General features: G+C 41.0%; 3 protein-coding genes and 1 long non-coding RNA gene across 4 annotated transcripts in view; 2 read left to right on the top strand and 2 right to left on the bottom strand.

Annotated features, from left to right (window-relative positions):
• The window catches only part of LOC110339279, a 12525-nt gene extending 4200 nt beyond the window's left edge, over positions 1–8325 (bottom strand). The window contains exon 1 of the long non-coding RNA XR_005876809.1: positions 8102–8325. This is a non-coding gene — a long non-coding RNA (uncharacterized LOC110339279). The remainder of the gene's footprint in view (positions 1–8101) is intronic.
• A 39742-nt stretch (positions 8326–48067) lies between these two features.
• Positions 48068–49619, top strand: LOC121139999 (E3 ubiquitin-protein ligase SIAH1A-like). Its single transcript, XM_040744301.1, has one exon. It carries the CDS (start codon positions 48307–48309, stop codon positions 49153–49155), a length of 849 nt encoding a protein of 282 aa, XP_040600235.1. The 5' UTR covers positions 48068–48306; the 3' UTR covers positions 49156–49619.
• Positions 49620–58864: 9245 nt separating this feature from the next.
• On the bottom strand, positions 58865–59737 carry LOC121139773 (trafficking protein particle complex subunit 13-like). The gene has a single exon (XM_040743758.1). The coding sequence runs from the start codon at positions 59735–59737 to the stop codon at positions 58865–58867; it is 873 nt and encodes a 290-aa protein (XP_040599692.1).
• Positions 59738–69014: 9277 nt separating this feature from the next.
• On the top strand, positions 69015–71515 carry LOC101830743 (high mobility group protein B1-like). Its single transcript, XM_040743844.1, has 2 exons — positions 69015–69200; positions 71246–71515. Exons 1-2 carry the CDS (start codon positions 69015–69017, stop codon positions 71513–71515), a joined length of 456 nt encoding a protein of 151 aa, XP_040599778.1.
• The last annotated feature ends 574 nt before the right edge of the window (positions 71516–72089 follow it).

The following is a 72089-nucleotide window of genomic DNA, read 5'->3' as shown; positions in this document are numbered from 1 at the left end:
TACAGGTTCAGTGCAATGCCAATCAAAACTCTACTGTCAACCTTCATAGAAATAGGAAAGACAATTTAATGTGAAAATGTAAATCAGCCTACCACAAGATTCAGCAATTCCACTCTTAGGCATATACCCAAATAATGTACACTTATACAATAAGGACATCTGCTCAACTATGTTCATAGCAGCATTATTTGTAATAGCCAGAACCTGGAAGCAACCTAGATGCCCCTCAACTGAAGAGTAGATAGAGAAAATATGGTACATCTATACAATGGAGTACTACTCAGCAGGAAAAAATGGAATCTTGAAATTTGCAGGTAAATGGATGTCATTAGAAGAAATCATCCTGAGTGAGGTAGCCCAGTCACAAAAAGACAAACATTGTATGTACTCACTCATATATGGATTTTAAACATGGAGCAGGAGATTGCTAGCCTACAATCCCACCACCAGTGGGGGGGGATGGGAGAAAGAGAGGGGGAGAAGAGGAGGGGAGAGGAGGACACAGGAGAGCAGGAAGGTTGAGCCAGGGCAAGAATAGAGAAGAGCAAGATGAGAGATATCATAATAGAGAGAGCCATTATAAGTTGGAGGAGAGATCTGGCACTAGTGAGATCTTCACAGATCTACAAAAAATACACCAACTGGCATTAAGGCTACTTTAAATGCCCTCCCCTGATAAAGAGATTGATGACTACCTTATATGTCATCCTAGAACCCTCATCCCATGGCTGACGGAAGCAGAGGCAGACACCCACAGCTAAAAACCTAACTGAACTCCTGGAATCCAGTTGCAAAGAGGAGTAATGAGCAAAGGAATCAAGACCAGGCTGGCGAAACCCACAGAGGCAGCTGACCTGAACAAGAGGGAACGCATGGACCCCAGACTGATGACTGAGAGACCAGCCCAAGACTGATCCAGACACCCAACCACCCCGCACCCACTCCCCACCACCCCCTACCTGGGGTCAGAGAAGAGGCCTCGGAAACTTATGGGACCTTGGAGAGTAGATTAGTATTTATTCCTGGCATACAAATGGATTCTGGGAGCCCATTCCACATGGAGGATGATGTCTCAGCCTGGACACATGGGGAAAAACCTAGGCCCTGCCCGGGATTATATGACAGACTCTGAAAATCCCTCATGGAAGGCCTTACCCTCCCTGAGGAGGGGAAGGGAGATAGAGTGGGTTGGGAAGAGTGAGTAGCTGGGGGAGGAGGAGAGGGAAAAGGAACTGAGAGTAATATGTGTAAAAAGTTAAATAAAAAACATAGTCAGTACCCTATAAGATATAGGTGTAGGAAAGGACTTTCTGTTCAGGAATCCATTTTCCAAGGAATTAAGGCCAACAATTGACAACTGTGACCTCAAACAACAAAAATCTTAAGAAAACAATTAACTAAATGAAGAAGAAATGGTCAAAATGAGAGACGCTTTGCCAGCTATAAATCTGACAGAGGATTAATATCCAAACTATACAAAGAATTTACAGAAGCTCATAGACTCTAGGGAGCCTTCATGGGACTGAACCAGACTCTCCACATGTGGACAACAGTTTTGTAGCTTGCTCTGTTTGTGGAACACCTGGCAGTGGAACCTTTGGAGTGCAGCCTTCCCGCCAGCCTGGTTCCAGAGCCACATCAGTCCCAAATAAACACACAGGAGGCTATGTAAATTTTATGAAGCTGTTGGCAGTTTGCTTGTTTCTTACTGGCTAGCTCTGACTTAAGTATTTAACTCATAATCGCTAATCTAAGTATTTCTCTTACCAGAGAAAAGGGTTTGGACCTCTTATTCCTATGGCGGCTACATCATGACTCCTCTGTGTCTCTCCTTCCCAGAATCCTCCTCCACTACTAGTCCCACCTATCTTGCTTCCCTATTGGCCAACAGTGCTTTATTGACATATACACAAGACTTCCCCATCAGGGACCAGTATCTATCCATAGTGCATAAGCTGGCTTTTTGAAGCCCATTCTATATGGTGGGATACTCAGCCTTGATTTGAGGGGGAAATGGTCATGCCCCAACTGAATGTGCCAGGCTTTGTTGACTCCCCATGAAATATAAACAAAGAAAACAACAGAAAGAACCAAAGAATCTAAGAACTGGTTCTTTGAGAAGATAAACAATATTGACAGACCCTTTGGTCAACTAGCCAAAAGAAGAAAAGAGAAGACCCAATCTAATGACTCAAAATTGAACAGGTAAACATTACAACAGATACCAGAGACATTCCCTTATAACCAATGTTATAAGGGAATACTTTAAAAACCTGTACTCCATTATTCTGGAAAACCTAAAGGAAATGGATACATTTATAAATTCTGCCAAACCACCAAAATTAAACCAAGAAGAGATCAACATCCTAAACAGACCCATAACAAATGAAACTGAAACAGTAATAAAAAGCCCTCCAACTAAAAAACTCCAAGTTCATATGGATTCCCAACAGAATTATACTAGAATTTCATAGATCTACAGTCAAATCCTTAAACTATTCAAAAAAGAGAAACAGGAGCACACACAAACTACTTCTATGAAGCCAGTATCACACTAATAACAAAACCAGGTAAAACACACAGGTGCACACAGACAGACAGACAGACAGACACCCCAAAAAAACCCTGAAAAAGCTATACAGCAACAGTCCTGATAGACATAGATTTAAAATTGCCTAAATTAAAATGCATGCAAACAACTGGGTAGTGGTGGCACATGTCTTTAATCTCAGCAATCTCAGCACTTGGGAGGTATAGGCAGGTGGATTTCAGTGAGTTCGAGGCCAGCCTGGTCTACAAAGCAAGTTTCAAGACAGCCAGAACTGTCCCACAGAGGAAAGTCTGTCTCACCACACACACACACACACACACACACACGCGCGCGCGCGCGCGCACACACGCACACACAAAATACTTTCAAACTGAATACAGACACACATTAAAAACATTATCCACCATGACCAAGTTGGCTAAATCCCAGAGATGCAGAAGCTATTTTAATTCAATATACTTTAAAAGTAAAAAGATTCAAAAAATCATATAATCATCAATAGATGCAGAAAAAGTCTTTGACAAAATCTGACATGCTGCATGATAAATGTCCTAGAGAGTAGGACTAGAGGGAACATACCTGTACATACCTATATATGAGGAAAACGGGAACATACCTGTACATACCTATATATGAGGAAAACTACAGCCAACATTATTCTAAATTGAGAAAAACATGAAGCAATATTATACAGAAGAGATCCTAAAATTCTGCCAGAAAATGTCTAGAAATGATCAACAATTTCATCAAGGTGGTAGGATAGAGAACAAACTTGCAAAGTCAATACTTTTTCTATACACCAACAACAAACATACAGAGAAAGAGATAATGGACATACTCTCAATCACAATAGCCCCAATGAAAATAAAATCTCTAGAAATAAGCCTAACCAAAGAGGTGAAAGACCTCTATAATGAAAACTTTAAATCTCTGAAGAGAGATAAAGACACTAGAAATCAATCAAAAGCTCCATATTATTCTTCACAGAAATAGAAAAAAACTATCCTAAAATTCACGTAGAAACATAAAAGACCATGGATACCTCAAACAACACTGAGCAAAAAGAGACAAGCAAGGCTGGAGCCATAGTAATAAAAACAATATGGTACTAGGACAAAAAAGGCATGCAGATCAATGAAACAAAATTGGAGACACAAACGTGAGTTATGTGTAACTATGGCCATCTAATATCCAGTCTAAATTCCCCAAAAAAAATTACTCTGGGGAACAAAAAACAGTATCTTCAACAAATGATGTTAGGAAAACAATGTCCACATATAGAGGAATGAAAACAGGTCCAGTTGCACAAAAACTAGCTAACTCCAAGTGAATCCAAGACCTAAATGTGAAACCTGAAATAATGAAATTCCTAGAAGAAAACATAGCCAGTACTCTACACAATATAGGTGTAGGAAAGGACTCTGAATAGGATCTCATTTGTCCAGGAAAGGAGGCCAGCAATTGACAAGTGGGACTCATAAAAATAAAAATCTTCTGCACAGCTAAGAAAACAACTGATTGAAAAGGAAGCCCACAGAATAGAAGAGAATCTTCGCCAGCTGTATCTGGCAGAGGATTAATATCCAGAATACACAAAGAACTAAAAAACAAACTGAAAAAAATGACCCATTCAAAATTGGGCTAGGGATCTGAACAGAAAGTTCTCAAAAGAAGAAATAAAAATGGCTAAGAAATATCTCAAAAATGTTCAGCTTTCCTAGCAATTAGGAAAATGCAAATCAAAATGAGATTTGAGATTTCATTTTACCATAGTCAGAATGGCAAATATCACCAAAATAACCAACCAACAAGAAATGTTGAAGAGTATGTGATAAGGGGCAAATCCTCTTTCACCCTTGGGGGATTGTAAACTGATCTGGTCACCATGGAAATCGTGTAATAAACCCTCAAGAAGCTAAAAAATAAATCAACTATCTGACCCGGTTATACCACTCCTTGGCATTATGCCCAAAGAACTTGACATCTTACTTTGCAGATATTTATTAGTCAGTTCACTGCTGCCCTATTCACAATAGCTAGGAAATGGAAACAACCCAAATGACCTTCAAACAATTGGTGGATAATAAAAATGCACTATGCATACATTATGGAATGCTATTCAGCTATAATGAAAAATGAAATAATGAACTTTGCAGGTAAATATATCTAGAAATGGTGATATTGAGTGAGGTAACCCAGGCCCAGAAAGACAAACACTGCATGTTTAATTTCATCTATCATTCCTAATTAAGGAGGGGGAAGATAAATTTAGAAAGGAGGGAGGTGAATAAAGTAACAGTAAGGGTATCTAAAATGTTATAAGGAATAATATTATTTTCTAGCTAAAATGACATATAACACATGTATGTCTATGTATACATACGCAGTTTAAATTAAATATTTCCATCTGGGCTGACAATGCTTCTCCCAAAGGCCATAGATTAACAAAATACCCAACACCAGGCACGAGAATCCTGTTTTTGAGTTGTTGGTCAGGTTTGTGCAAGAGACTTCCAAAACATTACAGGCTGTTACTGTTGTCCTTTATTCCCCAGAAGAGGTTGAAGTTAAGTTCTTATAGCTGAAGAAGCCATGTACTTCAGACAAAGGATTCAGAGGCCCTAAGCTGGATTTGACCTGAAAGCCTACTCCCTGGGTATCAAAAGGCACCATGCCAGTTTCCAAGAGGGCACCAACAAATATCTCTATCCAGCTATATGAACCACAACAGTGACCAACATGACATAATACCCCTAAGGGTGCAATAGTGGCATACACACCTTGGCATTAGCCATCCACTCTGTAATTGGTCTTAAGGCCTTTACAACAAAGAGAGAAATCATGCCTAGTATTGGCCACCTAGCCAACTACCTAGGGATAGTGAAGTCATGAATCTTTAGGTAGAACCTACAATCACCACTTTACTAAACCAGCATAATCCCTAACTACATTCTAAATATTTATCCTTACTGCTACAGATTAAGTAGTTCTCACCCCTCACCTTTGCAATAGATTGGTACCATTACTGGAAACCACAACTGATAAACATACAAAGAACAAAATAGCATGTGGTTCCCCGCCCAAAATGATATGTCTACAGCACAATTATTGCAACTAAGGCCAGGGATCACTGAGGAAGAGGAGTAATAAAGATTGTATGAGCCAGAAGAAGAGGAAGTCTAGTGTGGGATTTTTGTCTCCTAGAACTGCCAAAGAAGCTACACCCATAAAGTGTCATTAGCATGGCTGCCTAAACAATACCTGAACAATGACAACACCAATGACCATGCCAATGTAGGAGGAGAAAAGCTCTTGCCTCAACCCTGTACAAACAACTACTAGCACCAGGGGAATGGTGCAACCTGGAGAAATTGTCTTCCCCAGAGAAGAACCTCCAACTGGTTATCCAATACCAAATGGCCAGGCCTGAGATCATATGCATATAGGTAACATTATACAGACTGAGTGGGATTTATTTATGTATACATAAATATACATATATTTAACAACAAGTAAGGAAAAGGGGCCATGAATTTGAGCAAGAGCAAGGGGAAATGTGAGGGAGGGGGACATGTGAGGGTGGGGTTAGAGGGAGGGAAGGGAATGGGGAAATGATGTGATAATTATAATTTCAAAAAATTATGGGATATGGGATGGGGGTTGGTGGGGGCATGGGTGGATGAGAGGAAGAGGAAACTGAGACTGGTATGTAAAATAAGATTGTTTTTAGTTTAAATTAAAAAAATTCTTTAAAATCATATAGCATCGAATTTATCATTAACTACTTTTAAGTGTATCATCTAATAGTACTAGGTATATGCACACTGCACCTCTTTAAAACTAAAACTCTGCTCCCATTGAACAATTCTTGGACTGAAAACATAGTTCAGTGAGCAACACTTGCTCAGTGCATATTTTCAATGGCCAATAGTACAAAACCAAAAATAAAAAGCCTATTGTTGAACAATTCCACTTTCCTCCTTGCCCTATCCCTTAATGGCCACAATTCTACTATCTGTTTACTGCACGAAGTGTAATGTAGTGCAGACAGAACAACTACTGTCAAATGATACACCATCGCTACAGCTTATCTCATTTCAAATCCTTCCAACGGCCCTATGAGATCTGTTTGATTTTGTTATTTTATGGTTTAAGCAAATAAGGCTCAAATCTGTTAAGTAAGTTTTCCAAATGCCACTCAGCCAATTATAGCCTACAACATTCAAAGATGTTTTCCCCAAATCCCTTGTTCTTTCCATTAGGACACTGTCACAGCTGTGTTGATTTGATCAATATCCATGGGGACGACAATCAAAACTAAATGCATTGGCCTGTTTCCTCAATGCCTAATTATTTGTTTTGTTTTAGTTTGGAGAAGATGTAGGCATGCATGTGTGGGTTTTCCTGAAATACTGATAAGAAACAGAACAGACTCTTAGAAAAATGTAAGCCTGGAATGTTCATAATAAATCTCTAACATTCCAAGTTTATATGATCAGCACATTTGGACATATTTTGGTATAAATGTGAAAAATACAACAGTGAACATTAAAGCTATAGCAGAGAAGTTGTCAAAGACTAGGCATATGATCGTGAATAAATACCCTAAATTTCAAAACCCTAAATTACACAATTAAGCATAGTCTTTGCTTCTGACTACATAAACAAGACAAAAAATATCTGAAGTCCGAATTGCTCAGGTCTTTTGCCTATTTGGGGGGTTAATATTCCTCTGATGACTATGTCTTTTTGGTGTAATATTTAATATTGCACTATTCTCTCTTTTTTTCAAATCTGGCCATTTGCCTGTCTACCCAGATGTCTTAGTTAGGGTTACTTTTGCTGTGATGAAGCACTATGTACAAAAGAAACTTGGGGAGAAAAAGGGTTTGGCTTCCATATCCCAAGTCGCCGGTCCCTTGAGGGAAGCCAAGGCAGTAATTCAAACTAGCTGGGAACCTGGAAGCTGGAACTGAAGCGGAGGCCATGAAGGATTGCTGCTTACTACTGGCTTGCTCCTCGTGCCTTACTCAGCCTGCTTTCTTACAGAACCCAGGAGCACAAGCCTAGGGATGGTCCCACCCATGATGGGCTTGACCTTCCTCACATCAATCACTAATTAAGAAAATGCCCTACAGACCTGCTCCCAGCCAGATCTTATGGAGGTGTTTTCTCAGCTGAGGTTCTCTCCTCTCAGATGACTCTAGTTGGTGTCACTTGATATAAAACTAGGCAGCACAACTGGCCCCTTGTCTACTTGACACACAAGCACATCACTTTTCAGTTAGAACCTTTCCTTTCTGGTTTCCCCCAAGGTGTTATTTTAATAATATCACAATATAAAACATAAATTGAAACATTTTAAAAATCCATTCTCTTTAAAAATCCAAACTCTCTTTAAAAGTTCAAAATCTCTCAACTGTGGACTCTTGTAAAGTACAAAATAAATTAGATATTTTATTTTTAAGGGGGCACAGTCACAAGCTGAACAAAGCAAAACCAATGCCATCTTGTAAATAACTCAGTGCCCAATGTCTGAGATCCACTCACCATCTGGGTTCCTCTAAAATGCCGGGTCACTTCTTTGGCTCCACCCACTGCAGCCAACAAAAATTGTCTCCAAAGCTCAGGCTGGCTCCATCAACTGATACTGCTGTTCTTGGAAGTCACCCAATGGCACTGGCATCGCCAAAATACAGGGGTCTCACTCTACAACTGAGCTGCACTTTCACCAGTAGCCTGTTCCTGGGCTCTCTTCATAACTCCAGCCTTGCCACACAGCGATATTGCAGTCTTGCCTGTAACAGTGGCCACACCCCCTTGGGCGTGGCCTCAAGCTTCCCTCTTTCCTGTTCGGTCCACCTGAGGCCACACCCTTTGGGCGTGGCAACTGTTACCGGCAAGACTGCTACAGTGCGGAGCCTGAGCTATTCTCCATTACCCCTTCATGCCTTCAGAACCCGTTCCACCTGAGTGATTTTTAGCCTACCAAGTTCAATTGCCAGTGCGAGGTACAACCTTGGCCACCTTTGGAACACATCTCTGTGTGCTACCCTTGAGGAAACACTTCCTGGAAGATTTCTCTTCAATGAGCTGGTCTCTTAATCACTGCCAATTTCTCAGTTCCCCCTGACCAGCATGGATTTTCCCCGAAAAGCAAAGCTTCACTTCCATTGTTCTGGCATCGTGTTATTCACAGACAGCTCTTAAGCCCCACCAGACCTGAACCACGGATTCTTAATTCAAAATATGCAACGGCCCCAATAGAGTTTTTAAGTGACTCTCAAATTTCCCTTTGAAACTTCACAAGCCAGGCCTCCATAACCTTCAGTACTCTTATCTTCCAAGCTCCCACATAACTGCTCACCAAACTTTGAAGACCCAATGGCTTTTCTAGCCCCAAGTTCCAAAGTCCTTCCACAATCCTCCCCAAAACAACATGGTCATGTCTGTCACAGCAAAACTCCACTATCCTGATACCAATTTCTGTCTTAGCTGGGGTTACTGTTGCTGTGACGAAATACCATGACCAAAAGAAACTTGGGGTAAAAAAAGGTTTATTTGACTTAATTTCCTGAGTCACAGTCTGCTAAGGGAAGCCAAGGCAATAACTCAAACTGAGTGGGAACCTGGAGGCAGGAGCTGATGCAAAGGCCATGGAGAGTGGTGCTTACTGGCTTGTTCCTCATGTTTTGCTCAGCCTACTTTCTTATAGAACCCAGGGCCACAAGCCCAGGGATGACACCACCCACAATGGGCTGGGCATTCCCCCATCAATCACTAATTAAGAAAATGCTCTACAGGTTTGCCTACAGCCCAATCTCATGAAGACATTTTCTCAACTGAAGTTCCCTTCTATCACACAATTCTAGCGTGTGTTTAGTTGAAATTGAACTAGCCAGCATACCAGCCCATAGAGTGGTCAGTAGAAGACAAAAATTTCAAAAGTAAAGTACTTGCGGGACAAAATTATGCCAGGTATTATGTATTGTATGTCAAAACTAACCCATTCTTAACAATAAAAAATGTTAGTTAAACTAAACTTAGTCTGTCAGTATATGTGAGGACTCACGTGTATTATAAGTATTGTGGAGCTGGAGAATAAAATGTGCATGTCTTCTAAGTTATTATGCCTTAATGTTCCTGAGCCAAAATTTTTGGCTTATAGTAATTTGCAAAATTATCCTTTCTCTGTATTTTTCTCATTTTCATAGGCTGAACTTTTAAAAAGTAGCAATGCACTTAGTTATGTTTAATGATACAACTATTCCTATAAACCTGAGAGAAAAACTTAGTTTGGTGTCATTGTTTTTCATTTTCATCAGCTGAATAGTATATCACTAAAAGTGAAATGAAGAGTAGCATCTATCAGTGAAAGTAGAAGCAGTTTAATCCTTTGGGGTCCAGTAGCAGTCTTTTGATGAGTTTGCCAAGCAAATAACCCCTCTAATTACATTTTAAAAATTCCAGAGTTGAAGTAAAAATTAATTCTAGGAAAAGGTCTCTAAATGGCAGGATATAGCTTGTAATAATTTCTCTTGTAGCTTGTTTGAATTCACATCAAAGGGAACTGCTATTCCATCCCACTCAGGCCAATCTTGGACGCAAAAATAATCACTGTTTCTTGTTCGCTTTAACAACTATGAAACATTATAATTGTGAAAAAATACTAAAAATAAAGCAAAAGTGGCAGACAGCAGATGAAAGAAAATTTAGGCATTAGAAAAATAATCATGTTTATAGAAGGCTGACTTCTCAATCTGTTGTAGCTTCTCTGATTTACACTCTAATTCAGAGTTGAGAAACAAGTACCTCTTTCCAAATTCTTAGACTGAATGTTCCATGATCTACTTTATTCTATAAGGCTTTCCTGAACTTTAAAAGGAGTCATGACCATCAGCTACTCTTGAAGGAAACAATAGGTTAAAAAAATAGGTGATCAGTTTTCTATGACTGAGTATAAAAGTATCACATTTCTCTAGAAAAATTAAAGTAGAAAGGGCCATTGACACCTACTTCTTCACTTGGCAGGACAAAGTTTTCTTTTCACTGAAGCAGAAAGAGTAAAGGCCTCAGTAAGGCACTGATACATTTTTATGTGATACCCCAATGATACAGTGGATATAAAAAAATATAAGAATGTGACTAGAAAGATCCTCCAAATGACTACTATGTAGTCATTTTGTAGTCTGTGTATCCTTTATCTATACATAAAATATTAAAGTTTCCTGCCACATATTATCTCTAGCTTTATGAAAAGGTTTTGTTACATTGAGCATGTCATGATAGGTAAGCCAAATGATCACACCAGGCAGACATCAGCAATCCAGAGAAAGTCATCCATTACATTATTATGAAGTAATTTTCAAGGGAGTTATCTGATGTGGAACATATTATACTGGTAAGTAAAATACATATAACCCATAAATGTACTGTGTGAAGCTTCTTTACTGTCATTAAAATAATGGCCACAGTTCTCAATCCATTAGGTTCTATGAGATTTGGAATTTAACTATAGCTAATGGGAGTTACTCAAAACATGGTCTGTAATTCCTGGATATGCTACTAAGATGTCAAAACAGTATTTTTCTAGTCTTAAAATTTTCCCCAATGAAGAAGAATCCAGTCTTCTAGCATGTATAAAGACCTTCTAGTCTCATGAGTCATAAGGAAATAAAGGTAAAATATAGGTATAATTCAAGATATAGTAACTGATACATGATTTTTTCCTATTCCTTCCACTCCCATTATTTCTTTTTTTTCCCCAACCCCCCCCCCGTTATCCCCTCATTCCCCCAGGGAGGGTGAGGCCCTCCATGGGGGTGTCCATAGTCTGTCATTTCATATAGGGCAGGGCCTAGACCCTTCCCCAAGAGTTCAGGGTGAGAGTGCACCTCACATTGTTCTATGGGAGTCCAAAGTCCGTGTGTATACTTGGGATGGGTACTGATCTGCTGCCCAAGGCTCAATAGATTACCTGGGCCTCCTCACTGACACCCAGATTCAGGGGGGTCTTGTTCAGTCCCATGCTGGATTCCCAGGCTGATGCCTGGGATTCAAGAGTTAACCTTTGTCTGGTCAGTTCCCATAGAGCTTTATGTTTGAACTACACTTAACACACCCTTAGTACTCAGAAATATTTTAATATAATCAAAATATTAACTTAAGAATAAGCTACAGTGTATCAGAGCAACAAAACTTTGGGGTGTCCTGGCCAGTAAATGTTGCAGCTTATTTCACTAACAAATATGTTATGGCCATAAGAATCAAAAGAATTTCCAGCGCCACCGGACGGTGGTGGCACCTGTCTTTAATCCTAGCAATTGGGAAGCAGATCTCTGTGACTTTGAGGCCAGTCTGGTCTACAGAGCAAGTTCCAGGACAACCAGACCTACACAGAGAAATTCTGTCTCAAAAAACCAAAGATAAACAAACAAAAAAGACTATCCAGTGTTTGTGGAGCAATTGACATAGAGGTAAATATTGAAAACAGTGCTAAAATCAGGTCAGAATATTAGAGTTGGTGTCCTGATGAGAAAGCCATAAAGAAAATGCAAAGTATACAAAGGAGTTCACATGGAAATCCAGACAAATGTTTCAGTATTGTGGAGCGAACTTAAAATTCTCTACAAGAAAAAGCCTCTTGTGAGTGACCTGTGGACTAATGCTTAATCCAGGTGAATCTTACAGTCCTGTAATAATCCTATAAAGACAGTCTGCTACGGATTTTCTTTTTTATTTAAATATATTTCTGAGTAAGGGAACTCTGATATGGAAAACAGACAAAAAGCAGAGCTGGTAAGGCTTGAAAACAAGTTAGGAGAGTGAAAGCACTGTAATTGCTTTCTCTTTCCCTAACTACTCCTTCATTTGCATTGTCCCCTTCCAAAATATCTCTGGGAAACAGCAGGACTCAGCAAAACACAGCTTACAGGTCTCTGTACCAGTCTCACTACTCATTTTATAGGAAGAGAAAAGAAATATGACAAAGGTTACATAGGACATCGGTCAAGGAATAACACTGAGGTTGAGATCATAAACTCTAGTGTAAGACTCCTTAAACATGAGCCTTATTTTATAGGTTAGCATTGAATGACTTAGAGTATTATACTTAATATCACTTGCTTCTGTGTCTCAATTTGTGAGCTGCAGGTAACAAAATGAATTATACATAAAATGCACAGATCAGTTTGGTGAATGTAAATATATCCCAAGAATTCTTCTAACATACCATGTTGTCTCTTATGTAGTCTAAAACCCATTTGATCATATGATCTTTGAACTAGACTTAGGGATCCATCAAGTAATTAGAGAAATAGTCTTGTGAACTTCTTCATGTGCTATGCTGAAGCCTATTGTAATGTTATTGAAAGACCATGGATTTTGTTTTATAGTGCATCTACTTTGGCATCTCAGGTCCATTTCTTTCTAACTTTATGATGCTGCAAATTGTTAAATCCCTTTAGAACTCAGATTTTACATTTTTAAATTCTTAGTAATTACTACTTTCAGGAGAAGTAGTCACAGAACCAAACTTTTTTTAGAAGCACTCTTATTTACATATCAATCATCTATTCCCTTGCCCTCCCATGATCCCCACCGACCCCTCAACCCACCCCCCCACCCACTCCCCAGGGATAATGAGGTCCTCCCCAGGGGACCATCAAAGTCTGTCACATCATTTGGGAGAGGGCCTGGGCTGCAATGGCCTGGGCTGCAATAGTATCCCTCCATAGGGAATGGGCTCCCAAACTCCATTTGTGCTCTAGGGATAAACTCTGGTTTCGCCATTAGAGGTCCCATAGACTGCTCTGGCTACCTAGCTGGCACTCACATTCAGAGGGCTTGGCTCAGTTCAATGCTGGTTCCCCACCTATACGACTAGGGTCTCCATGCTCTCACTAGGTCAGGTCAACTGTTTCTGTGGGTTTCTCCAGCACAGTCTTGGCTCCTTTGCTCATCCCTCCTCCCTCTCTAAAACTAGATTCCAGTATTTAGCTGTGGGTGCCTGTTTCTGCTTCGATCAGCTACTGGATGAAGGCTCTAGAATGGCATATATAAGGTAGTCTCATTATAGGAGAAGGGCATCAAAGGCAGCCTCTCCACCACTGCCTAGCTTCTTAGTTTGGTCATCCCTGTGGATCCCCTAATATTTCCCCTGTGTCAGACCTCTCTCCAAACCTATACTGGCTCCCTCTATCAAGGCATCTCCTTTCTTGCCCTCCTCTATTCCTCCCCTGTCTCAGTCCTCCTGCCCTGTTCTCCTCCCTCCTTCTCCCCCTCTCCCCTTCCCACTTCTCTCCTTTCTCCTCCCATGCTCCCAATTTGCTCAGGGGTTCTTTCCCCTCCTCTTCTTCAGGGCATCATGTGTTCTTTTCTTGGGGCCCTCCTTGTTTCCTAGTTTCTCTGGTGGTGTGGATTGTAGGCTGGTAGTCATTTGCTCTATGTCTAATTTCCATATATGAGTGAGTTTCTGTGATTGGGTTACCTCACTCAAGATGTTTTCTCCCAGCACAACCAAACTTTTAAAGGTCCATGTTGTTATACTACAAGACTTCGTTTAGTACATTCAGGCAATAAACACTAGAGAGGGAGCAGAGGGACTAAGAGGAACCCCAGATAATCTTACCAGGAGTAATGAGCTGAACTCAAGCAAAGGAAATATTAAACCACAGAATGAGAAAAATAGAAAGGAAATTGTAGTAAATAGTAGAATGATTGTTCTCAAGGGAAAACATGGAAGTTCTGTGGCTGGGAGACCAAGGATATGAGCTAATATTGGTTTTGTATCTATCTTTTCTCTAAGTGAAAAAGTCTCCCAGATGCACAACTGCCTAGAGTCTGAGCCAACTACGGATGATAACAGTTAAAAGAACCACACAGATATAAAGAAGAGAGAAAAAGAAGCAACATGGGAGACAAAATTACAAAATGGAACCAGGAAAGTGGATAAGAAAAGACAAAGAAAATGAAGAGTAGGCAAAATCCGACGCCGAGGCAAGAAGATAAAGCAGAGAGGGGTAGCATAGAAGGGCTTCTACAGAGGATACAGAGATCACCGCACAGTGGTGCTAATCTCCTGTTCAACAATGATATATGCTCCATTACATAGGCCTGTGAACTGGGACTTGGCTTCAGAAAACAGTTGATTCCTAGCAGCTGATAAATAAACAAGCCTAAGCCTAGAGATGATCAGACAGAGATTATCTTTTTTTTTTCATTCCCAGTGAAAGAAATGTCATTTTTTTCCTGGTCTCCAAAGGTAAACAATGCTTGTTTCCTAGAAACAGTTGGGAGTATGGGAAGGATATCATCTGTTCTTGCCAGCCCTGGAATTCATTCCAGGGATCCAATTCCCTTTCCCATCATTCTGGTTCTTTAGCCAACCCATTTGCGGAGACAAAGATCTCCACCCATCATACCTGTGCCAAAGAGAGGGACTTTTGTACTCCTTGAAATCCCCCAAGTCTATGCTTTTTATACGCTTTTTACGTTCTTTACACGGAAGTAAGGCTGTCTAAACACCCTGTTTAAAACAATAACCCATTTCTAGTTTTCTTTTAGAAAGTATTAGAAACATTTGCATGTGGTCCTGTCTGTGTCACCTTGGCCATCATATGTCTGGTACTAGTTTTCTGCTTTACTTACTCTTCTTCCTCTCACACTCTAAGCTACTCACAGCCTTCCACCACATCCATCCAACTTCTTACATTGTTCCAGAGGAAAAGTATGACATTATTATTATTTATGATAAGGGACACATATTCTATGGAACATTATGGAAGAAGTCAGAGGAAAACTTTTGGGAATAAGTCACTCCTTCTACATTTACACTTGCTCTCGGGATTGAATTCATGTTGTCAGAGTTGGTGACAAGCCCTTTTACCTGCTGGACCATATTGCTGGCCCACAGAGACAAGTTTAAAGGTTAGAGACTACAGAAGGAGTCACTCTTCAAACAATCTTCCTTTTCTAGCCCTGGAGAAATTGTCCCTTAAACATTATCAGAGATCAAACTGTACTCAAGCCACCAAACATAAGAAAATAATAATTCCCAATTTTGATGATACTTTGTAACTTTCTGATCAACTTTATATTTATCCACAAACTTGAAGCTCAAGAAAATTGTGATGTTGGGATTGAAATATTTGATTTGCACTTTGAAGAAACAGGTAAGGATAATCAAGTTGAAAAACATATATTTTTATTTGAAATTGAAGCAAGGGTAGTGTGCATGGTAGGCAACCATTCTATAGCTTTACCCTCAAATTGAGTTTTGACAAACAGTAACAAAATTTCTTCATCTTTAACATGGAAATTATGTATTTGTTCAATGGTCAGTGGGCAGAACCAGCCTTATACACAGTAGTATAAATATGCTCCTTAGTTGGAGTTCTAGACCTCATGAATAAAATTCTCTTTCCACTAATTTGATCACTAATATGGGAAGTAATGACTTTCAAGATTTAAAAAGGACTTAAAAGATATTTTATCCAATCCCCTTCCTGATAACTGAATCTGTAAGTATTATTGTTGTCAACTGTTAATTTGGACATTCCTCCCAAACTTTCACTAACCATAAATAAATACTTTTTTTAAAAAGCTGTGCATGGGTGTTTTGTCTATGTATGTTCATGTACCATGTGGTGCCTGGTGTCCATAAAGGTTAGAAGAGGATGCCAGGTTTCCTGGCACAAGAGTTACAATGGTTGAGGGCTGCCATGTGGGTACGGGAAATAAAACCTGGGTTCTCTGAAAGAGCGGCAACGGCTCTTAACCACTAAGTCATCTCTCCAGCCTCAAAAATCAATACTGTTTAAGCTGCTTGTGTCTGAAATGTAGCAAAATTGTTCCTAGTAACATGAAATCTGTCCCTATAGTTATCTGCTTACCCCAGTATACCTGTTGACTCAGGTTTAAAAATCACTCCTCTCCCATTAAGACCCCTTGAGACAGCTGGGAACAGGGTCCCATTGGGACAGCTTCTCCTGGCTTACCATCTCAGATTCCTTCTGCTCTTCCGCATGGGGCATAGTTCGCAGTTCTCTCATCATCTGTTTCAAAGTCCCAAAACCTCCCCAGACACTGTATATCGATCTCTCCATGCAGTGTGAAGATCTGTTTTACAACCACAGGTTAGAAGCAGAAACAGTCTCTTGCCACCTTCTTCCTGGATTCTGAATTCCCTACCACCAGGCTCTGCTAGCTGGGAACTGCCTTAGAACACATGCATTTAAGCAGAAAAAAATTAAGAGACTGAAGGAAGGTTACACTTTACTCAGCCTATTCATTTCTTTGCTTAATCCACTGTCTCCATGAGCAGGACAAATTCCAATGCTACTAAACTTTCCTGAGTTACAGACTGTTTGTTCTGAAAGGAATTCAAAGAAACAAATTGATGTTGTCTTCTTAAGGTCACACAAAGTGTTAAGAGCTGGATATGGGCTAGCACACAAATTCCATGAAGCCTAGGTCAAAACTCATGGATGTCTGACAGGTTGCCTTTAAATGACTCTTATAGTCCTGGTCTTTCAGGTCATACTCCACAGATGTAAACACAAGTCCTTAAAGCTGTTAAATACGGCTCCAGGCCCAATACCTTCCCCATATCTTACACATCATTGTCTGGATTTCTGATGAGCCAAAACATGGAAGAATTTTGAGGTCTGTTAACAAAGAGCCTAAACAATTCCAGGGAAACATGAGCCTATGGCAGAAAAACTCTGTGAGACACATGGTACTTGATTGGTTATATACTCTTTAGGCTGATGTCAGGCCTATGATTTGAATATTTCTTGGGGCCACTGTTACAGGTTCATGGGCAAGACGCCACTACACCGGAGGGAGTCAAGAGAAGGGGGAAAATAACAAAATTATGTATTGATTAAAATGTACAAAACTAAAACTAAAATTATTTTGAAAACATTTTTTGCAGCAGATGATGACTACTAGTGAGATATACATATATTGATAGGGAAACTGTACCCATGGAATCTCAACATTACAGTTGCCTAAATAAGACATGAATGATGGCAACAGCAGTTGATAGAACAGCATGAGTAGGAGAAATCTTACAAGGCCACACCCCTAAATGAAGAACCACTTTGAGGTCTTCCTACCTCTGCCCTGTGCTCCAGCACTACATTCCAATAAAGACTGCTTGTGGATAGTCTTTTATTGCCTACTTGTGGTCTTTATCCTGAGTACAGTGGACTGAGATGGTAAGACTAATGGATTAAAATACCAGGCTTTCAGTTGCAGGCACCTGGCACTATAATGAACTAGAGAGTGACTCTTAAGGCCCTAAGCCCCTAGAAATCCTAGATGTGTCATCCTTGGGCTCACTTAGCACCTAGGTGGCAACTGAATTAGTTCCAGAGAACAGAGCAACTGGGTAAGAACGTGGACAGCTGAAATTACAGAAGGCAAAGGTAGTGAGAGGTGAAAGCCTTTATTGCTGGAAATGTTCCAGAGATTCAGCAGGAATTAAGAATAGAAGGTTTCGGGGCTATAGAGAAAACTCTGCAGCTAAAAGCATTGGCTCCTTTTCCAGAGGACAGGGTTTTAATCCACAGCACCTAGATGATGATGTCTTACAATGGTTTGTAACTTTGGTTTCATGAGATTTTATGCCCTTTTCTAGCCTGCATGGGCATTGCAAAAATATGGTACACAGACTTACTTGAAGTATGCAAATATAAAATAAAAATTAATTTATTTTACAAAATGGCACAGAACGTTCTGACACCAAAGTTGTGATGCTATAACACTACCTTCTGGGAGATGGGCCACCAGAATTCAAAGACCAGGGCAATAAGTCTCCAATACAAAGGCTTAGAGCTTTTGTTCTTCTTGAGAGGATTTGAAGTTTAGAGCAATGTGGTGGTTTGAATAAAAATGACCCTCATAGGCTCATGTATTAGAATGCTTGGTCCCCAGTTGGTAAAACTGTTTGGAAATGATTAGGAGGAGCTGTCACTGGGGGTGGGCTTTGAGATTTCAAAACACTGTGCCTATCTATCTATCTATCTATCTATCTACCTACCTACCTACCTATCTCTCAGCTGTTTCGGCCACCATGCCTCTGTTCCGTTACCATGGACTCTAATTCTCTGAAACTGTAAACCCCAAATTAAACACTTCTTTTATAAGTTGACTTGCTCACACAGTGTTTTATTACAGCAACAGAAAAGTAACTAAGACAGAAATTGATACCAGGAAATGGATTGTTGCTGTGACAGGCCTGACCATGCTATTTTTTGTTTGTTTGTTTGTTTGTTTGGTTGGTTGGTTGGTTGGTTTTGTTTTTTGAGGAATGTGGACAACTTTGGGACTTTGTAATGGGAAAATGGTTGAGAATTGTAAGTAGGGCTTAATGGGCCATCCTAGTAGGATCTTGGAAGGCAGTACTATTGATAGCAATGTGGACTATGGAGCCAAGCTCAAGAGGTTTCAGGAAAAAATAACAACTGGATTAGAGACAGTTCATATGATAAACCTGAAATTTGCAAAAAGGAAAGGTCTGAGGAAGTCCCTGCTCCTGAAAATCAACAACAAAGAAAAGCTTATGTAAATGTGATTCAGGGAGGAGACAGGCTTCATTCCAAGCAGGCAGTCAGCTGTGGCAGTGTTATTCATACGTTTCTGGCTTTCGAGTCATGAAGGGTACTAGAGTACAGATTGTAGGATCTTCTTCCATGGGGAAGGAGAGCTGCTAAGGCCAGGCAATATGTGGCAGAGCAGGCCCTACATGAAGCCCTGAGAGTGCAAGAAGCCCCGAGAAACCATTGTGCAAAGTTGTAAAAGTGAAGCCTGGGTTGTAGTGGAGACTACCAAGGTGTTGGAAATGCTAGAGTCAAGACACAACTGCCAGGGTGAGCTGAGTGCAGGGAGTAGAATCAGTCCAATAGAGGTATGTATGTTGAAGGCAGCAAAAGTGGAAGGGAAGCATCATTTAAACTCTCTGACGCTAGATTCAGAGCTACAGAATTTGGAATTTTCCTTGTTTGTTTTCAATTTTGCTATGGTCCAGTGTTTCCTCATTATGCCCCCATTCCTTCTCTTTGGAATGGTAATATATGTACTTTGTCATTGGATATGGAAGTATGTGATCTGCTTTTTTATATACAGAGACTTACAATGAAGAAATTGCTTTGAATTCCAGAAGAGACTTTGGACTTTTAAACTGTTGGTGACTGTGAAATAATATGGGGACTTTTGGAGTTGGACTGAATGCATTTTGCATTGTGATACAGCCATGAGCCAATGAGAGGCAAAGAAAAGAATGTGGTAGTTTAAATGAGAAGGGCCTCCAGTTGGTAGAATTGTTTATGAATGATTAGGGGGTGTGGCCTTCTTGGAGGAGTTGTGTCACTGGGGATTTGAGGCTTTGAGGTTTCAAAGACTCACATCATACCTATTCTCTTTCTCTCTCTTTCTCTTTCTCTTTCTCTCTCTCTTTCTCTTCTCTCTCTCTCTCTCTCTCTCTCTCTCTCTCTCTCTTTCTGCATGTGTGTGTGTCCCTCTCTCTTTCTCTCTCTCTCCTTCTCTTTCCTCCTCCCCCATCTTAGTCAGAGTTTCATTGCTATGAAGAGACACCATGATCACAGCAACTCTTAATAAGGAATACATTTAATTGGGGCTTACTTACAGTTTCAGAGGTTTCATCCACTATCATCATGCTGGGAAGGGTGATGGCACACAGGCAGACATGCTGCTGGACAAGGAGCTGAGAGTTCTACATCTGGACTGGCAGGCAGCAAGAAGAGAGAAACAAACTGGGCCTAGCTTGACCACCTGAAACCTCAAAGCTCACCACCCTAACACACTTACCCCCAAAAGACTACGTCTACACTGACAAGGCCACACTTCCTAATAGTGCCCACTCCTTATGAGTCTATGGGGCCAATTACAAATCAAACCCCCACACAACCCCTCTTTCTACCTCCAGCTTTCAGATCAAGATGTAAGATGTCAGATCTTCCTACCACCATGCCTTTACTCTGTCATCATGAAACATGAACTCCAAACTAAATGCCTTCTTTCATAAATTACATTGATCCTGGTGTTTTTTCACAGCAATAGAAGAGAAGCCAAGACAAGTAATATGCCTTCAGTTCTCAGGTTCCATAATAAACTTATGACTTTGACATCAAAACTTTACTCTGACTTGCTTATATATCCAGAGATATATGTCTATGGCTTTTAAAACTTGGGGCCATAAGCCTTTAATCCTCAGGACCTAAATATAAGCCTATAGGTTTCCAAATTTAGCCCATATGCACGTGGCTTTTTCAGAATTCAAGACTGCCAACTCTTGTGATATTTGCCTTACTAATTTGTGATTTCTATCCTAATAGAACAAAGGGACGCTCAGACAGCTGTTAGTGACAGTGTGGGTATAATAAGCAATGTACTCTATGTCAGAACCCCATACTCAGTGTTCAGAGGAACTAAACCAATAAGATGAATATATATTAAAGCAGAAGATTTTAGACATGCCTGCAAAATATAATATGAGTATATTCCCAATGGCTGTCTTTATGCTACATAGGCTGACAACCTAGTAGCTACTCAGCCCACAAAGTTTGATATCTCTTCTGCCCCAATCCTGTTGAAAGCCTGAAGAACTCCTGGAGGACACTGTTCTTCGATCTACACAAGAAAGCCAAAGAAACTGAGTTCTACTATTGGGGAAGGATGGTAGCAAGCAGGGTGGTGGCGTTTATAATCAAGTAGTTTTCTTCTTTTGGTGGTTTTAAGTTCTTTGGGGATAGGAAAAGTTTGGGTTGGCATGGGATGTGAAAATGTTGACAGTAGGTGAGTAAAACTTCTGAGTAAAAATGGTAGATTGACTATAATTACCTAATTTAATTATCTCTTAAAGCTTTACTTAAAAAGCAAGGCACTAATATCTTTCTCTCCCTATTCTTAGTCCTTAAATCTACATTATAACATTTTCTTAATGAAGTCCAATTGAGCTTTAAGAAATAAAAATAAAACAAAGTAGTACTTTGTGTGGATATAAGCCTACAAGAATGATAAGAGTTAGAAGCAATTTAGTTTTAACAGTCAGAATGAAGATGGGTTAGCAACTAATTTAGCATGCCTAAGAAACTGTAATACAAGACTGTTGGACTATGTTGCATGAGTAAGTTTGTGGTGAGTTATATCCCTAAAGCCCAGAACTCATGACAATGTTAAGTCAAAGGTAAGTATAGGGGACAGAGAGATGGCTTAACAGTTAGAAGCACTTGCTGCTCTTTCAGAGGATCTGGGTTTTGATTTCCAGTACCACATAGTGACTCACATCTATCTGTATATCCAGTTCCAGGGATCTAACCTAACACCCTCTTCTAGCCTCCACGTCAGTAGGCATGAATGTGGTGCACAAACAGACATGAGCAAAACATTTACATATATAAAATAAAAACCAATTAAGGAAAGTATAAAGGTAATTGTATTGTAATAAATCAGGTTATGTCATAGGTTTTAAGCAAAATAAATTTATTTGTTATACTAAGCATCTAATATATTGATGTAGGTATCCAGACTTATGGGAATCCATCTTGAAACTTTTGCATGATGGCCATTTCAGAGAGAAAGATAACACAGCATGTTACACACTCTTAAACCCACTGTCCCAAAAAGGTATGTTATATGCTCACATTTCACAGCCCTAACTAACCATATGATAATACTATTCTCTGAATAGGATGGGAAAGTGAAATGCTAAAAACTGTCTTCCACTCTTCTTGCATCTCCATACCACTGGACAACTCCACTCCATTGTAGCAGAAATCTGGGCATTTATTTGCTTAAGATGGCAAAATGGAATGAAGAATTGTGGGCACAACTGAGAATGGAGCTTGTATGCCATCTGAAATATAGCAAAGCTTTCCTCTGCCTGACTCCTGGAAATCTAGCAAATAGGTCTTTTACTTTTGAAGCAATGGGAAAATGAAAATGTCTTTTGGGAAGAGTACGATCATTTTAAAAAGAAAGGTACAGTCATATTGACAGTTTTTGCAGTATTGTAAGTTTAAAATGGAATTCAGAGTCAACAAGCCCTTAATGTAAACAGAGTCTACAATAATCTTAAATGGAAAAGCAGTTATCTAAGAATCGTGAGACAACTGAGGAGACTGACCAAAAAAGAGAGCCAATGTAAAGCAAAAAGCAGATTGTGAAGTGAGTGACTGAAAAATAAGAACAGGATTTACACAGTTGGAATAACAAAAGCTCTTGGAATTTAAAACAATTCTTTTAAAATAAGATTTTTTTAAACTATGGGTGATAAGGAAGGACAGAGTGTAGGCAAAGGGATGCAGGGATCTTGAGAGAGGATAGAGAGCTTTTTTCCATTAGTCTCAACTCTCTCATATAGTTTTGGTTTTTTCCCTCTGTAATGGATATGTGAATTCAACTTTCTGTGCATTGATGTAGAAAGAAAAACTTTTGCATTCCAGAAGAATCCAATATGTGTTATCCCTGGGACAATGATTATGAAAGTTGGGTACTATTTCATTCCACTGACCACTAGTTACTGGAACAGGAATTAGACACAACTAGTCATTAGATACATTTGTCACATTGACCCACTTAGAAAAAGTAATTTTTAAAATTTGTTTCAGGGCAGGAGTTCTTCAAGATGATTTCCTCTTTATTCCTCTGTTTAAACCTATATCAACTCATTCTATAAACCAGAATACTACTACATAAGAGATAACATCTACATAATTGGCATTGCAAAAAGAGAAAATAGTGAAAATTATAGCTGAGAAATAATCACATCACTTAAAATTTCAAGAAAATAACAACAGCTCTCTAATTGGACTTAAGACTCGTTCAACAGGAGGTAAACAATACCTGGTACTGGAAACCTCACCAAGCACCTGGGACTAGTGAAGTCATGGATCTGGGAGGAAAACCTACAACTGCTACTTTGTTAAACCAGCATAACCCTTAACTACCTTCTAAATACTTGTCTCTATACCTGCAGATAAGTTTAGTTCTCACCCCGTATCAAGAGACATTTCTTTGCAAAATAAAGGGACCATTAAATAAAACTACAACTAACCAAAATCCAGACTTGTGGAGCACAATCCCAACTGATACATCTCCAAAACAACTCCCACACCTAAATCTCAGGAAACATTGTGGAAGAGGGGATGGAAAGATTGTAAGATCCAGAGGATCAGGAAGTTTGCTGTGAGATTGTATCTCCTAGGAGTGTGGGAAGGCACATCCATAAAGTCTCACCAACATGACTGCCTAAACATGAGCTGAACAAGGATGGCACCAATAGACATGCTAATATGGAAGGGGGAAAGTCCATGAGACCTCAAACCTACACAAAGAACTGCAGGCAACTAAGGAATACTGAGAGCAGGAGAAACAGCCTTCTCCAGGGAAGAGTGAACCAATCGGTTACCCAATACCAAATGTTCAGGCCTGAAATCATATATACATTCAAGTAACATTATATGAACTGAGCAGAATATATATATATTTGATTTTATTGTGTATCTGTAATCTTTTTTAACCAGAAGAGTTTTTTTATTTACATTAAAAACAATCTTACCTTTCACACCAATCCCAGTTCATTCTCAGTTCCATCCTCCCATGCCCCCTCCATCTCCCTATCTCACTCCTCATCCACTCCCTAGGGAGAGTAAGGTCTTCCATGGAGGATCATGAAAGTCTATCACATCATTTGGGCCAGGGCCCAATCTTGCCTAAGAGAGCATCCCTCCACAGGAAATGGGCTCCCAAAGTCCATACTGGTTCCACTGCCAGAAGTCCCATAGCTTGCCCTGGTCTCCTAACTGACACCCAAGTTCAGGGGGCCTGGTTTGGTCCTATGCTATATTTATTAATATAAATTTGTGTGTGTATGTGTGTGTAAAACAAAAACTAATGAAAAAAAGGACATGAATTTGAAAGAACGCAAGAAGGGGCGTATGGAAAAGTCTAGGAGGAGGAAAGATAAGGGTGAAATGATGTCATCATTTCAAAAACTAATCAATAAAAATAAATAACACCTGAAACACCTGATTTCTGAACCAAAAAGAAGAACCTATAGAATACTTGTAACAGTGGATGAAAATAGATCCACACCAAGTAAGAACACTAAATTTCAGAGTGTTTGGGATAAAGGCAATATATTAGAAGTTTTTTTTTCTTTCCTGTATGGAAGTCTTTGGGTTTGAAGCAACACTGTCTGTTCTTATTTTATTGCTTAAGCTGTTAATGCTATATTCAGAATACATATGAAAGTAGAAGAGGAACTATTTGGAAATTAGAAATGTACCAATAAGAGAATGGAATAGAACTAAGTGTATATAATAGGAATGACGTAGTTTGAATATAACTGGCCCCCATAAGATCATAGGTAATAGTAATATCAGGAGGTGTGGCTTTGTTGGAGTAGGTATGGCCTTGTTTAAGTTTTTCACTGTGGGGGTAGGTTTTGAGGTCTCATATGTGTTCAAGCCATACCCAGTGTCTCAGATCACATTCTTTTGCCTGCAAGTCAAAATGTAGCTCCTTCTCCACTCCCAGCTCCTTCTCCAGCACTATGTCTGCCTACATGTCACCATGTCCATCATTATGGTAATGGACTAAACCTCTGAAAATGTAAACCACCTCAGTTAAATGTTTTTCCTTTATAAGAGTTGCTATGGTCATGGTATCTCTTCACAGCAATAGAAAACCTGGGTAAGACAAGGAGGTATTAATAGGACGAAAAAAAACTAAGTAAGATGTATAGCATAGTCATTAATGAAGCCCGATATTTTGTAAAATTAAAAATACACTAATAAATGAATATTAAAACTTCTAGAAAGATATAAAGAGTTAAGACATAAGAATGCAAGACTATATAAACATTTCTAATGTTTGCATGAAGGCATGCAGACAGACATGGTTCTAGAAATAAAACTGAGAGTTCCAGATTCATAGGCAGCAGAAATAGAGAGAGATTCTGGGTTTGTAATAGGTTTTTGAAACCTCAAAGCCCACCACCAGTGACACATTTCCTCCAATCACCCTAATCCTTTCAAATAATGCCACTCGCTGATGATCAAGTATTCAGCTCTATGAGCCTATGGAGGGGTTTCTCATTAAAACCAGCACACCAATAAAATTTTAGTTATGAAGTGAAAACATTTTAATATATGTGAAATGCAATTAATTGAATTATCTCCCCTCAGTTTATATGTTAAAGTTTTAAATACAAATTCATCAAAATTTGACTTTTTTTGAAGTAACATTGTTGTATATATTTGTCTTAAGTTTTCTATTGCTGTGAAGAGACACTATGACCATGGTAACTCTTATAAGAGAAAACCTTTAATTGGGGCTAGCTTACATTTCAGAGCTTTAGTCGATTATCATCATAGTGGGACATGACAGCATACAGGCAGACATGGTGCTGAAGAAGGAACTGAGGGTTCTATATCTTGGTCCACAGGCAAGAGGAAGTGAACTGTGTTCTATACTGGGTATAGTATGAACATTGGAGACCTCAAAGCCCATCCCCACAGTGACACACTTCCTCCAACAAGGCTACACCTACTCTAACAAGGCCACCCTCAATGGAAGCCACTTTCGTTTAAACCACACAATATTGTAAGATGAGGCTATGTTGAGGAAAGTTGGGCTCTTAACACAATAGGGTTTGTATTTTGTATAAAGGAAAGATTTGGAGATAGACATATGCACACAGTGACAACAACGTTTGAAAAAGAAGACGCAGATAGAACTGATACCTCTGTAAGTCAAGGAAAACTAACTATCGTGAGCAAACCACTAGAGGCTAGTGTTCTCTCTTAAAACCCTCAGAAGTTACCAGCTGTTTTACATCTGGGATTTGTAGCCTCAGTTACTATGAGACAATACATTTCTATTGTGTACTTTACTCTTAAAGGGGGTATTGTAGTATGACAGTGTTATTTCTAGCAAATGAATACATGTTGTATCAATAATATTTATCTACTATGTGCCATGCTCATGTAGCAACTTGTGGAATTCACTAACCTTAGGTAATAAATTATTAAGAGAAAGATGTACAATATAAAAAAGGGGAAATGCAATGTATACAAATGTTATGGGAAATCTCCTGGTGTATTAGCCAATTTTGTATTACTGTAGTAATTGTCTGAAATAAATCAACTTACTAGGAGAAAAGGTCTGTTTGAGCTTTCAATTTGGGATGTTTCAGAGCATGTTTGGTTGGCCCTGCTATTTTTGAGCCTATAGACAGGTAGTATAGTGTAGGGTGAAGCCTTTTCCTTGCTAGCCACTTCTGGGCTCTGCCACGTTGCAGTCCCCAAATAACACACAAAACACTGTATTACGAACCTGTTGGCCTTTTGTTTGGTTTCTTACTGGCTGTCTCTGACTTAAGTATTTACCTCATAATTGTTACTCTAAGTATTTCTCTTACCGGAAAAAGGGTCTGGACCTTTTACTCCTCTGGAGGCTACATCGTGCCTCCCTGTGTTTCTCTTTCCCAGAATCCTCCTCAACTCCTAGTCCCACCTATCTTGTTTCCCTATTGGCCAACAGTGATTTATTCAACAACAAATAAGAGACAGATTTCAGAATGACATAGAAAGCAGGAGTATATGGCAGAAGACACTGCTTGCTTCGTGGCAGCTAAGAAGCAGAAGGAACTAGGTTCCCACAGTTCCCTTTAAAGGTCAGAGGGGAGATGGAGTAGGATGGGGGGGGTTGGGAGGAATAGGTGGCCGAGGGAGGAGGGGAGGGAGAGGGAACTGGGAGTAACATGTATAAAAAGTTAAATAAAAAATTATATATATATATTTTTTAAAAGGTATCCATAAATAACCTCTGCTCTCCTAATAGGACACATATCTTAAAAGTTTTCACTACCTTTTAATAGTACCAAACTGTAAACCAAGCCTTAAAACATGGACTTTTAAGGGATTTCCCAAGCTGTATAGCACCAGAACAATATCAAAAGGAGATTTCATATGTTGATAAAGCACCGCAGCCAAGCAATCTAGATTGATACTGTACCATTCATGAGAAACATAAAAATGTTATTGCTGGGCATTCAGGTATCTCTCAATACATATAGGCTATGATCAATGAGTAGCACAGTCTTCATACCATTAAAACACCAGAAGGCTCAGTTAGAGAGAGCTGGAAGTAAACGAATGATTGAACAAATGTGGTGCTTATTTGCAAGTTGGAGTGTTCTGATACATTCTGGGTCACTAGTTAAATGATTATTATGGGTCATATGGGTACCAGTCTGGGTAATACTCTTCCCATTGTACCATGTCATCCCAGCTAGAGAATGAAGAAGTACAGATATGAGAGGAAGTTCAAATTTTCACTAGTTCAAACCAATTGCTGTTCATGTTACAATGGTCTTTATTTTCTGAAATGTATTTTGCACATTCAATGAAGGAGTCACCTAGTATATTTAGTTGATTGATAGAAGCATTAGTTAAAATAGTAGTATATTTAAGTAACAGTAAGGGTCTCATTTCAAAGGAGATTATAATTAGTAAGGCTACATATACATAGAAGATCATTCTACAAGTATTTAAAAGAATATGCTAAACCATTTAAATTATAACATAGATTTTAAAATTAAAAAACATAAGCATACCTATGAGATATAAGTAATACAAATAAGAATAGTAAATGTTATATGTAGCAGGTGATTGCAATTATATCAAAATGTGGACAAAGAAACCACTCAGGAGTCAACTGCTTCAATTGCTAACAGTAGCAGTTCTCTGATGTTTGTAGGATTATGCATGATGTTTATCTTCTTTTTCAGTCTGTTCTTCAGACTTTCAGATTTTCTATAATGAGCAGGTGTATATTTTATAGCCAGGGAAAAGTTATTGAAAAAATATATGAAAAGAGAGAAGGAACAGAGAGATCATGGGAGCTACCTGACCTTCCTTTCCTATATAATCAAGAAAGCCTGGACAAAGAATTATTAGGAGTAGATTCCAGGAAATCTCTCTTAGATGCAAATCCCAGACCCAGATGCAAGGTGTTTTTTTTTTTTGCAAGAGAAATACACTTGTTCAAAGAATAGGTGTTTTTCAAAAGCCAAGGGTGGGAGGAAAGAATTGTTTTCCTTTAGTAGAGCAATACTGCCACCAAAAGAAAAATTACTGAACAAACACCCATGACCATAGAAGTAAAAGAAAGGAAGTTACACAAAAAGAGAATAATAGAAAGGAGAGCAACAGGAAGAAAAATAGAAGAAAGGAAGAACAATATGTTGGCTCATTGATTTTCTACCTTTGCCAAAGTTACTTATCAAGGCTCATAAAGGAATCATTATTATTCACTGTGGTAATCACATAGAAGAATCCTTATAGATGGTTTGGCATCAAGCTGCTTGGGATCATGAAGTAAGTAGAATTCTGAGGGTCTAAAAGTTTTCACTACAAGAAAAAAGAAACTATATAGCAAGCACACAGGGTGATAGGCTGTGCTAGGCAAGCAGGCTAGGAGCTTTTTGGGTACATTGGTGAACAGTAAATAATTTTGAACTAGAATTCAATAGAAACAGTTCAGGAAACTCTTCATTTCAACCAGAGTGGTGTTTGTGTGTGTGTGTGTGTGTGTGTGTGTGTGTGTGTGTGTGTGTGTGTGTATGAGAGAGAGAGAATATATATATATATACACATATATATGGTTTTAGATATATGGTATTAATTTTGTTTAGTTTTTAAAGCAAAGTTTAGAATCTTCGGTTAAATAGGACAAGTCAACAGCAGTGACGGTCAAATTTGTATTTTATTATTTTTGTTGTTGTTTGTGTGTTTTGTTTATTGAGACAGGGTTTCTCTGTGTATCCCTGGCTGTTCTGGAACATGAGACCAGGCTGGCTTCAAGCAGAGATCTTCTTACTTCTGCCTTCTGAGTGCTGGGATTAAAGGTGTATGCCACCATTGCCTGGCACAAATTTTAAATCTCTTACAAGTTTATAGAATAGTGATACTTACTACAAACAAATTATGTGGATCACCCATGAGCCACCCAGTGCCGTGACACCTAGGCACCAGGACAGTTAAAGTTCTGTCCCCAGGTCACTTGCCCTGAGTAGGCAGAGATCAACCACGAGCCTTCTGGTACCATGAGGCCTGGGTGCCAGGAGGACGGCTACAGCTCTGCCAGAGGACACTTGCCCTGGGCAGGCATAGATCATTGTGGTAAGAGAGTACATGATGGAGAAATGGGAGAGAGATAGGGGCAGAAAGGTTCATGTGTTGGGGAGAGAAGGCAGATCTGAAGAGTCGAGGACAGTGAGGAACTGACTCATGTGAGTGACCTGCCTGCCACCAGGGGCCATGATGCCTAGGCCTGGATTGCTGCCAAGGGCCATTTCTGGGTCCATGGCTCTGACACAGCTGTGGTTGTCTGTGTTGATGTCCATGGCTCCTGTTACCAATAAGGGACCTGTGGATACCCAGAGGCTAGGCCATCACGTGACCATGTTGTCTGAGGGATGTGCCCCACAGGGCTCATGGCCTGTGCTGCCACCCGGGGTCCATGGTGACATGTGGGCCAGGACTGCTGCAGAGGGCCATGTCTGTGCTCATGGCCCTGCTGGAGCCGGGCTCTGAGTTGATGTCTGTGGTCCCTGTTGCCACTGAGAGCTGTGCAGAGGCCGATAGGCCGGCCGACACCTGGGGCCATGTTGGTGTTTGAGGGTTGTGCTGCTGCCAGGGCCATACAGATCTGGGAGGCTTGTGCTGCCACCTGGGGCCATAGTGACATCTGAACCCGAACTGTGGCCAAGAGCCATGTCTGGGTCCGTGGTCCTACTGCAGCCAGAGTCTGTGTTGATGTCCATAGCTCGTATTACCATTGAAGACTGAGCAGATGCCTGGGGTCTGGGCTGCCACATGAGAACATGTTGGCTCTTGAGTGCTATGCTGCCAGTGGGGCCATGACAATCTGGGAGACCTGTGACATCAAAGCCCAGACTGCCAGGGACCATGGCTGCGTTCATGGTCTTACTGCAACCTGGATCTATGTTGATGTCACGGCCTATGTTGTCACTAAGGGCCACGAGGATGTCAGGGGTCTGGACCATCACCTAGAGCCAAATTAGTGTCCAATGGCTGTGCTGCTGGCGGGGCCATACAGATCTGAACCAGCTTGCTCTGCCACCTGGGGCCATGGTGTCTTCTGGGACTGGGTTGCTACTAAGGGCCATGCCTGGTTCTGGGACCATGCCTCAGATGTCTGTGGCTCCTGTTAGCACCAAAGACAATGAGGGTAGGGTTGCAGAGTTGGCCACCCCTCACTGGCTGCAGCACTAGGGAGAACTGGCTCTGCCTCTCACCGGCTGATGACAGCACTGGGGAGAGCAGGCCCTGCACCTCACCTGGGCCGCACAGTAGAGCTGGTCCTGTTGCCGGGGAGCATGTGAATAGGTCCAGAAAGTGTGAGAGTCGCAGAGCTAGCCTTACTACCTGACTATCATGCAGTGGTGTGGGTGAGGGAAAGATGCCCACGCCCCTGGCTTGCCCCTCATAGGTGGAAAAGCTGGTCCTGGGGTCATGAGAGCGGGAGAACTGACCCTGCCCCCCACCAGCTGCAGTACTAGGGAGAACAGGGCTTACATCTTGTCTGGGAAGCACAATAGAACTGACCCTGTGGAGAGGGGTGCGGGTGATTGTGAGAGACCTTGTCACCCCCTCTCACCTACCATATGATGGAAGGAGGAAGGGAGGGATAAATGTTTTCCCCTACCCCCCACCCCTTGCTGCCTGTGGCAGGTGTGAGGAAGAGCTGGCCCAGAGGTCATTAGAATGGGAGAGCGGACCCTGCACTTTGCCAGGACAACACAGTAAAGCTGACTCTGTTGGTGGAGGTGGCAGGTGATTTGGCCCTGAGAGCGTGAGAGCAGAAGAGCTGACACCCCATACAACCTGTCTGCCATGTGGTGACATGGTTGAAGGAAATATGCCTACCCCTCCTCCCCTTGCCACCTATGGCAGGAGATAGCCCTGGGGTCACGAGAGTGGGAGCACTGTCCCTGCCTCTCACCAGCTGCAGCACATGGGCAAGTGGCCCCTACACTTCACTTGGGCAGCACAGCAGAGCTGACCCTGGCAGGGGTTCAGGTGAGCTGACCCTGGGGCCATGAGAGCAGGAGAGTTGACTCCACCCATGTCAGCTGCCACATAGTGGAATGGATGAGGGAAAGATGCCCTACCCTCTACCCTCTCTCTACTCCTTGCCAAACCTGTAGTACACAGGAAAGCTGACCCTGCCCCTCGCCAACTGCAGCACTTGGGAGAGTGGCCCCTGCACCTCACCAGGGCAAAACAGTAGATCCGGCCCTGTTGGTGTGAGTGTGGGAGAGCTGAGCCTAAGGGTGTGAGAGCAGGAGAACTGGCCCGCCCCTTGCTGCCTGCTGCAGTGGATGAGCTAGATGGAGCAGGGCTGGAGAGCGTGTGCCCTGGTTGGGATGATGAGACAGAACTGAGCAACCCAGATACCTACCACCCAGGCCCACAAGCAGGGTTATGAGTTGGCCCACCCCAACATCCACCTCATCTATGAATGGCTGGAGCACGTGACAGAGCTGGACCTGCAGACCCAAGGCTATAGGATCTACACATCACAGGGCAACAGCAGGATATCCAAGAGGAGTCCCAGTGTGGGCCCAGTATTGAGGGTGTAGCAGAAGTCAGAGACCTCAAACCAGACCTTGAGTCACTGGATTGAACACTTAGAAGTAAAGATGTATGGACTAAAGTGGACTCACTATGTCACACTGCAGCTTCTACAACAGAATGCTTGTTTGGTTTTGGTTTTGCTTTTTGTTTCTTGATTTTCCTTTAAAATTTATTTTATTGTGGGGGGAGGCTGCAAGAGTAGAGGGCAGATATGAAGGGACAGGGAGAAGAATAGGCATGCATGATGTGAAATCCACAAAGAATAAATTAAAAGTTATTTTAATTATATGTAAATATACCTCATACTTACATGGCCAGAGTAAACAGATATAGATATAGATATGTCCATGTTTTAAACAGAAAAGGTGTCAAATTTTTTTTGCGAAGGTCAGGCATGGTGGTTCATGCCTTTAATCCCAGCACTCTGGAGGTGGAGACAGGCAGATCTCCCTGAGTTTGAGGCCAGACTGGTCTACAATTTGAGCTCCAGGACACCAGGGCTACACAGAGAAATACTGTCTCAAAAACAAACAAAAAATCAGATGGACTGTCAAGTCTGTAAGACATAGATGCAGGTTGTTTTCAGGAGTTGGCAGTTGAGTAGCCTAAGAAAACCGTAAGCAAGGTCTAATACAGCATGAAAAGATTCCTTTAATTCAGACCACTTGTTCTTTTTTAGAAGTGAAGCTAGGTGCAGCTATGTGTGGATGGGAAAAATTTCCTTATTAGTAGGCACAGGAGGCATCAGTGAGAGGAAAGTCTTGACTGCTTTGAGAAGTGGTGTGACATGATATGATTCTATTTTTATATAATGATGTCTAAATCTCTACTGCAACAATAAACGTTTAAAAATAATGGTTCAGTTCTGAAACATAAACAGGAATGATGAGTGACAAACCTACTAAATATTAAAGTGTTAATCCACAAATGAAAAGTTTGGCATAAATACAGAGCTGCTCTGACAGAATATAGAAACAAAGATATAAAAATGCATGCATGTTTATATAATTTATTTTATATAATTTAAGTAAATATTTTAAATTATTAATGAAAGTTTGGACTAACAGATTATTGAGTTAGAGCAATGATCTGACAATTTGAAGTAAATTCATTTACCTTATTTCTTATACATAAGTAAATCCACATAGTAAAATATTTTAAGCAAGTGTTAAAAAGTAAATAAAGGCCACAAGAGCTGGTTTTCAAGATGGCAAGTGACACTCGGGTATGGTCTGCCAGAGTCCCTAGGGCATAACCCCCCAAAAAGCTGGAGAACCACTATCACAACAACAGGAGACCCTCTGAACAACTGGAAAGTGGCCAAGTATAAGGCAGCAGCAGAATCAGCAGACAGGGATGTTGAGAAAATCCCTCTTCCCTTGGTACAGAGTGCTAAGCATTAGGCAACTAACAGCAGAAATGAGATGTCATTTCATAAAGACTTCTGTGGAGTCATACATCTTGCAACTCAGGACCTTCTGGGAAACAAACTCTCAGAGAAACTCGAACCAGTGTGTACTGAAACCTGGCCAGCAAAATACTGCAAAACTGTGGAAAAGGCTCTTTGGGTCAAATGCATACAGCATTTAACATGCTGAAAACCTAGTGGGAACCAAAGTCTACATGGGATTTTCAGACTCCAAGGAGCAATGTCAAACAATGCGAAGAGTTGCACGGGACCAGGGCCAGCATTCACAGCCAGAAACCAAATAGAACTCACAGAAGTATCAGCAGCATCTGAGATTAGGCCTGTGAAGCAGCCCCCGCAGACTGGCATGACATTGATCAGTTGATCATTCAAAAGGGAGAACAGGATAGCTTATCACGGAGGACCTCTAAGTGGCTGAGGAAGACTTCTAGGAGATGGGGAAGAAATACTGACACTTTGCACAGAATCCAGCAACCGGGTAGGTCAATTTTCATATCCTGTATTCCCATCCAGATCTAACTCTCTCCCATATCCATTCCCTCTTTATTTAACAATGAGTGTCAACTTAGCAGGCCAAGCTGTACTTCCGAAGGATCAGAGTTTGGTTCCCAGAATACATTCCACTTATCTCACAATGGCCAGAATCTTTGGCTCCAGGAGATCTAATGCCATCTTGTCTCTGTAAGCACAGGTATGCACATGGGTATTCATATAGACAGACATATAAAATAAATATAATAAGTTTTAACATGGCTCTTATCTGTAAGTGAGAATAAACTGTCCCATAGTTTTTGTGGTCATGGTGCTTATCACAACAGAAAAGTAACTAATGCAGACATTACTGAGTTCAGAATGCTGAAGGGGCTGTCTATTTCCGGATAGCAATTGCCTAAGAAAGTGTTTCTCAGTATTAGCACACAGAAGCTGATGCAACTGTTATCCAATGGGAAGTAGGTCCACCTTCAGGTAGCAGTAGAACGTGGCAGTGTTGACTATGTGCTACTGGTTTTGGAGGCATGGAAGATGAAAGATTGAAGGAGTCATGAGTCTTGTACCATGGTTCCAGCAAGCTGCTGAAAGCCAAGCAATGTGTATTGGTATTTTACCTGTGTAGGTGGACTTTCCTGTTCTGGGAGATGCTTTTAAATTACCACACAGAGACTTACATTAATTGTGTATATTTGGCCAATAACTCAGGCTTATTATCCACTGTCTCTTATATTTTAAGTTAATTCATATTCATTATTTATGCTTTGCCACATGGTGGTACCTTAATTAGACTGGCACTTTCATCTCCTGCTCCCTCTGCATCTGCCCGGAAACCCCTGACTCTTATGACTCCACCCTTCTTCCTCCCAGCATCCACTTAGTCTGGATTTCCCACCTCACCTCCTACTGCCAATTAGCCCATTAGCCAATGAGAGGAATACATATTCATAGTGTACAAAAAGATTGTTCCACAGCATACCTGTAAAAAGACCCTGGGAAGCAACTGGATGAAGCTGTGAAGGTGAAGCTGAAGTTGCATTAGAGACCCCAGGATGCTGGAGGAGCCAGGATCATGTGAATTCCACTGAATAAAGCTGCATACACAGTGTGGATCATGCCTGAGAGAGGGGCTATGTGTGCTATAGTTAGAAGAGATGGACAGAGCAACCTAAGCTCTTGTGAGCTAAGATGATTCTACTGAGTCTCAGATGCTGGATATGGAGTTGCAGAATCTTGTGTTTTCCCTGCTAGGTTTTGATTTTGCTTTGGTCAGATCTTTCTTTGCTATTCATCCTCATTCCTCCAATTTTGAAAATAAATGTTTGTTCTGTGTCATTTATACTGCAAACATGTACTTTTTTTGCACAGGGTCACAGCTAAGAGATTGCCTTGAGTCTCAAAAGAGACTTTGGTCTTTGAACACTGTAGAAACTATTAAAGACTATGGGGACTTTTGAAGTTGGGTTGCATGCATTTTGAATCAGGAGAAGGGCATGAACATCTGGGATACAGGGACTAAATATTGTGGCAAATGTGAAAAGTCTTTCAGAGTCTCACCTTTGAATACTTTGTACCCAGATGTGAAGACTGCTTGGAAAGGTTGTAGAGCCTTTAGGAGGTGGAGCCTCACTGAAGGAAGAAAGTGAGTTCTTTGAGGCGTAAAAGCCCTGCACCACTTCTGGTTCACTTTGTTTCCTGAGTGCCAGTGCAATATGACCAGCCCACTTCCTTTTACTGCGACCATGTCTTTCCTGCCTGATGTCATTCCTTCACCACTATGATGAACTATAAACCAAAATAAACCCACTCTTCCTTGAGTAGCTTTCGTTAGGCATACTATGAAAACAAGAAAGTAACTAAGATGGTAACAAACCACTTTCTGAATCAATTTGAGGCCCATTCCACAGTAGGGAATTCACATCTGGTATGTCAAAAGGCCTTGTTTGGAAAGTCATCGTTCCTAGTGGGGAAGTGACTACTGATGTTCTTCTGATTGGACATAATGTGACCTGTCAACTTGCTTTCTAAATAATTACATTTATGCCCACAGATCAGTGTGGCTATTAACTTTGGTTAGAGAAACTTCTTTTTGCAGTGAGAAGCAGCAACTGCATAAACATATAACTGATAAAAGTGATGAGAATGAATAACTGTTGAATGCTCAGCCAAATATAAAACATCTGACATACCCACTCCAAGGCTCTGGGAATATCACAGAAGAAAAAGTGATAGGAATCTAAGAGCTGGTGAAATGGGTGGAGTGTTATAGAACCCTGTCTTCTGGGCTTGACATTGCCATTCCATGAATTCACAGCAGCTGTGATTAGCTAGCTGGGACTTGACTTGGGGCAAACGAGGCCCTATCCCTCCCTAAGGCAGTTAATGGTTGGTGGGAGAGGGAAAGTCATTTTTCTCAATATAATCACTGGTAAGTTGCCCACACTTTTGTAAAGTACACCATAACTATGCACCTGTAAGCAAGCCTAATGAAACTGATGGAATCATACAAAAAATGTTAAAAGAGGAAGATGATTAGTGTGAGTGAAAAGGAGACAGAGAAAGTAATTAGAGTGGTGAAAATGATTGAGATACATGTACGAAAATGTAATACTGGAACTAATTATTATACATAATATATGCTAGACAACAAAAAATATGGTTATTGTATAGTTAAGATTTGTGGAAAGGTTTATTCTTTTAAATGACATGAAGTCACAAATTTTAATAGCAATGACTGATATTTGACAACATAAAATCATAAAACAGCATAAAATATAGTGATAATAATATAAAACAGAATAAAAAAGGTTAAGGTATTTATAATGCTAGAAACTAACATTTACAGCAAAGTGGAAGGTAACTCATGCCAATTCATTAAAAATTGGTGAAAGTAGAGGTAAACAAGGCCCCACATCCCACCCTGCCTTCCAGTGACTGGGGACAGCCACAGAGCTTCCCATCCCTGCGGGAGCCAAGCACCCCAGATCTCAGGTCTTCTCTTCTACCAAGGAGACCAGGGGACCAGCTGGTCCAGCAGGACCAGGTAAAACAGCCCTCCATCCGGGCCTGCATTCCAGTGCCTGGGGATTGCCTGGGAACTACCACAGAGCTTCCCATCCTGGCGGAAGCCACACACCCTACATCCCAAGTCTTCACTTCCACCAAAGGGACCAGGAACCAGGTGGGAGGTTAAGTACCGCAGATTCCTGGTCTTCTTCTCCACCCATGGGACCAGAACTAGGATGAGGAATAGAAGAACTACCAGAGTTTTGGACTTGCTAGCACCCACTGGTCCCCTAACCACCAGACCAGTAAGGGGTTCTTTCTGCACACACTAGAAGAAGAGATGGGAAAGAGACAATACAAAAACACACTCAGCAACAGGAAAACAAATATGACACCGCCAGATTCTAGAGATTCCACACCAGCAAGACTCCAACATTCCAATGCAAATGAAGCAGAAGAGAATGACCTTAAAAAACAACTTCATGAAGATGATAGAGGCCCTAAAAGAGGATATAGGAAAATCCCTCAAAGAAATGGATGAAAAAACAAGCCAAAAATGCAAGAAATGGAAGAAAAACAAACAAACAAAAAATGCAAGAAATGGAAGAAAAAACAAAGCAAAAAATGCAAGAAATGGAAGAAAAACAAACCAAAAAAAGCAGGAAATGGAAGAAAAAACAAACCAAAAAAATTCAAGAAATGGAAGAAAAAACAAACTAAAAATACAAGAAATGGAAGAAAAAGGAAACCAAAAAATGCAAGAAAAAGCAAACCAAAAAATGCAACAAATGGAAGAAAGAACAAACCAAAAAATTCATAAAATGCAAAAATGGATGAAAATATAAACTGAAAATTGCAAGAAACAATTCAAACAGTGCAAGGGTTGAAAACTCAAATAGAGACAATACAAAACACAATCTGAAGAAAGGCTAGAAATAGAAAAGCTGGGCAAACTGTCAGGTACTACTGATACAAGTATTACCAACAGAATACAAGAGATGGAAGAGAGAATCTCAGGTGTTGAAGATACACTAGGAGAAATGGATTCATCAACCAAAGAAAATCTTAAGTCCAACAAATCCTTAACACAAAACATCCAGGAAATATGGGACCCCATGAAAAGACCAAACCTAAGGATAATAGGTATAGAAGAAGGTGAAGAAAACCACCTCAAAGGGGCAGAAAACATATTCAACAAAATAATAGAAGAAAACTTTCCCAACCTAAAGAAAGACATGTCAATGAAGGTACAAGAAGCTTGCAGAACACCAAATAGAGTGGATCACAAAAAAGTCCCCTCACCACATAATAATCAAGACCCCAAATACACAGAATAAAGAAAGAATATTAAAAGCAACTAAGGAAAAAGGCCAAGTTACATATAAAGGCAAACCTATCAGAATTACACCTGACTTCTCCATGGAAACTCTGAAAGCCAGAAGGTCTTGGGTAGATATTCTACCAACACTAAGAGACCATGGATGCCAGCCCAGACTACTATACCCGGCAAAGCTCTCAATCACTATAGATGGAGAAAACAAGATATTCCATGACAAAACTAGATTCAAGCAATAGATATCCACTAACCCAGCCCTACAGAAAGTTCTGGAAGAAAAACTCCAACCCAAGGAAGTTAACTACAACCAGAAAAACACAGGCGTTAGATAATCCCACTTTACCAACAGCCAAAAGAACAAAGTGGTGGAATTCCACACATAATTCCACGAACAACAACCATTCCAAATCAAAGAAGAATGAGCAATCAATGGTCACTAATAACCCTCAATATTTTTTCTTTTTTATCACTTTTTATTTTAATTTTAAATAGCTTGTTTTACATGTCAATCCCAGTTCCCTCTCCCTCCCCTCCTCCCGCATTCCCATCACCTCCCCCCCCCGCAGCCTCCCACCCTATTGCCAATTCCTTCCACATAGGGGATATCTAGAGTCTGTCATTTCACTCAGGGTAGGGTCCAGGCACTCCCCTAAGAGTCCAGGCTGAGAGAGCATCCATCTTTGTGCTATGGGCACATGATGACTATTTATATTCCAGGGATAGACACTGATCCACTGCTCAGGGCCCCATAGGTTGCCCAGGCCTTCTCACTGACACTCACATCCAGGGGATCCGGATCAGTAACATGCTGGCCTCCCTGCTCGACGCTGCATACAAGAAACACACCTTACCCTCAAAGACAGACATTACCTGAGAGTTAAAGGTTGGGAAAAGATTTTTACCTTCTTCTCACCACCACATGGAACCTTCACAAAATTCTACCACATACTTAGCAACATATCAAACCTCAGCAGCTACAAAAAATTGGAATAACTCCATGCATCTTATCAGACCACCATGCATTAAAATTAGAATTCAACAACAACACAAATGGCAGAAACCCTACAAACTCATGGAAATTGAATAATGCACAAATGCACCATTCCTGGGTCAAAGAAGAAATAAAAAAGAAATTAAAGACTTCCTAGAATTCAATGAGAATGAAGACACAACATACCCAAACCTATGGGACACATTGAAAGCAGTGCTACAGGGGAAGTTCATAGCACTAAGTGCCCACATGAAGAAACTGGAGAATAGTTATACTAGGGAATTAACAGAACAGCTGAAATCTCTAGAACACAAAGAAGCAAACTCCCTCAGGAGGAGTAAGACACCAGAAAATAATCAAACTGAGGGCTGAAATCAATAAAGAAGAAACTAGGAAAACAATACAAAGAATCAATGCAATGAAGAGTTGGTTCTTGGAGAAAATCAACAAGATAGACAAACCTTTGTCCAAACTTACCAAGCAGCAGAGCGTGAACATGAAAATTAACAAAATCAGAAATGAAAAGGGGGACATAACAACGGACTCTGAGGAAATCCAGAGAATCATCAGGGTATACTTCGAAAAACTGTACTCCACAAAATTAGAAAATTTAAAGGAAATGGACAATTTCCTGGATACCTATCACTTGCCAAAATTAAATCAACAACAGATAAGCAATTTAAATAGACCTATAACCCCTAAGGAAATAGAAGCAGTCATCAAAAGTCTCCCAACCAAAAAAAAGCCCATGGTCAGATGGCCTCAGTGCAGAATTCTACCAGAAATTCAAAGAACAGCTTATACCAATTCTTCTCAAAGTATTCCATGCAATAGAAGCATAAGGGTCTTTGCCAAACTCTTTCTATGACGCTTCAATAACCTTGATCCCCAAGCCACAACAGACACAACTAAGAAAGAGAACTTTAGACCAATATCCCTCATGAACATTGTTGCAAAAATACTCACTAAAGTACTGGCAAATCGGATCCAAGAACACATCAAAACAATCATTCACCATGATCAAGTAGGTTTCATCCCAGGGATGCAGGGATGATTAAACATACGAAAATCCATCAATGTAATCTACCATATAAACAAGCTGAGAAAAAAAATCACATGATCATCTCCCTAGATGCTGAAAAAGCCTTTGACAAAATCCAACACCCTTCATGATAAAAGTCTTGAAGAGATCTGGGATAACAGGAACATACCCAAACATAATAAAAGCTATATACAGCAAAGCAACAGCAAACATCAAACTAAATGGACAGAAACTCAACGCAATTCCGTTAAAATCAGGAACAAGAAAAGGCTGTCCACTCTCTCCATACCTTTTCAATATTGTCATTGAAGTTTTAGCCAGAGCCATACGACAACAAAAGGAGATCAAGGGGATACAAATTGGAAAGGACAAGGTCAAACATTCACTATTTGCAGATGATATGATAGTTTACATAAATGACCCAAAGAACTCTTCCAGGGAACTCTTACAGCTGATTCACACATTCAGCAAAGTGGCAGGCTACAAGATCAACTCAAGAAAATCAGTAGCCCTACTATTTACAGAAGATAAAAGGGCTAAGAAAGAATTCAGAGAGACATCACCCTTTACAATTGCCACAAACAACATAAAATACCTTGGGGTAATGTTAACCAAACAGGTGAAAGACCTGTATTGCAAGAACTTTGAGTCTTTAAAGAAAGAAATTAAAGAAGCCCTCAGAAAATGGAAAGATCTCCCATGCTCTTGGATAGGTAGGATCAATGTAGCAAAAATGGCAATCCTGCCAAAAGCAATCTACAGATTCAATGCAATCCCCATTAAAATACCAGCACAATTCTTCACAGACCTTGAAAGAACAATAATCAATTTTGTATGGAAAAACAAAAGACGCAGGATAGCCAAAACAACCCTGTTCAACAAGGCAACATCCGGAAGCATCACCATCCCTGACTTCAAGCTCTATTATAGAGCTATAGTCCTGAAAACAGCTTGGTACTGGCACAAAAATAGACAGATGATACACCAATGGAATCGAATTGAAAACCCTGATATTAACCCACACACGTATGAACATCTGATCTTTGACAAAGAAGCTAAAAATATACAATGGAAAAAAGAAAGCATCGTCAACAAATGGTGCTGTCATAACTGGATGCTGGCATGTAGAAGAACGCGGATCGATCCATGTCTATCGCCATGCACAAAACTTAAGTCCAAATGGATCAAAGACCTCAACATAAATCCAGCCACACACTGAACCTCTTAGAAGAGAAAGTGGGTGGTACCCTTGAACGAATTGGTACAGGAGACAGCTTCCTGAACATAACACCAGTAGCACAGACAGTGAGATCAACAATTAATAAATGGGACCTCCTGAAACTGAGAAACTTCTGGAAGGCAAAGGACACAGTCAGCAAGACAAAAAGGCAGTCCACAGAATGGGAAAAAGTATTCACTAACCCCACATCTGACAGAGGGCTGATCTACAAAATTTACAAAGAACTCAAGAAGCAAGTCTCCAGAACACCAAAGGATCCAATTAAAAAATGGTGGTCTGAACTAAATAGAGAATTCTCAGTAGAGGAGTCTAAATGGCTGAGAGGCACTTGAGAAAGTACTCAGCATCCTTAGCCATCCAGGAAATGCAGATCAAAACAACTCTGAGATACTATCTCACTCCTGTCAGAATGGCTAAAATAAAAAACAACGACAATGTATGCTGGAAAGGATGTGGTGAAAAGGGAACACTCCTCCACCGACGGTGGGAGTGCCAACTTGTACAGCCACTTTGGAAATCAGTATGGAGATTCCTCAGAAAAATGGGAATAAACCTACCACAAGACCCAGCAACTCCACTCTTAGACATATATCGAAAAGATGCCCCTTCATACAACAAGGATGTCTGTTCCACTATGTTCATAGCAGCATTATTTGTAATAGCCAGAACTTGGAAGCAACCTAGATGCTCCTCAACCGAAGAGTGGATAGAGAAAATGTGGTACATTTGCACAATGGAGTACTATTCAGCAGAAAAAAATGGAATCCTGAAATTTGCAGGCAAATGGAAGGCCCTAGAAGAAACCATCCTGAGTGAGGTAACCCAGTCACAAAAAGACAAACATGGCATGTACCCTCTCATATATGGATTTTAGACATAGATCTGGGGAGTGCCAGCCTACAATCCCATGGCCAGAGAGTCTGGGAAACAGAACCTCCATTCAGTGGCTGGTGGAAGCAGAGGCAGATTCCCATGGCTAAGCACTGAGCTGAACTCAAGAAAGCCAGTAACAGAGAGGGAGAACTGATGACCAAAGGGATTAAGACTGGGCTGGTTTAATCCCCAGAAAAGCTGACCTGACAAGGGTTAGCTCTTGAATTCCAGACTGATGCCTGGGAATCCAGCATGGGACTGATCAAGACCCCCTGAATTTGGGTGTCAGTGAGGAGGCCTAGGTAATCTATTGATCCTTGGGTATTTATCCCGGGTATACAAATGGACTTTGGACTCCCATCCAACAATGAGAGATGCACTGTCACCCTGAACTCTTGGGGGAGGGTCTAGGCCCTGCCCTGTATGAAATGACAGACTATGGACACCCCCATGGATGGCCTCATCCTCCCTGGGGAAATGAGGGGATATTGGGGGTGTTGGTGGGGGGCACAGGAGGAGGGGAGGGAAACGGAGAGGGATCTGGAATTGACATGTGAAACAACCTTGTTTCTAATTTAAATTTAAATTTAAAAATAAAAAATATATACATAAAAGAAAAATTGGTGAAAGTAGTTATATTAGTTAGGTTACACCAAGCTACATTAAAATATTTTTTAATTCAATAATTTATCTGTAACATTTATTTCTTGTTCATACCACACATTCCTGTCAGATCACCTACAACTCTGTTGTCACTTTCACTCCAAAATCCAGGCTGAAAAAAACATTTGATAGCTAAGACATTACTGATCTTATGGCAGAAGAGAGTTGAATTACACAAACCTTAAGCATTTCTCCTAAGTAGGGTATATCACTTCCACTTGCTTTTTACCAATATAATCACATGCCAATTCTGCTATCTATGGAATAGGATTATAAGCCTACACTACGTAGGAGGACCCATGGGAAAAATAGCAAGCACTTCATGTAATAATCTATATGTGGTGGACAAGAGGCTGTATTTCCCAGCAGTCTCCCACCTTGAGAAGCACAGCATAGAATAAGACTCCATAGTTGAACTCCCCAGTAAGCACAGCATTTTGCACTGGAACCCAGGCTAATGAAAGTTAGCATCAATAAAGTCCTAATGGCCACCACCATCAGGCCTGTGCCTACAGGCAGAAACTCTGGATGTGCCCCAGTGTCAAATAAGACAAATAACCCCGGTGAGTTGACTTTCTATTCCAGATGACTTTACCTGTGGCAGGTTGCAGCAGCCTTAGACAAGTCTACAGCATCAGCAGACAGTGAAAATCAACGTGGGTCTTGGTGCTGCCTAGTAGTGTGCGGGCTATGGGCTCAGCAGGCTATGGGCTCAGGGGATGATACAATATTGCAGTGTTTATGATCACAGAAATGGCATATAAGACTGGAGCTTGTTCCTCCACAATGATTCTGTCAGAACTTAGCATAATCAAGGACACTCTGTGACTGCGAATGGCACGTTTTAGCCTATGTAGGTAGGAGGAAATTGGTTATTAGGATGGATTATCTCTAAAGTGTTCCTGGAATTTATGCTGCATAGTCTACCATTGGCAGATTTGGGGAAAATCTGAGCTTGGGTTGCCCTCTAGTGCCAAAACAGTAAGAGCACACCATAGCAGACAGGAAACCCAATGGTACAATCTAGTGCTGAAATCGCAGAAATAATAGAGAAACTAAGCAGCCTGTTAGAATTTAAGGGAAGACAGGCACATAAAGGCCTTAATCTGCAGATGACACTGAACATCAACAAGTATCAAGGATTTTCAGGGAGTCAGGTATAGTAGCATACATTTATAGTCTCAGTACTCAGGAGGCTGGGGCAGGAGGTTCATAAATTCTAGGCCAACCTAGACTGAAAATTATAGCAAGCCCCGAGTCAGAAGAAAAAGAGGAGGAAAATGAGGAAGAGGCAGAGGAGGAAGCAGAAAGCTCTCAGGGAACAAGGATTTTACTTGTCAAATAAGGCATGAGAAACTGACAAGATAATAAGCAAAGTGCTTGAATTCTGGGAACGTAAAAGGAGCTCAATGAGCTTCAAGAAAGCATTGAAAATAATTGAGTACTTTGACAGAGAAACTTAACAGAACAATGGAAATAACTACCACAGAATTCCTTGATCTGAAAAAAAAGGCTTAGTGGCATGTAAAATAGGAGGAATCAGTAGCCAAATAGATTAAAATGGAATGTAGAAGTAGGGAGTTTGAAGACAATGTGAGAATACACAGCAGAAGAGAGTGGAGATGAATGTTTCCAAGCTTATGAAACTTTCAGACAGTATTTAAGAGGACGAACATCCAGGTGTAATGGATAGGTTTTGCTACCCCATCTTCAGTGACAGCAGTTTTGTTGCTCTTCCTGTGTGGATTGCAGACCAGCAGATCCCTGAAAGCCTCAAGGCCTTCAGTAGCAGGTTGAGACTGCTGTGACACCAGCTTTATAGACTGAGTCACCATTGACTTCTCAGATTCTTCAGACAGGAATTGCTGTACTGCCCAATTTCTGATGTAAAAGCCATTCCAGTACACACACACACACACACACACACACACACACACACACACACACACACACACACGAACACTCTATCTTTTCTTCTCTTCTAGAGAACGCTACCTAATATACCAGGTTATTGGAGTTCAAGAAGGACATGAGAATGTCATAGAAGTCAAAAGCTTATTGTAAAAGATCATAACAGAAAACTCCCTAAATCTAGGGAAGGATTCAAATATTCAGGTACAAAGATCCCCAGTGAAATTTAACCTAACCAAGTATATCCCATAACAGTGAAATTATGCTCTCAGAGGTAAAAGATAATGCCAACATGAATAGGGTAATTTCACAAGGTCCATCTCATGATGAAGAGCTACAGGCAGTCAATGGTTGCTCAGAAGAAAATTCAGTATATTTTAAAGGATGAAGCCCCGATGCATGTGTATCTAATCTGAGGTGGTCATCCCTAAAAACACATACATATGGTCAACTGTAAATGGACGTATTAGATTGTGTGTGTACATGTCTATGCATGTCTGTATATGTGTGTTAAACAATAATTAAAGAAGGGGTCATGAATATGAAAGGTACTGGTTGGCACAGAAGGAAGGAGAAGAGAGAGGTAACAAATTACATAAATATATTACTTATGTATGAAATTGTCAAAAACCAAAAATTTTAAATTAAAGAATGACTCCTAGTAATGGGGGGATATCTTTTGTAGCCAGGTGAGGCTACCAGTGGTGGGACTAGGTTATATTCAATTGAGTTGTTGGCCAAGGGGATCCTGTAGAAATCTCTAAACAACACAGGCTGCTGCTAAGACAAAAGATTCCTCTTTAGCAAGGCCCCACTGCTGAGGACAATACCCACACACCTCATTAAACATGGAGAAGATGAGCTGGTGCCTACATAGAGCCCTCGCCTCTACATTCAAGTCTCTTTGGTGTGGAAAGGTACTTTCAGGCTACTAAAAAAGAAACGTGAACAACCAAGCCACAAAATCTTTGATCTACCATGGTGTCTTTGTAGGGAAAAGGGTCCAGTCAAAGAAACACACCCTGAGCAGAGCCAAAGAAACACACTTTGGCCCTGCAACCAGAACTAAAGAAATGTACCCTGACCCTGAAACCAGTGCCAAAAGAACACACTTTGTCCCTGGAATCTGAGTCAGTGAAAGAAATGCACCCTGGCCCTAAAATTGGAGCCAAAAGACTAAAAAGGACCAGAGAAAGAAACACACCTTGGCTCTGAAACCAGAGCCAAATCTGACCCTAATCCTGTGCAGAAAACTAACCAATCCCTGAGCAGAGCTCTAGCCAATGAGAGCTCAGCATTAAAATCTGACCATCCCCCACCCTGGAAGCCCTATATAAACCCTGTGTCTGTTCAGCTTGTGTCTGTTCACGCTACCAGGCTGTCCTCTGCAACTCTACTGGATTCTTCCCTCCCAATCCACCCCTTGGATGAGCTTTGGGTGAAGATCTTTTGTGGTGGCGATGGAGCAGAGGCGACCCTGGGCAGAGCAGAGCAGAGCAGAGCGAGCAGGGCTGTAACACTTGCCGGGGAAACCTTCTCTTGGCAGAGCGGAGTTGTTACACTCAGCTCCCCGCTCTCAGCTCTCAGCTCTCAGCTCTCAGTTCTCAGCTCTTTGCTGTCCACTCTCTGGAGCAGAGCTGAACTGTAGCAATTTCGCCCGAGAAACCTCCTGCCTGAAGAAAACTGCTACACTGAATGAACATCCCCAGCTGGAACACCCTGTCCTGCCGGAGGAGAGCCTATACACTAGGGAAGCCTTTCCCTGAGGCAGGGCTGTAAGCAGGAAAGCTTACTGCAACCTGTGGTGGTCCTTGGCTCCTGAGCTCCAGGATACCTTTCCACCTGAGCTGTGTAACACTCAGTATCCTTGGCTCCCGAGCTCCAGGATACCTTTCCGCCTGAGCTGTGAAACACTTAGTATTCTGTGCCAGAATACCTGACCCACTCCTGTTCCATCCATTCCGATCCGACCTGAAATACCTACATTTGGTGCTGAAACCCAGGAAATGCCAACAGTCTTCCCTGCAAAATATACTGGACACTGCTTTGGTAACCAAGATACAGAGACTGGATAGCCCCAAGACTTAGGATAAAACCAAATACTTCTGGTCTTTAAAAAAAGTATCAAGAGGGAAGCCCCGCCCCAACGGGCTCTTGGCGCGGGCGCCGCAGTCTGTGGTGTTTAGCGGTCACGCGCAGCGGGCTCGAGGACGCTCCGGGCGGCGGCGGAGGCGGCGGAGGCAGCAGCGGCGGAGGCAGTGGAGCCGGGCTGCCGGGCGAGCGCGCTCTAGAGGGCGGCGGCCCAGGGTGTCTGTCGGTCTCTGCGCTGGGAGAGGTGGAGGCGCGGCCCGCGGAGGCGGCGGCGGCGGCAGCAGCGGCGGCGGCGGCGGAGGCAGCGGAGCCAGGTTCGCGGACGCTCGGGGCGGCGGCGGCGGAGGCAGCGGAGCCAGGTTCGCGGACGCTCGGGGCGGCGGCGGCGGCGGCGGCGGCGGCGGCGGAGGCAGCGGAGCCAGGCTCGCGGACGCTCGGGGAGGCGGCGGCGGCGGCGGCGGCGGCGGCGGAGGCGGCGGAGCCAGGCTCGCGGACGCTCGGGGAGGCGGCGGCAGCGGAGGCAGCGGAACCAGGCTCGCGGACGCTCGGGGAGGCGGCGGCGGCGGCGGCGGAGGCAGCGGAACCAGGCTCGCGGACGCTCGGGGAGGCGGCGGCGGCGGCGGCGGCGGAGGCGGAGGCAGCGGAGCCAGGCTCGCGGACGCTCGGGGAGGCGGCGGCGGCGGCGGAGGCAGCGGAGCCAGGCTCGCGGACGCTCGGGGCGGCGGCGGCGGCGGAGGAGGAGCCAGGCTCGAGGACGCTCGGGGCGGCGGCGGCGGCAGAGCCAGGTTCGAGGACGCTCGGGGAGGCGGCGGAGGAGGCAGCGGAGCCGGGCTGCCGGGCGGGCGCGCTCTCGAGGGCAGCGGCCCAAGGTTTCCCGTCGGTCTCGGCGCTGGGAGAGGTGGAAGTGCGGCCCGCGGCGGCGGCGGCAGCAGCTGGCGACCGAGCACGTTAGACGGGGCCGGGATCCGCGGCGCGCTCTCCGCCCACAGAAATGAGCCGTCAGTCTGCTACAGCATTACCCCCTGGCACTTCAAAATGTCCGCCATCCCAGAGGGTACCTGCCCTGACTGGCACAACTGCATCCAACAATGACTTGGCGAGTATTTTTGAGTGTCCTGTCTGCTTTGACTATGTGTTGCCACCCATTCTTCAGTGTCAGAGTGGCCATCTTGTTTGTCGCAACTGTCGCCCCAAACTCACATGTTGTCCGACCTGCCGGGGCCCATTGGGATCCATTCGCAACTTGGCTATGGAGAAAGTGGCCAATTCAGTACTTTTCCCTTGTAAATATGCCTCTTCTGGATGTGAAATAACTCTGCCGCACACAGAAAAGGCAGAGCACGAGGAGCTCTGTGAGTTCAGGCCTTACTCCTGCCCCTGCCCTGGTGCTTCCTGTAAGTGGCAAGGCTCCTTGGATGCTGTCATGCCCCACCTGATGCATCAGCACAAGTCCATCACAACCCTGCAAGGAGAAGATATAGTTTTCCTTGCTACAGACATTAACCTTCCTGGTGCTGTTGACTGGGTGATGATGCAGTCCTGTTTTGGCTTTCATTTCATGTTAGTCTTGGAGAAACAGGAAAAATACGATGGTCACCAACAGTTCTTCGCAATTGTACAGCTGATAGGAACACGCAAGCAAGCTGAAAATTTTGCTTATCGACTTGAACTAAATGGTCATAGGCGACGATTGACTTGGGAAGCGACTCCTCGATCTATTCACGAGGGAATTGCAACAGCCATTATGAATAGTGACTGCCTAGTGTTTGACACCAGCATTGCACAGCTTTTTGCAGAAAATGGCAATTTAGGCATCAATGTAACTATTTCCATGTGTTGAAACGGCAATAAAATATTTCTGGCCAGTGTTTAAAATTTGCATTTGACTTCACAGAGAATAAGGCACCCATCTGCTTGCCAACCTAAAATTCTCCTGGTAGACAGGAAACAGTTGCATGTAGTAGCACTAATATATTTAAAAATAATTCAACAGTAAGCCACTGAAAATATATATATAAACCTAAGATGGGCATCTTTTGTATTAAGGAAGGAAACATTGTAAGATATTTCTGAACTTTGTGTTTGTTGTATATTGTATTTTTGACAACAATTTTTGGGGGTGCGTATGTGTGCACACATGTGTGCACATGTGTGGTTGGTTTTTCTTTAACTGACAAGCCATCTGCTTTCCCCTTGTAAGTGAATACATAGTGCTGCTGTGTTTTTTGCTTTTTGCTTTGTATGTGTGTGTGTGTATTTGCTAATTTTCTAGTTTTTCACTAAATAAATTTGACTTTTCTGTAATTCAGGTTTTTCTCACTTTTGTACCTTTTAAGTTAGTGCCTTTTTGATATTCATAATTGCTTATGTCAAAAGTTTGTGTTGAGTACATACTTTCTTTTCCTTCAATCAATTTATTAGAAATGTTTTTAATTCAGCCCTTTTGTGAAAATAGGAATTCCAGAAAGGAAAGGTAACATGAGAGCAGCTGTCAAAGCTGCAGCAGGTGAGGCCCCAACCTCTGGGGATCCCAGCTTCAGGTGAACTTGGGTCTCAGGGGGGGGACGACTCTCCCCATCCCCCGCCCAACACCCATCCCCTCGATCTTCCGGGGGCCCTCTCCTGGCATCCAGAAGACCCACACAGGAAAGACTTGAGCCCTTCCAGGCCCCAACCTCCGGCAATCCCAGCTTCAGGTGAGCTTGGGTCTCTTGGGGGACACACCCCATCCCCCCAACACCCATCCCCTCTATCTTCCACGGCCCCCCCTCCCGGCATCTAGAAGACCCGACCATACAGAAAAGACATCAGCCCTTCCAGGCCCCAACCTCCAGCGACCCCAGCTTCAGGCCCCAACCTCAAGGGATCCCAGCTTCAGTTTCAGGAAAGGCATCAGCCCTCCCAGGCCCCAACCTCCAGCGACCCCAGCTTCAGAAAAGGCATCAGCCCTTCCAGGCCCCAACCTCCAGCGACACCAGCTTAAGCTTCAGTGTCAGTGTCCCCAGCTTCAGCTGCAGGAAAGAAGGAGACCAATGGAGATGGAAAGACCCCACCTGCACCCACTGGAAGAAGAGATGGGAAGAAGACAGAATAAGAGCTCACTCAGCAATAGAAAGACCAACATGACTCCACCAGAATCTAGAGAACCAACGCCAGCAAGACCTGAAAAGCACTACATAGATGAAGCAGAGGAGACAGACCTTAAAAATTATTTTATGAAGATGATAGAGACCCTCAAAGAGGAAACAAGGAAATCCCTTAAAGAAATAGAAGAAAAAACAACAAAAAATCCATGAAATGGAGGAAAAATTCAAGAAATAAATCTCTCAAAGAATCTAAAGAGTACCAACAAAAAACAACCAAACAAATGAAGGAAACAAACAGTTGAAGGATTGAAAGCTGAAATAGAAACAAAGAAAACACAGAACAAGGGGATGCTGGAAATAGAAAAGCTGGGTAAACTATCAGGAACTACAGATGCAAGTATCACCAATAGAATACAAGAGATAGAAGAGAGAATCTCAGGTGTTGCAGACTCATTAGAGGATATACAGTCGTCAACCAAAGAAAATCTCAAAACCAACAAATCCCTAACACAAAATATCCAGGAAATATGGGACAGCGTGAAGAAGCCAAACCTGAGAATAATAGGTATAGAAGAAGGTGAAGTAATACAACTCAAAGGTACAGAAAACATATTCAACAAAATCCTAGAACAAAACTTCCCTAACCTAAAGAAGGTTATGCCTATGAAAATACAAGAATCTTACAGAACACCAAATAGGCTGGACCAGAAAAAGAAGTCACATTGCCACATAATAATCAAAACATCAACCCTACAGAATAAAGAGAAAATATTAAGAGCAGCTAAAGAAAAAGGCCAAGTAACATATAAAGGTAGAGCTATCCGAATTACACGGCCAAGTAACATATAAAGGTAGAGCTATCCGAATTACACCTGACTTCTCAATGGAAACTAAGAAAGCCAGAAGATCCTGGACACATGTCCTACAAATGCTAAGGGAACAAGGATTACTATATCCAGCAAAGCTTTCAATTACCATAGATGGAGAAAACAAAATATCCCATGACAAAGCCATATTTAAACAATACATATCCATGAATCCAGCTCTACAGAAAGTGCCAGAAGGAAAACCTAGACCCAACGAAGATAACTACACTCACAAAGACACAGGCATAAAATCCCACTTTACCAAACACCAAAAGAAAAAGGAAGGAGAACCTACACACAATAACTCCATTACCAATAAATCAAGCACAAACAAGAATCATCAATCAAAGATCATTAATATCCCTCAATGTCAACAGTCTCAACTTGCCTATAAAAAGACACAGACTAGCAGAATGGATACAAAGACAGAACCCATCCTTCTGCTGCATACAAGAAACACATCTCAACATCAAAGACCGACATTACCTCAGAGTAAAGGGTTTGGAAAAGATTTTCCAATCAAACGGACCCAAGAAACAAGCCAGTGTAGCAATCCTAATATCTTAACAAACTAGACTTTAAATTGAAATCAATCAAAAGAGATGATGAAGGACATTTCATGTTCATCAAAGGAAACGTCTATCAAGATGAAGTCTCAATTTTGAACATCTATGCCCCAAATACAAAGGCACCTACATTCGTGAAAGAAACATTACTAAAGCTCAAATCACAAATAAAATCTCACACACTAATAGTAGGAGACTTCAACACTCTGCTCTCACCGCTAGACAGAACCTCGAGACAGAAACGTAACAAAGAAACAAAAGAACTAATAGAAGTTATGACCCAACTGGGTTTATCAGACATCTATAGAACATTCCACCCAAACACAAAGGGATATACTTTCTTCTCGGCGCCACATGGAACCTTCTCTAAAATTGACCACATAATAGGAAACATAGCAAATCTCCACAGATACAAAAAAAAATTGGAATAACCCCCTGTATCTTAGCAGACCACCATGCATTAAAATTAGAATTCAACAATAACACAAATCGCAGAAACCCTAAAAACTCATGGAAATTGAACAATGCACAATTGCACCATCCCTGGGTAAAGGAAGAAATAAAAAAGAAATTAAAGACTTCCTGGAATTCAGTGAGAATGAAGACATAACATACCCAAACTTATGGGACACTATGAAAGCAGTGCTGAGAGGAAAGTTCATAGCACTAAGTGCCCACATGAAGAAACTGGAGAACAGTCACACTAGAGAATTAATAGCACAGCTGAATGTTCTAGAACAAAAAGAAGCAAACTCACCCAGGAGGGGCAGATGCCTGGAAATAATCAAAATGAGGGCTGAAATCAATCAAGTAGACCAGGAAAACATTAAGAAGAATCAATGAAACAAAGAGTTGGTTCTTTGAAAAAATCAACAAAATAGACAAACCTCTATCCAAACTAAACAAAAGACAGAGAGAGAGCATGCTAATTAACAAAATCAGAAATGAAAAGGGGGTCATAACAACGGACACTGAGGAAATCCAGAGAATCATAAGGGCATACTTTAAAAATCTGTACTCCACAAAATTAGAAAATTTAAAGGAAATAGACAATTTCCTGGATAGATATCACTTGCCAAAATTAAATCAAGAACAGATAAGCAATTTAAATAGACCTATGACCGCTAAGGAAATAGAAGCAGTCATCAAAAGTCTCCCAACCAAAAAAAGCCCAGGGCCAGATGGCCTCAGTGCAGAATTCTACCAGAAGAATTCAAAGAAGAGCGTATACCAATTCTCAGAGTATTCCACGCAATAGAAGCAGAAGGGTCTTTGCCAAACTCTTTCTATGATGCTTCAATAACCTTGATCCCGAAGCCACACACAGACACAACTAAGAAAGAGAACTTCAGACCAATATCCCTCATGAACATTGATGCAAAAATACTCAATAAAATACTGGCAAATCAGATCCAAGAACACATCAGAAAACTCATCCATCATGATAAAGTAGGCTTCATTCCAGGGATGCAGGGATGGTTCAACATAAGAAAATCCATCAGTGTAGTCCACCATATAAACAAGCTGAGAAACAAAAACCACATCATCATCTCACTAGATGCTGACAAAGCCTTTGACAAAATCCAGCACCCCTTCATGATAAAGGTCCTAGAGAGATCAGGGATAACAGGAACGTACGTGAATATAATAAAAGCAATATACAGGAAACCAACAGCTAACATCAAACTAAATGGAGAGAAACTCAACTCAATTCCTCTAAAATCAGGAACAAGACAAGGCTGTCCACTCTCTCCATATCTCTTCAATACTGTACTTGAAGTTCTAGCTAGAGCAATAAGACAACAAAAGGAGATCAAGGGGATACAAACAGGAAAAGAAGAAGTCAAACTTTCACTATTTGCAGATGATATGATAGTTTACATAAGTGACCCAAAAGACTCTGCAAGGGAACTCCTAGAGCTGATAAACACCTTCAGCAAAGTGGCAGAATAAAAGGTAACTCAAAAAACTCAGTGGCCCTATTATATACAGATGATAAAGTGGCTGAGAAAGAAATCGGAGAAATATCACCCTTTACAATAGCCATAAACAGCATCAAATATCTGGGGATATCATTAACATAAGAAGTGAAAGACCTGTATATCAAGAACTTTGAGTCTGTAAAGAAAGAAATCAAAGAGGATACCAGAAAATGGAAAGATCTCCCATGCTCTTGGATTGGTAGGATCAACATAATATAAATGGCACTCTTGCCAAAAGCAGTCTACAGTTTCAATACAATCCCTATCAAAATTCCGGCACCATTCTTCACAGACCTTGAAAGAACAATAATCAACTTTATATGAAAAAACAAAAGGCCAAGGATAGCTAAAACAACCCTATACAATAAATGAACTTCGGGAGGCATCACCATACCTGACTTCAAGCTCTATTACAGAGCTATAGTCCTGAAAACAGCTTGGTATTGGCACAAAAATAGACAGGTAGACTAATGGAACTGAAGTAAAAACCCTGATTTTAACCCACACACCTATGAACACTTGATTTTTGACAAAGAAGCTAAAATTATACAATGCAAAAAAGAAAGCATCTTCAACAAATGGTACTGGAATAACTGGATGCTGGCATGTAAAAGATTGCAGATTGATCCATGGCTATCGCCATGCACAAAACTTAAGTCCAAATGGATCAAAGACCTCAACATAAATGCAGCCACACTGAACCTCTTAGAAGAGAAAGTGGGAGATACCCTTGAACAAATTGGTACAGGAGAATGCTTGCAGAACATAACACCAGTAGCACAGACACTGAGATCGACAATTAACAAATGCGACCTCCAGAAACTAAGAAGCTTCTGTAAGGCAAAGGATACAGTCAGCAAGACAAAAAGGCAGTCCACAAATGGGAAAAGATATTGACTAACCCCACATGTGACAGAGGGCTGATCTCCAAAATTTACAAAGAACTCAAGAAGAAAGTCTCCAAAACACCAAAAGATCCAATTAAAAAGTAGGGTACAGAACTAAATAGAGAATTATCAATAGAAGAGTCTAAAATGGCTGAGAGACACTTTGAAAAAGTGCTCAACAACCTTAGCCATCCAGGAAATGCAAATCAAAACAACTCTGAGATACCCCTTACTCCTGTCAGAATGGCTAAAATCAAAAACACCGAAGACAATTTATGCTGGAGAGGATGTGGAGAGAAGGGAACACTCCTCCATTGCTGGTGGGAGTGCCAACTCGTACAGCCACTTTGGAAATCAGTATGGAGATTCCTCAGGAAAATGGGAATCAATCTACCATAAGACCCAGCAATTCAACTCTTAGGCATATATCCAAAAGATGCAAATTCATACAAGGACAATTGTTCCACTATGTTCATAGCAGCATTATTTGTAATAACCAGAACCTGGAGGCAAACTAGATGCCCCTCAACGAAGATTGGATGAAGAAAATGTGGTACATTTACGCAATGGAGTACTACTCAGCAGAAACAAAACCAATGGAATCATGAAATTCGCAGGTAAATGGATGGCACTAGAAGAAACCATCCAGTGAGGTAATCCAGTCACAAAAAGACAAACATGGTATGTACTCACTCATATATGGATTTTAGACAGGGATCAGGATAGTGCCAGTCTGCACTTCCACTGACAGAGATTCTGGAAAACAGGAAAGAGCCTAAGAGAGATATGCATGGTACCCCAGAGAAGAGAAATGAGGCAAGATCTTCTGAACAGATTGGGAACACGGCCAGGGGTGGGGGGGTGAGAGCTGGGAAGAAGAGAGGGGGAGAAGAGGAAGAGAGAGTAGGTCATGGGAGAACAGGAAGGTTGAATGGGGGGGTAGAATAGGGGGAAGAGGGAATCATAGGTTAGAAGAGAGATCTGGCACCAGGGAGACCGCTAGTGATCTAAAGGGATGACACCAACTGGCAAGTTAAACAATAGTGGAGAGACCAACTTAAATGCCCATTCCTGATAATGAACTTGACGTCTACCCTATATACCATCCTACAACCTTCATCCAGTGACTGATGGAAGCACAGGCAAACACCCACAGTTAAACACTGAACTGAACCCATGGAACCCAGTGACAGAGACAGAGGAGCGATGAGAAAATTAGCAAAGAATGGGCTGGTGAAACTAGCAAAGACAGCTTATCTGAACAAGGGGAGCTCTTGGACCCCAGACGGAAAGCTGGGAGGCCAGCATGGGACTGATCCAGTCCCCCTGAGTGTGAGAGTCAGTGAGGAGGCCTGGGCAACCTATGGGGCCCTGGGCAGTAGATCAGTGTTTATCCCTGGCATACAAACTGACTTCGTGTGTCCATAACACAAAGAGGGATGCTCTCTCAGCCTGGACTCTTAGGGGAGTGCCTGGACCCTACCCTGAGTGAAATGATAGACTCTAGATATCCCCTATGTGGAAGGAAGTGGGGATAGGGTGGGAGGCTGGGGGGCATGGTGGGGGCATGCGGGAGGATGGGAGGAAGAGGGAACTGGGATTGACATGTGAAGCAAGCTATTTAAAATTAAAGTAATAAAAAAAGTGAAAAAACAAAAGAAAAGAAACATGTTCTTGCCGGGCAGTGGTAGCGCACGCCTTTAATCCCAGCACTCGGGAGGCAGAGGCAGGCGGATGTCTGTGAGTTCGAGGCTGGGCTGGACCGACAGCCTCCAAAACAATACAGAGAAACCCTGTTTCATAAAACACAAAAAAAGAAAGAAAGAAAGAAGCATGTTCTTTTCTAATGAGAGACATAAAAGGAGTGGGTCTGGAGGGGAGGAGAGGTGCGGAGAAACTGGGAGGAGTAGAGAGAGAGGAAACTACAATCAGGATATATTGTATAAGAAAAGACTCTATTTTCACTGTAAGAAAAATCTAAAAAAAGAAGAAAAATAATAATAACAAAAAGGTATAACATAAAGATGAAAATACTCAAAGCAACAAGAGAAAATAAACAACACATAATGGTGTCCAATTTGTGCAACAATACATTTCTTAGCAGACACTCCACAGGTCAGTAGAAAGTGCCATAAGTTTGCACAGTACTGAAGGAAAAATATTGCACCAATTGAGAATACTGCATCCAGTAAAGCATTTTCTAAAGAAAGAAAGTTGTGACAAAGATTTTTCCAAACAAACAAAAACTGAGAACCATACCTTTTCTACAAGAAATGCTAAAAGAAGTTCTTTAAACTGAACCCATGCCTGGTGTGGTGGCACTGTAATCCCAGTGCTAGGGAGGTACGAGGATCAAGAGTTCAAAATTAGCTTCTGTCACATAGCAAGTTGGAAGGTCAGCCTGGGCTATATGAAACTCTGTCTCAAACAAAAAACAAAGAATTATCAACAAGGAAAACCAGAATGCAACGGTAGAAAAAAGAAAAAAATGGAGGCAAGAATGTTACTGGTACGAATAATTATACAAAAAAGAATAAAGAATAATTATAAAAACAAATTAAAATAAGCAGATTAATATATTAAGCGATAAGCAGTACAGAAAGATGTTTGTCTTCATTACTATTATATGTTATTAATATCATAGTTTTCCTTCTGAAAAACAAATCATTTGACACATTAAACCATTATTAGCTTGAGATTATAAACTTACATGGTTTGGAGGATGTTCATGGAAAGAAAATCTGTAATCTAAACAATTTGGGAGTTTTGCCTTCTTCGGTGCTTTAATTTTCTCTGAAGTGTGTGTCTGCTGCTACTCTTTTATTAAAGAAAGAATAAGTTCTCAACATTGAAAAATTAATGAGTACATTATCTACAAAAATAACAGAAATGCTACAGATTTGTATATATCTCCTGGCTCACTTAGGAATAAAACAAATTCTTTTTGCATTGTTTATTGCTTGTCCCACTCAGGACTAAACACTCCAGTTTCTCTGTCTCTGAATATTGAACAGTTATGGGTCTTTGTGTTAATTGGCATCTATCACTTACAGAAGCTTTTCTGGTGAGGCTTGAGAGAGGAAGGTGGATTAGAGTAAAACACATTAATGCATGTATGAATATTAAAGGTTTACCTTTTAAAAAGAGGACATAATGTTGGCGGGATGGAGTTTAAGACACTAAGAAGAGTGAGAGGGAGGTAGTGTTGAATACATATGACCAAAATGCATTGTACTAATATTAGAATCTTGCTTCCCATGTCAGTCCCAGTTCCCTCTCCCTCCCCTCCATGCCCGCTCCCCCCAACCAACCTCTTCATTCCCCCACCCAATCCCCACTCCATTCCCCAGGGAGGGTAAGGCCCTCCATGGGAGATCTCTAGAGTCTGTCATTTCATTCTAGGGAGGGCCTAGGACCTCCCCCAAGTGTCCAGATTGAGAGAGCATCCCTCATTGTGGGATGGGCGCCCAAAGTCCATTTGTATGCCAGGGATATATACTGATCTACTACCCAAAGCCCCATAGATTGCCTAGGCCTCCTCACTGATACCCACATTCAGGGGGGTCTGCATCATTCCCATGCTGGCCTCTCAGCCATCAGTCTGGGGTCCAAGATCTCTCCCTTGTTCAGGTCAGCAAAACAGCTCCTTTATTAAGAAATGCACTGCTTAATTTACTTCAGGATCACATTACCAAGACATGGAATAGAACCTTCCTTTCTTTTTCCTCCCACAGGAGCATCAATTCAAACATCATTTCACCCAGGAAAATACTTTCCCAAGGCATAAGAACACCAAGTGAGAGAGTATAGCATAGAAATCAGAAATAAATTTGGAAGGACAATTTCACATTGTGTGTATTCCCTCTACTCAATCCCAGGCAGCATACCCTGGAGAGATACCTTGTAAGTGGGACAGAGATAGGGTAGTGAGCACTGAACATTACCGCAAACTCTAGATCAAGACTGATGTGGTACCTCACATAAGACAAACACTGGCAAGTTGTTTTTGAAATCAACAATTGTTTTATTCTGAAAGGTAGAAACACTCTCGGCAGAAATAATTTCCCCTTATAGTCGTTGTTAGTTGATCGCTTTTGGGCTGATACGAGATTTAAAGTTGTTCTGGGAAACTTCTTGAAAACTATCACATTGGAAGTTTTCTTTAGCTTTGCATTTTAACCATGGAAGGCACTACGCAGACAGTTGTAACACCATCATAACGATATTTGGTCTTCGTTGTTGTGTTTATTATCCGTATGCCAGAGATTTTCCTCAGGCCTAGCTTTAAGCACAGTAGTGTCAGGGTAAATGAGAGAGATGAACCTGGCAGCAAGTTACCAAGGTTTCTTCTTGAACAACCACACCAACGGATAGAAGTCGTATCAGACATTTTCAAGAGCAGTTTCATTTTCTTTTCAGTGCAATTGGTTATCTTGCAGGTAATTTGAAAAGGTTCTTCTCGGGCTACAGTATCTGGAATTGTCTCCAAAGACAGCTGCAGTTCTCCACAACATGGAGCTTCTCTTTGAAGCGGGACTGTGTGTAGCATTGCAATTCCTCCAAGTTCCTTTTTCCACAGGATGTCTAACTTCCCCATTTCCGTTGGCCCACTAAGGGTTCTTGCTTTCTCTAAATATTCCTCCTTGACCCGCAGGTGGTATAAGTAGTGGCGTCCTTCTGCTGCCTGCAAAAATGTCCTGGTTCCAAAAGTACACTCATCTTCTCCATCCATATTGAGAGTGTTTAATGCTTCTTCGGTGTACATTTCAGGTAGCTCCAAGGAAACTTCTCGTATAAACACTGTTGAAGATGAAATGTTTTCAATCTTGACTTCAAGAAACAAGTCATCCTTGTCTGAGTTGTAAAACTTGGTTTTGACATCCAGTGGTTGGGAAGGAAAATATACACGCAATTTCCTTAAGAACATTGGCACGTCGAGTTGAAAAGACAGTGAACTCTTGGGAACAACTCTCCCAGGGTTCATTATTCTGTCATGAATGACATCATCAATACAATACCCTACTATTGTAGCCATGGAGACCAACGCATATAAGGTTGAGCTCTTATATTATTATGACTTGACTGTTATCACTGGGAATCCTCATGTAATTGTTATTCTCAGATATGTAGCTCTGGGAATTTAAAGTGATGTCAAACTTCCCTCCAAACATTTACATTTCTGTACAGATCTACTTCTCATAGGCTAGATAGAGAAATTAGCAAGAAATTCAGTATCTCCATGTGTCTTGAATATTGGTGAAAACAAGCATGCTTAACAAACAACATCACCTTGAGTATCAGAACAATTTGCAATCTGTGTAGATTCTTTTTACATTAGACTATAATTTTGCCTTATTGAAAAGTATCCAGTATATGTTTTAATCAGATATGGGGAAGTGATAGAAATAAATGCCTTGAAAACAAAAGTTAATCACTTTTAATTTCCAAATGTAAATAGTACAGTATGCCTCAAAGGGCCACATAAATGCCTAGGCTGATCTAGTGAGAGAGAAAGAATGTGGTGTGAGTCTTTATTATGTTTCCTATAAGAAAGACTAAGTATGGCAGGGGAAGTGACCTAGAACTGACAACTATGTATAATGTCACCAAACTCTGATTGTTAGGTCTCTCTGTAGTTGCTTAGTGTCTGCTCCTGGTATGCTATTAGGAAAGCAGTAAAACATAAAGCAGTTAGTTGGCGGATATGAGCTCTTGGCTGGATAGTTCATAGGGGACTTGGTGGCGAATTGGGTCCCAAGAGGTCAAAGTATCTTTAAATATATATAATAAAAATATGATTGTGTAGCCGGACGGTGGTGACGCATGCCTTTAATCCCAGCACTTGGGAGGCAGAGGCAGGCGGATCTCTGTGGGTTCAAGACCAACTTGGTCTACAAGAGCTAATTCCAGCACAGCCTCCAAAGCCACAGAGAAACCCTGTCTCGCAAAACAAAAACAAAAAAATATGATTGTGTATCCACTTGCTATAGTCACGGTGTGGAGGGGACATGATGAGGTATGGTTAGGCTCAGAACAAATCAGGAAAAATGTCACACAGAGGAAAGTACCTGGCCTCAAAATCACTCCTATATCAATCGAGGTCTGATGTGAGGAGTAGAGCCAATAGAAGAGATTATAGAACAATCCTTATTACATGAATTTGCTTTATACAATGGTTAGCAACTATTCAAACAGTGCCTACAATGCTGTTTCTGTGACTGGTGCAATTGCTTGAATCCCATGCGGTAAGGATTGGGAAGGAAAGATGATAAAAAGATTAGAACCTTGAGAGAAAAAGCTGGAAGCCCAGAAGATGAAGTGAGAGGATCAAGTTGTTCACTGCTCAATGTGGCAAGCATCTTTAAAGCAAAGCTGAGCATGGCATACATAGCATGTTCTTGACTACCATTTTTAACCCTTCAAATGTATACTAAGCATACTCCAAAATGTCACTGACATCTTTCTTTTTTGAACTATGACCTTATTATGAACATGTTCAAGAATGTATTATCTAAAATATGTCCCTATATGATATGTATAAGCTCTCCAAATAAAAATCACCATGTTGGCTGGGTGGTGGTGGCACAAACCTTTAATCCCAGCACTTTGGAGGCAGAGGCAGTTGGATCTCTGTGAGTTTGAAGCGGTCCTGGTCTACAGAGCAAGATCCAGGATAGCTTCCAAAGCTACAGAGAAACCCTGTCTCAAAACAAACAAACAAACAACATCACCGTGTTATTATTGTTCAAGAATGTCATTGCTTTAGAAAAAACTCCTGTGTTGCCCTTACCTGTGTCAAGTAATAGATTTTTTCTCCATTCTTTTACAGTTTTGCCTATGCTTGATTATTTTTTAATTTTTCGAGACAGGGTTTCTCTGTATTGCTTTGGAGCCTGTCCTGGAACTACTTCTTGTAGATCAGGCTGACCTCCAACTCACAGAGATCCACCTGTCTCTGTTTCCTGAGTGTTGGGATTGAAGGTGTGCACCACCAATGCCAGGCTGGCTATGCTTGATTTTAGCATTGCATTCACCTAGATATGAACCTATTGTGTTGGTTTACAATATCTGTTATAGATGACTCTGTGACTGGTGATGATTAATCCTGAGTCTAGAGCTATAAATGTTCAGTTTAATTAGCTATTGCTCCATCTTGAATTGAACCAGCAGATAACAAATGGTTTTATGTCACATAATGGGTGCTACCTTCCTCCTACTTTCCAAAATCTAAGAATTCCCCCTGTGATACCCTAACAGGAAAAATGTAACTGTGGGAAATTAACTTCACCCTATCAAAGAGAATGCAAGTATATCAACAACCTCTGTCTTTCAAACCGTGGCTACTTTGCTGCTAGCACATTTGGGTGACAAGAAGTGTGTCTGGTGAAGTATCCTTACTGATATCCACAGACTATGTCACCCTTACAGGACAAAGCTGAGGCTTCATATGACACTAATGGTCATAAACAGTTGCTTAACATATACTTTTTGGAGATTTTTTAAAAGAAACTCTAGAGTTTTCAGCAGGGATAGAAAAAGAAAACCACAGTCACGTGTTGGTGGTGCACACCACCTTTAATCCCAGCACTTAGGAGGCAGAGGAAGGCATATCTCAGTGAGTTCGAGGCCAGCCTGATCTACAGAGTAAGTGCCAGGATAGGCTCCAAAGCTACACAGAGAAACCCTGTCTCAAAAATAACAAAAACAAAAAGAAGAAAAAGAAAACCACAAGTGAATGTGTTTTCTGTAGCTTTGATTTAGCTATGTCAGCTAAAAACACAGGAAGCTCTCACCCCTCAGGGAAGCCTCTTTTTGCAGCAGACAGAGGCTACTACAGAGATCAACAACTTCTCAGTACAAAGAATAAGTAACTGTGAAATTCCCAACAGCAAAAGGGGCATCTACACAGCAACCTCCATACCTAAGACTCAGGCACCATTACAGAAGAAAGAGGCAGAAAGACTGTAAAAGCCATAGGGCCAGGACACCTGCTGCTAAATAGTGTCTCCTAGCTGTGGCAGGGATGGTGTACTCATGAAATCTCAACAATATGGTTGCCCACGCAAGACCTTCATAATGTCAGCACTGGTATGCTAATGCAGATAGGGGAAATTTCACAAGGCCCCATCCCTAGATGAAGAGTTACAAGAAATCAATGGCTACTGAGAGAGGGAGAATCAGTTCTCTCTATGGAAGAGCTACCTAATAGGTTATCCAATCCCAAGTGGTCAGTCAGAAACAGGTATACATACAAGCAACACTAAATTATTTCAGGTGTGTGTGTGTGTGTGTGTGTGTGTGTGTACATGCATGTGTCTGTAATTTGTGTAGTGTGTAAAACAATAATTATGGAAGGAGTGGAAAGCCATAGGAGGAGTTGGAGATAGGAAGGAAGAGGTGGAAATTATGTAAATACAGTAGTCATGCATGAAAATCTCAAAAATAAGAAATTAAACTAAAAAAACAGGCCATGAGTACTAGGAAATGTACTGCTGAAATGCTAGCCTATAGTGTACAAAGTAGATAAAGAGATAATTGAGTAAGGAAAACTGAGTAGACAAGAACACTATAAATGAGCAGTGGTAATGGACTCAGAATACTTCATAGATAACCTGGAAGGTAAAATAGTGGATAAAAATTGTTGGGCTTGATTTCAATATGTTTTAGGTTCTTCAGGATGATGGGAAAATTAGAAACGGACAGCTGAAGTAGATAGCCACTATTAGATCAGATTAATTGACTGGAGGGGATGTTCTTTCTTTTGAAAAGATACATACGCATGTGCTTTTAAAATAGTACATAAGAAACAAAAATGGTTTGAATTGAGAAGGAAACAGCTATGGAATAATATGTAAATATATGAAAAATTATGTACCAAAATTGAAATTACATATGTATGTTGTCTGTGTTCACAAAGCGTATTGGGGCTGGTGACTTGGCTCAATGGATAAAAAGCACATACTGGCAAGCCTGAAAAACTATTTTTAATCCCTGAGGCACACATGGTGGATACAGAGTATTAGACCCTGCAGGTTGTCTTCTGACCTCCACACATGTACTGTGGTATGAATGCACACTTATAAACAAAGGTAAATTTTAAACTATTATTAAAGGAGTATTGAAACAGGACCTTGTACTTTCTAGGCAAATGATTCACTGCTGAGCTAAATCAAGCCAATGATCCCACAAAGTGCTGTATTTAAATGTAGAAACATAGTGGTGGTGGCACACGCCTGTAGTTTTGGCATCTGGGAAGCAGAGACAGAAGGAGTACCACAAATAGAGGCTAGCCTGGTATATTTAGTGAATTCCAGGACATACAGGACTACAAAGACCCTGTCTCAAAAACCTTAAAATAATGAACACATGTAATATTGAACACTGTCTGCAGGAGGGAAGGGAACTGGTTAGTGTAGGAGGCAAAGGGCACAAGAAAGGGCAGTGGAGGAAGGCACAAATTATAATGAAGTATGATAACACATATGTATGAGAATGCTATAATGAAACAATATCATGCTAACATAATTTTTTGAAAAATTATTTTTATATGCACAAGTGTTTTTCCTGAATGTATATATGTACACCACATGCATGTCTGGTGCCCACAGAGGTCAGAAAAGAATATTCGATTTCCTGGAACTGTAGTTACAGATTGTTGTTAACTGTCATGTGGATGCTAGGAACCAAATCCAGGTCCTCTGCAAGAGCAGTAAGTGTTCTTAATGACTGAGCAATTTCTCTAGGCCCACTAACATGAAGTTTTCTAAGCTAAAAACCAACATAACCAGTGTGATGGTTCACTGGGTAAAGAAAGGGACTTTGCAATCTGAGTTGCATCTCTGGAATCCGTATGTTGGAAGGAAAGAAGTGACTCTAGAAACTTTTCTCTGACATCCACATGAGTGCCATGGCATATTAGCTCCCATATCCACATCAATATAAATACACATACATAAAAATGAATGAAAATGTAATAAAATGTGAACATCGATAGCAATAATAAATACACACATAAATTAGCATAGGAATAGTTCTGGTGTGTGTCCCGTGTACTCTATTGACTGTCATCTACAAAATTCATGCTTGAGAACTGTGCAATCAGGTTATTTACAAAAACCTTATAATTCTAATCATTTTGAATGCATTCAAATAGCTATTCTTGACCACATGTGCAGGTCTGACACCTTAGCATGTACATACAATAAATTTTCCCATTATAGAAAAAATTTTGTCATTTATAGAAAAATGAATACAACTGAAGATAATCATATTAAGTGAATTAAGCTAGTCTCAGAAAGACAAATATTGTAGATTCTCTCATTGTTGTTCCTCGGTCTTACTTAGATACATAAAATTATGACATGAAAGTAAAAATGAAACTAAGGAACAAAAGGACTAACAAGAAGGGCAGACAGTAAGAAGAAGAGAGTTAGGAGAGTGTGCGAACAACATACTTGGCATAAAAATTACACTTGTACAAGAACTGAAATATAAATAAATTTAGAAGAAAATGAGACAAGGATAATAAGGCAATATTTTCCTTATGGGTACCCAAAGGAAATAGTTGTTAACAAGATACACATTTTCTTCATTCTCGTGTCAATGCTGCCAAAAGAACATCCGATTGTATACATGCAGATGCAGTTGAGTTCCACCATTTGGTTGATCACTTGCTTTATATTTGTACACATAAACATGCCATATTTATCATTATAGCTTATAATACGGTTTTGCTATTGACCAGTGTAAATAATCTAGTTCCTATCTTTTTAATTTAGGGCACGTATTTATTCTCAGCTCTTTAAATTTCCATAAGAACTTTTCAAAAACAACTTTAAATTTTCATGAAATCACCTTGTGAACAACTAATTTGTAATAAGCTAAATCTGATTCTGAATTTTTTATATGATGTGTCACTCCATTTTCGTCAAGCTGCTTTTAATTTCTCCAGAGCACGCTCCATGCTCAGGAGTAGTGACTCAACACAAATTAGACTTCTTGTGTATTGTATAAGATGTCATGAAGCAAGGGGCAGTTGTCCTTGTTGACTGTGTGCCTGCCATTTAATATTTACCTTGAGGGGGTGAAATGGATGTGGCTTAATAATTATGTGTGTGAGAGTGGGGGTATCTGGGAGGATTGAAGGAAGGGAAAGAATATGATCAAAATACATTGTATGAAATTCTCAAAGAATAAATAGAAACATTATAAATGTGTAGTTTGAGGGGCTAGAGAAAGATTCAGCAGTTAAGAGCTCTTGCTGCTCTTGCAGAGAACTCGGTTGGTTCCCAGCATTCACATTTAGTGTCTCACAATCACCTGTAACTCCAGCTCCAAGGGATGTGATACCCTCTTCTGGCACCTGAAGGCACCCACATGCACACCCACATCCAGACACACAAAATTTTTAAAATATCTTTAAAATTTATATTTTTCAGCAAAGTTCTTACATATATGTATGTATCAAAATATACACATTCTATTTATAATATATAAACACTGTTTTATATCATAAATTGTATTTATATATTGCATAGCCTACATAATGCGTATTTAGAGTTGTTACATATTTATTAATTTATTTTTTAATTGACTTTCTGATGAATTGGCATTCTTTGTTGCCTTGACCTTTTTTGATTTCATATATTTTTCATTTTGATATGTCATCACACTGTCTCTTGGCCTACAAAGTTTTTTTTCTGAGAAATCCTCTTGTGCTTTTGTAGAAGGAATCCCTTTCATGTGACAAATGACTTTTATTTTTTGCTTTGTTTAGTTGCATAATTCTTTGAGATAATACAGTTCTAATTCATTGCCATAATCTTTCTCAATTTCAAATATTTGAGAACCTTTAGTCCTCGTAGTGAGTGTCCATTTCTGTTCCCAAATGTGGGGATATTTTAGCCATTGTTTCTTTTAATAATCTTCTTTCCCTATGTCTCTTTCCTCTTATAATGTAACAGTCAACTTTCTGTTGCTGTAAACAAATGCCTTAGGCTGGGTTTATAAATAAGAGCAGATTTATTTACCTTACAGTCTGTGAAGATGAATGTCCAAGATCAGTTATTCTCATCTTTATAGCTTCTGCTAAGGGTCTGCTTCGATGTCTCACAAAGGAATGAACAGGATGATGACAGGATCGTGTGCGAAGGGATATGATATTATAAAAAGACAGAAGGTCAGAGAGACCCAGAGAACAAACTCAATGTTACAGAGGAGCCTGTTCTTGAAGCAACTAATTTATGCTATGAGAACAACAACAACATTTTTCAAAAGCAGTAGTATTCTTAGCAACTTAATCACACTTCATTAGGTTGTAAGGTTCAAAGAGAATATTTATAATATCTGAAAAAGACATTAACATACTCCTCTTTTTTTTCGGTTACCTATGTGCATGAGATCAGATTGTCTTCGAGACATCAGTTTAAAAATTAATCACGACAGAATGAATACAGAATCAAATATGAGAACTAGCCAGTAAAGAGAATTATAAGAATGCAAGTGCATTTTTTCTCACCATCTAAAATGAGGTAGTGGAGGGAAACAGGTTTGTAATCCCAGTCATTCCAGAAATGGATGCTGGAGGTCAGGACTTCAAGCTCATCCTCTACCTCAGTCAGCTACAGGACTATCTGTGCTGCAATAGACTCTATTTGAAAATAACAAAAGAAACATGGCTCAAATAAGCAATCTTTGAATGAACATATGTCTTGTTCATATTATGTATTATTACATATTATCTACTATTCTTTTAGTATTCATTTCATTAATTTCTCCCCAATCTCTCTCATTTTTTTCTCTCTGTTAGATTTCAGATTTTCTTATTCATGTTTCCTAGAACTTAAATGTGCATCATTTAGCCTATTTATTTGAGATATTCCTGCTTATTTTTAATGTAAGCACTTAAAGCTTTTAGCTTTCCTATTAGAACTGCCTTACTTGTACCCCCAAAGTTCTGGTTAGCTGTGCCATTATTTACATTTGATTCTAACAATAGTTTAATTTCCTCTTTGATGCTTAAAATATTTATTTTAATTTTTAAATTTTGTGTGTGTGTGTGTGCGCGCGCGCACGTGCGCGTGCGAGTAAGGGTAGGTGTCTGCAGAAGCTAGAGCATTTGGATACCCCAGAAGCTGAAGTTACAAGCAGTTAGGAGCCATCTAATATGGATGCTGGGATCCAAACACTGGCCCTCTAAAATAGTAGTTGGTACTCTTAAATGCTGAGCCATTTCTACAACCTTTCTTTTAGATTTCTTAAACATCCCATTGTTCATTGAAAAGTATACTGTACAGGAGCTGGAGAGATGACTCAGTGGTTAAGAGCACCTACTAGTCTTTCACAAGTTCAGCACAATCTCCATCAAAATTTAGATTGCAACCTTTATAGAACAAGATATAACAATCCCAAAATTCATATTGATAAAAGACTATGAATAGCCAGGACAATAATAAACAGAAAGAACAATTCTGAAGGTATCACAATACCTGACTTTAAATTACTACAGAACTGTAGTAACAAAGACAGCATCATACAAACACAAAAATAGATACCATAGCCCAATAGATGAATAGAGGACTCACATAATCCAACACAGCTAAAGCTACAGACATTAGAAAAAGACATTCACTTCAACAAATGTTTCTGGGACAACTGGGTATCCAGATGACTGGATATCTCTCAACACACAGAAAAAATCAGTTTGAGGGACTGGAGATACTCTAGCAGAGGCCCTGAGCTCACTTTCCAGTGCCCACATAGTGGCTCATAACCATCCATAAATGCAGCTCTAGGGAACTCATTGCCTCCTTTTGACTTCCACAGGCACTGCATCCATGTGGCACACATGCATACATACATGCAGGCAAAATGCTTACATACATGAAATAAATCTTTAAAAATTAATCAAGAACTTTAAATAAGACCTAAGACACAGAAACTGCTAATGGAACACATGCAAAATACTTCTAGATCTGTTCATAGACCAAAATACTTCTGAAGTGATTGCGGTAGCCTAGTAAATAATCCTAAGAATTAGCAAATGAGATTACATGAACTGAGAAAGGTTCTGCATAGTAAAGGAAACTATTACAGGAGTGAAGAGACAGTTTGCAGACTAGGAGAAAAGTTTTGCCAGCTATACATCAAACATGGGCTTATATCTAGAATGTGTAAAAAACTAAAAAAAAAACCTTCCAATCAAAATATAAGCTAGGCAGCCATTGAAGTACATTGATCTCCATAGAGACATCTCCGGGGCAAGCGCAAGCCGGATGGGCACTCTGTGCCTCCCGGACAAAAATCATCTAAAGATGGGCAAAGGAGATCCTAAGAAGCCTAGAGGCAAAATGTCCTCATATGCACTCTTTGTGCAAACTTGCCGGGAGGAACACAAGAAGAAGCACCCGGATGCTTCTGTCAACTTCTCAGAGTTCTCGAAGAAGTGCTCAGAAAGGTGGAAGACCATGTCTGCTAAAGAAAATGGAACCCACACACCTATGAACACCTGATTTTTGACAAAGAAGCTAAAACTGTACAGTGGAAAAAAGAAAGCATCTTCAACAAATGGTGCTGGCATAACTGGGTACTGGTATGCAGAAGACTGCAGATAGATCCATGTTTATCGCCTTGTACAAAACTTAAGTCCAAATGGATCAAAGATCTCAACATACATCCAGCCACACTGAAACTTTTAGAAGAGAAAGTGGGAGATACTCTTCAACGAGTTGGTACAGGAGACCACTTCCTAAACATAACACCAGTGGCACAGGCACTGAGATCGACAATTAACAAATGGGACCTTCTGAAACTAAAAAGCTTCTGTAAGGCAAAGGACACAGTCAAAAAGACAAAAAGGCAGGCCACAGAATGGGAAAAGATATTCACTAACGCTACATCTGACAGAGGGCTAATCTCCAAAATTTACAAAGAACTCAAGAAACAAGTCTCCAAAACACCAAAGGATCCACTTGAAAGGTGGGGTACAGAGCTAAATAGAGAATTCTCAGTAGAGGAGGCTAAAATGGCCAAGAGACACTTAAGAAAGTGCTCAACATCCTTAGCCATCAGGGAAATGCAAATCAAAACAACTCTGAGATACCATCTTACTCCTGTCAGAATGGCTAGAATCAAAAACACCGAAGACAATTTATGCTGGAGAGGATGTGGAGAGAGAGGAACACTCCTCCACTGCTGGTGGGAATGCCGACTCATACAGCCTCTTTGGAAATCAGTATGGAGATTCCTCAGGAAAATGGGAATTAATCTACCACTAGACCCAGCAATTCCACTCTTAGGCATTTATCCAAATGAGGCAGGTTCATACAACAAGGATATCTGCTCCACTATGTTCATAGCAGCATTGTTTGTAATAGCCAGAACCTGGAAGCAACCTAGATGCCCCTCAACTGAAGAGTGGATAGAGAAAATGTGGTACATTTACACAAAGGAGTATTACTCAGCAGAAAAAAACAATGGAATCTTGAAATTCGCAGGGAAATGGATAGCACTGGAAGAAACCATCCTGAGTGAGGTAACCCAGTCGCAAAAAGACAAACACGGTATGTACTCACTCATATATGGATTCTAGATATGGATCAGGATAGTGCCAGTCTGCACTTCCACAGATAGAGAGTCTGGGAAACAGGAAAGAACCTAAAAGATATGCATATATGCATAGTACCCAAGAGAAGAGGATGGAGACAAGATCCTCTGATGGGGAATACGGCGAGGGGTGGGGGGGAGTGGGACCTGGGAAGAATAGAGGGGGTAAAGAGGAAGGGAGTTGGTCATGGGGGAACAGGAAGTTGAGGGGGTGGGGGTAGAATAGGGGGAAGAGGGAATCATAGGATCGAAGACAGATCAGGCACCAGAGTGACCTCGAGTGATCTAAAGGTATAACATCAATTGGCAAGCTAAGCAATAGTGGAGGGACCACCTCGAATGCCCATTCCTGATAATGAACTTGATGTCTATAACCATCCGGGAGCCTTCATCCTGTGACTGATGGAAGCAGAGGCAAACACACAACTAAGCACTGAACTGAACCCAAGGAACCCAGTGACAGAGAGAGAGGAGTGATGAGCAAATTGGCAAAGAATGGGCTGGCAAAACCAGCAGAGACAGCTGATCTGAACAGCGGAGTGCTCTTGGACCCCAGACCGACAGTGGGGAGGCCAGCATGGGACTGATCTGGACCCCCCAAATGTGAGTGTCAGTGAGAAGGCCTGGGCAACCTATGGGGCCCTGAGCTGTGGATCAGTGTCTATCCCTGGTATACAAACTGTCTTCATGTGCCTATAGCACAAAGAGAGATGCTCTCTCAGCCTGGACTCTTAGGGGAGTGCCTTGACCCTACCAAGAGTAAAATGACAGACTCTAGATATCCCCTATGTGGAAGGATTTGGCAATAGGGTGGGAGGGGAAGGGGAGTGCGGGAGGAGGGGAGAGAGAGGGAACTGGGATTGACATGTAAAACAAGCTATTTAAAATTAAAATAAAAAATGATAAAAAAAGAAAAAAAGAAAATGGGACATCTGATAACATGGCAAAGGCTGGCAAGGCTCATTATGAAAGAGAAATGAAAACGTGCACCCCCTCCAAAGGGGAGACCAAAAAGAAGTTCAAGGACCCCAATGCACCCAACAGGACTCCATCGGCCTTCTTCTTGTTCTGTTCTGAGTATCACCCAAAAATCAAAGGAGAACACCCTGGTTTGTCCATAGGTGATGTTGCAAAGAAACTGGGCGAGATGTGGAACAACACTGCCGCAGATGACAAGCAGCCCTACGGAAGGAAGGCTGCCACACTTTAGGAGAAGCACGGAGAGGATACTTACTGCTGCTTACAGAGCTAAAGGAAAACCCGATGCAGCGAAAAAGGGGGTGGTCAAGGCAGAAAAGAGCAAGAAAAAGAAGGAAGAGGAAGATGAGGAGGATGAAGAGGATGAAGATGAGGAGGGAGAAGAGGAACACGAAGATGAAGAAGATGATGATGAATACGATGGTTCTAGCACACTTTTTGGTTTTTTTGTCTATAAAGCATTTAACCCCCCTGTACACAACTCACTCCTTTTAAAGAAAAAAAATTGAAATGTAAGGCTGTGTAAGATTTGTTTTTAAACTGTACAGTGTTCTTTTTTCTATAGTTAACACACTACCGAATGTGTCTTTAGATAGCCCTGTCCTGGTGGTATTTTCAGTAGCCATTAACCTTGCCTGGTACAGTCTGGGTTGTAAATTGGCATGGAAATTCAAAGCAGGTTCCTGTTGGTGCACAGCACAAATTAGTTATATATGGGGACAGTAGTTTTTTTTCTCTTTTTTGGGGCGTTTCCCATCTTCAGTTGTCTCTGATGCAGCTTATACAAAGATAATTGTTCTGTTAAC

Source organism: Mesocricetus auratus, unplaced genomic scaffold, assembly GCF_017639785.1.
Source record: "Mesocricetus auratus isolate SY011 unplaced genomic scaffold, BCM_Maur_2.0 Super-Scaffold_100003, whole genome shotgun sequence".
Classification (NCBI taxonomy): Eukaryota; Metazoa; Chordata; class Mammalia; order Rodentia; family Cricetidae; genus Mesocricetus; species Mesocricetus auratus.
This window is presented reverse-complemented; position numbering and strand designations above follow the sequence as displayed.

Bases quoted from the DNA above. Each gene is read 5' to 3' on its own strand.
- LOC121139773 (XM_040743758.1), bottom strand. From the start codon at position 59,737: ATGGCTACAATAGTAGGGTATTGTATTGATGATGTCATTCATGACAGA.
- LOC121139999 (XM_040744301.1), top strand. From the start codon at position 48,307: ATGAGCCGTCAGTCTGCTACAGCATTACCCCCTGGCACTTCAAAATGT.
- LOC101830743 (XM_040743844.1), top strand. From the start codon at position 69,015: ATGGGCAAAGGAGATCCTAAGAAGCCTAGAGGCAAAATGTCCTCATAT. The intron at 69,201-71,245 runs ATGAACACCTGA...ACATCTGATAAC, and splicing joins AAAATGGAACCCACACACCT to ATGGCAAAGGCTGGCAAGGC.